Source organism: Sphaerodactylus townsendi, linkage group LG02, assembly GCF_021028975.2.
Source record: "Sphaerodactylus townsendi isolate TG3544 linkage group LG02, MPM_Stown_v2.3, whole genome shotgun sequence".
Taxonomy (NCBI): Eukaryota; Metazoa; Chordata; class Lepidosauria; order Squamata; family Sphaerodactylidae; genus Sphaerodactylus; species Sphaerodactylus townsendi.
Window position 1 is genome coordinate 157,776,510 of NC_059426.1, and position 72,089 is coordinate 157,848,598.

Sequence of the window (72,089 nt, forward strand, 5' to 3'; positions counted from 1 at the left end):
CTGAGTATGTGCTGCATGCAGAAGCCACAAAGAAAAATATAAACTCAATATCTACCCTTGCGATAATTCTGAAAAGGAGACATGAATAACATGACCCAGTATGGATTACTATGTGCCGTCACGTCTCACAATTGCCCCCTGATACCTAACTTAGTCTATGTTGTGGGCTGGGATTCCTATTTGTCTGTATAAATCTGCTTTTGTGCTGATCTCCAAGAGTCCAATATCCTAAAAAGATACAGTTATATACTATTGATTGAGTGTCATTATGTGCATATTATTGGGAGTAGTGTACAAGACACATTTGCTTGGTGGGGTTTCTGCTTCTGATGTTTCCCAAGCGATTCTGTTCATATTCTGTGTATACAGGGAGTTTATACATACCCACCGACACCATGGGAATTGATTACAAAGCTTATGATGTGAGCAGTGTGTGTATTGTATTTGCAGCCTACCTGGCTATCTTGAAAATGTGTGTTGTCTGTGCACATCTGGGAAGAATTTCATTGATCACACAGGGACCTTAAATGTGGGCCTGGTTACTTTATGATTTTAGGAAGCACAGCAGTAAACCCCCTTCCTGCCACAAGTGTTTCTAGGCCTGCAAAAACGTAGAGAGAGGGAGTGAGTTAAAACAAACAGAATCACAGAGTTGGAAGGAGGCTGACAAGCCACCGATCTAAACCTCTGCCGTAAGTTCTAGTATCTGTAACGTCTCTCGAATGTCTGTTCCGACCTCGAAGAAAAGGATATTCTACAGTAGTGGAATCTGGTAGCCTGTAATTTTGAAGGGTTTTTGCCCATATCCTGTGTCTATTCAACTTCTCCTGTCTTGAATGGACAGGAAATGAGGATTTTGGACAGGGTCATAGACAGATGAAGAAAGACTTATTTGAAATTACAGAGAGGCTGAAAATTAGAAAACATGTAAGGGTTTCTGGCTATTTTTAAATGATCTCCAAGAAAGGCAGAGTATGCAATGGAGAACCTGGTTTCTATGGGAGGGGCATCTGAAGGAACTCACTACTGATCAAATACAGTGTAGTCTTAAGCAAACTGATATGTAGGGTGGTGATATGTAGTGATATGTAGTGATATGGGAGGGGCATCTGAAGGAACTCATTACTGATCAAATACAGTGTAGTCTTACGCAAAGTGACAAGTAGGGTCTGATGTTCTCCCAGAATTATAAGAGATCTCCAGATACAGAGATCCTTTCCCCTGATGAGCCCCCTCCTCTTCCCAAAAGCCACACTCCCCGCACACCATTGCAAACTCTCCAGGAATTTTCCAAGTCAGAGTTGGCAACCCAAGTTATTCCCTCCTGCATAGTCCCTCCTGGCATGTCAACACTGCAACAGAAGTGTGCCCAGGCCTGTTATCAACACCAGAAATCAGATGTTAGGTTGAGACAGCCGTAGCATTTTGAAGCAGTGGAGCTAACTTGATGTGCCCTCACTGTGTCCAGTCATATGTGTTATCGTTTCCCTCTAGGGCTGAGGTCTAAAAATAAAATCAGTTCAGTATGCATGCATAATGGATAACGTCAATGCTGATTGGCTTGCTCCATGATGAAACCAACAAGCTTTCCCTTGTATCTGCTGTGCCCTTTAAAATGGCTTCAAAAGGTACAAGAGGAGACCTGCGATATCTTCCCCCTCTCAGCCCTCGATCTTACCCCCACTCCATAAATTTCACTTCCAGGCTCAGCATGGCTTCATGCCCCTCCCTTTGCTGGAGGAAGTAGGTTTGTTGTGTGTACGTGCATATAACGCATTCTCCTAAAATGTTGTGTACGTGCATGCATATTAAGTTGATGTGCATATTTTGCTTGTTGTATCTAACTTGTTAGGAGGGGGCGCACTTTTGCCAGGCTTTTGCCCACAACCCCCAAGGTATTTGGGGGCAGGGCCAGGGAAGGTTGCATCTAATGCAGAGGCGACATGAGTCATTTCCAGATAACACAGTAGAAATCCCCTCGGGTCTCTATGGCCCCTTCCGCACACGCAAAATAATGTGTTTTCAAACCACTTTCACAACTGTTTGCAAGTGGATTTTGCTATTCCGCACAGCTTCAAAGAGCACTGAAAGCAGTTTGAAAGTGCATTATTCTGCGTGTGCGGAATGAGCCTATGATAAAGTCCACAGAGATTGGGAAGGTTCGTGGAGACTTCCGTATCAGGTGTCCTCCCTTTTCCTGCTATGAACGTCACCAGTTATGGGAATGAGAGTGTGGCAGTGGGGACTTGCCTATTGGGAGTGGGCTAATGATAATTCATGGCCTGATGCTAAAGTCTCATCTCCCATAGGTGGCAGAAGTTATACTGAGGAACCTTCCTCGTTTCTGCAAAGTCACCAGGTGCCACTTACTTGCTTGTAAGATTGTTTTTGCAGTCATAAGGACTAGAAACATAATGAAAGAGGGCATAGTGAATTCTGCACCTAGTACCACCATTCTGCTTTTTGGCCACCTGCACCAAACTGCAGCATTTAGGCATCCCTCCCTATAAAGTGTCACCACTGGGTGGCGCTGCATGTTGGTCCAGGAGGTGAAAGTACTCAGTGGCTAGTATTCTTAAACAGACCTGTGATGAGTGTTCATGCATGCAATCATTAGATGACAGGTAAAGAACAGGCAGTTAAAAAAACTCCCCACTAGGAAAGTCTTGTGGAACCAGCCTCCACTTTAAGTCTGTCTTATCTTTTTCTATCATTTTCCGGATAGCTTTCCCACTGAAATTTCATTACCTAGTTTAAACTTAACTGCACTGACCAGGGTCTCAGGCATAGATAGGTATCTCCCATGCAAAAACTGCTCATAAAAAAATAACACTTCAAAGATAGATGTTCAAATGCCTAGCCTTTGACATGCTGTACTAGTTCCCATAAGGAGCCGCGTGGCGTAGTGGTTAAGTGCTTGCACTGCCACTCACACAGTCAGGAGTTCGAGCCCCCTGTGGGTCAGATATACTGGTAGCTGGCTCATGGTCAACTCAGCCATCCATCCATTTCTTGGTCGGTAAACGAGTACCTAGCTCATAGTGAGGAGGTAAAGAATAGCCGGGGAAAGTAATGGCAAAGTACCCCACAAAGAGGCTTGCCTATAAAATCCCTGCTCCCAGTGGTACCCCAGGGTCGAACATGACTGAAGGGGAGACTTTACCTTACTAGTTCCCCACTTCCAAAGAATCATTACAGTGGAGGAATTATGCAAAATGTAAACCCCCACTTACATTCTGAAATAGTCAGAAACCGTAAATTCTGCCTCCTGAGCACTTGGCTACCTCATTCCTAGTTCATTCCACAACATGTTTTGATCAGGCGATATTGGCTTGTCGTATCCAGACTGAGAAATTCCTATGTATTTGTGAGTGGAACCTTGGGAGGGTGAGTTTGGAGAGGGGATAAGGCCTCAGTGGAGAATAATACCATAGAGTCTATTCTCCAAAATAGCCGTTTTCTCTAGGAGGTTTGATTTCTGCCATCTGGAGAGCAGTTGTAATTCTGGGATGTTTCTGGGTCCCAAATGGAAGGCAGCAACTCTTCCTTAGACATCTCAGCTCTGCATGGATGAATCTGCACAATCCAGACACCACTATGCCACCACGTTCACTCAGGGGCTGCCACCTGCTGTGCAATGTAATTAGAGTGTTTCAGCGTTATGGAGACAATGCAGGGAATTGTTATGGTAAGTACTATGCCCCTATAAGAAATCTCCCACCTGCAGATAAATAGTATCTGATGCAGGGTGCATCTGGACTGAGTTACTGAATACTGCTAACCTTGCCTCAGAGACCTGAGGCTCTCCCCCAGTCTTAACACAGAACATGGCAAAGTACCCCACAAAGAGGCTTGCCTATAAAATCTTTCATTTCTGGGGAAGGTAATTGAGAGAGTGGTGTTGGAGCAGCTTCAAGGCTTTCTGGATGACGCATCGGCTTTCGACCCCTTCCAGTCCGGCTTCCGTGCTGGGCATGGGATGGAGACTGTTCTCATCGCTGTCACAGATACACTCCGTATTCAGCTCGACCGAGGCGGATCGGCGCTGCTGGTATTGTTAGATCTTACCGCAGCGTTTGATGTGGTCGACCACGACCTTTTGACCCACCGCCTGGCTGCCTCCGGGGTGCGGGGCACTGTCCTTCAGTGGATTGCCTCGTTTCTCCGGGGTCGAAGTCAGCAAGTGAGGTGCGGGGATCAGGCCTCCCGGAAGTGCCCGCTTGATTGCGGTGTACCCCAGGGGGCTCTACTATCCCCGCTGCTATTTAATATCTATATGCGACCCCTTGCTCAACTGGTACGGAGTTTTGGGCTGACCTGCCATCAGTACGCTGATGACACGCAGCTCATTCTGTTGATGGAGGGGGGAGCGGTCGCCGCCCCTGCGGCTCTCCAGCACTGTTTGGAGGCGGTTGCTGGTTGGTTGCGGCAGAGCAGGTTAAAACTGAATCCATCGAAGACGGAGATCCTCTGGCTTGGCTGCGAGGGGGGGGACAGGATCTTCCAGCCACCGGTGTGGGAGGGGGTCTCATTGGCGCCGACCCCCTCCGTGCGCAGCCTGGGGGTCCACCTGGATTTGTCTCTCTCAATGGAGACCCAGGTGGCCCATGTAACCCGGGTTGCCTTCTTCCACCTTCGTCAGGCCCGGCGGCTGGCTCCTTTCCTCTCCCAAGCGGACCTAGCCACTGTGATCCATGCAACGGTCACCTCCAGATTGGACTATTGTAACTCGCTCTACGCGGGTCTTCCCTTGCGTTTGATCCGGAGACTAAAGCTGGTCCAACACGCAGCGGCGCGCCTACTTACAGGCAGCGCCATTTACGATCACATTCAGCCTGTGTTGCGCCAGCTGCATTGGCTCCCGGTGGAGTTCCGGGTCATCTTCAAGGTGCTGGTGTTGACCTTCAAGGCCCTACGCGGCCTGGGACCCTCGTATCTTCGAGACCGCATCACCCCATATGTCCCTGCACGGCCTCTCCGCTCGGTGGAGGCCAATTTATTAGTGGTCCCTGGCCCCTCAATGATGCGGCTGGCCTCCACGCGGGCCAGGGCCTTTACGTCCCTGGCCCCAGCCTGGTGGAACACTCTACCTCCTGCTGTTCGGGCCCTGTGGGACCTTGGCGAGTTCCGCAGGGCCTGCAAAACGGAGTTGTTCCACCGGGCCTTTGGAGGGACCAGCCGCTGATATGGTGCCCCCCCAGTTGGCCTTTCCATCTAGGCCACCACCTAATATGACTCGCCGCTCTCCTCCCCCCTTTTTTCCTGGGGAGAATTTTAAAGTGGGGTTGGTCGGACGCCTCTACTATTATTATCATTATGTTTGTATCGCTGTTTTAAAGATTTTAGTAATTCATTTTATTTATGCTTGTGCTGTACACCGCCCAGAGCCCCTTGGGGATGGGGCGGTATAAAAGCCGAAACAATAAATAAATAAATAAATAAATAAATAAACATAAGGCTCTCCTGCCATTCCTAAGTGAGAAGTGGGGGGGGGGGGTTGGGGCGCCATGATGATTGCATTCCTGGTATGAAGCATGGATCATGGTGAGACTCTGTAGTACAGCACCTGATAATAGTCTTCCTACTTACTTTATTTTATTTATATCTTGCTTTTGTCCCCAGGCAGGACCCAAAACAACTTTTCGTTTTGTTTTCCCCTCCTCCGCCTTAGTCTCACAACAACGTCACAAGTCTGAGGTAGCCAAGGCTGAGAGTGTGACCAGTCTAGGGCCCCTTCCGCACACGCAAAATAATGCGTTTTCAAACCACTTTCACAACTGTTTGCAAGTGGATTTTGCTGTTCCACACAGCTTCAAAGAGCAATGAAAGCAGTTTGAAAGTGCATTATTCTGCATGTGTGGAATGAGCCTAGGATTAACCAGTTTTAGACAGTGCTCCTGCTTTGCTTTGCTTGGCATTACCTGGTCAGGACCCAAGGTCACATCTGCGCCTCCTATTATCTGTCACTTGTTAATGGACCTTGCTATTCTTAATCACTGTGCTTTGCAACATAGTAAGCAAGTATCCTCAATTTTGGCCTCTGGTAGCAGGGAGGATGGAGGTTTGAGGCTGAAGACTGTGGCTCGACCTTGAGAGGGTTAGAACACATAACAAAGCTATTCACACCTTGTTATTCTGTTAATCTGTGGGAAGATTGAGTGGGGGGAGTTCAAGCGGGAAATATGAGAATAAACGTGTTTGCAGGAGCCACGATCCCCAGATCTTGTTTCCTTCAGTATTGGTCACTGTGACAGCTACAAAGGCTACTGATTTTACATCTAGAGTCTGGATCATTGACCGTTGTACCAGGACCTTACAACCAGCAAGTTTCCATGGCAGAACAGGGACTCACATTGAATCTTCCAGTGCAGCTCTTCAGTGATCTGAAGACCACTGTGATGCTGAAGTTAAACATGTCTGTCCTTATAATATGCCAGGTAATGTACTTGGAGAACTTATATAAATTGCCAACTGTCTGCCCATCCAACTGGATGTTGTGGGTTTCTGGGCTATGTAGCCATGGTTTGTTAGTTTTTTGCTAAACTAAAACTAACAGAAGCTAAAACTACATAGCCCAGCCAATTGATTTGTGCCATGAAAGCATGCAACAGTACATGTCCGTCCATCCATCCATCTGTCCGTCCGTCCGTCCATCCATCTCATTTGTTATGTACATAAATGCTGACAAACCACAGTCAACTTGTGGTGACCCAGCAAGAAACTTTCAAGGCAAGAGAGGCAGAGGTTGTTTTAGGGGTTATTTTGGACTTCATCAGGACAGGGGGAGGTGAGAAAGTGCAAGAAATCCTTCATTCCCCCGAAACACTCTGGTGGATCCAATGCACAGCTTCATTACTAACATCTATAATTAAAACAGCTCAGATAGCTGGGAGAGACCTTTCTCTGCCTGAGACCCTGGTCAGTGCAGATTAGTTTAAACTAGGCAAGCCATTGCTTTCAGTTGGCATATCATATGTTTTAAAATATCTCTTCAATCACGTGGAACTGCTCTGATATAAACTGCAAATCGTAATTGATGCCAAACATCCAAAAGCCATATGGTTGCTGGTGTTTTTCCCATCAAGGTGAAATCTTGCATCTGCCTCTCTCCATTGTGCTTTGGTCTGAGGGCACCGCAAGTGAAGAGTGGCCTGGCTCTCATCGTTCAGAAGTGAGCTCCTTAGCCATATCTTCACCTGTTGTGATTCTGGGCACTCCAGGAAGCAGCAGCGCCTTCCATCATGCACTGCTGCTTACCAGCAGGGAGCAACGTGCAGAGAGGCTGCTGTTTCCCAGGCAGAAAGGGGTTCGGCAGGAAGCCACTTCTTAATCACAGAGCCACATCATACAGAGCCTCACTCGATGCAACCACTTGCTGCACACCCCGCACCTCTGTAGCATGATGCTGGCTTCCTGCCAGTGGTTGTGTGTGTGTGTGTGTGTGTGTATGAGTGTGTGTGTGTGTGTGTGTGTGAGAGAGAGAGAGACAAGCTGCTATCAGTTCATATAATTGCTTCCCCTGATGAAACAACCCAGTGAAATGGCAGAGCTAAAAAAGAAGGGTGGGGACTGGAGGGAGAGTTATGAGACCACAAAGTTCCCTGATTTCCTAGTTCAGACCTATTAAGCATCAATTAAATGGCTGGCCGGCTTCCCATGTCCACCACAATTGGCCTCGACTGTCAGCTTTGTTGGCAGCTTCGGCCGATAGGCAAAGGATAAGACGGAGATTCTCTCCCTCTCCAAACAAAAGCTGGCAAGACTGGGAAGTTTACGCAGTTGCTGGCTCCCTGAACCATAATAACTGAGGGAGGGTGTGTGGATATTGTAGGGGAAGGGGGAAGATTCAGGACAGTTAAATGCTTATGGGTTGGCTAGGTGAGAGCCTCCCAATGACTTCATTGAGATGATGATGGACCAATCTCCTTTTCTACAGGCACAACGAATAAACACATTTGTTCCTTGAAGTAAAACTTTCTCCTAGCAAATTAGGATTCACATTCTATTTCTATTATATTATTGTTTGAAATGACAGCCAGATCTTCAACCGGTGTGGGCCTTCATATACATCGGGTTCTTCCCAAGAACCTAGGATGTCATAATGTATCAGCGTAGTTTATGGATCCAAGCAATGTGGCCTTTTGTAAGTGACAGATGGAGATTCAAGTACTGTCCAAGGTTTTTTTGGTATGGAACCCAGTGTGCCAATAATCACTGGAACCACAAGTGCTGGTTTGTGCCATAATCTCCCATTCTCAGATTTTGTCATATTTGCCAGTTCTTTTTCTTTAACCCTGCTGTTTCCAGGTATTGGTACATCAATTATTCACACTTTCTCCCCCCCCCCCCCATTTCAATCAGTGTTGGAGTGTTATGTGCCAGTACTATCTCTGTTTGCATGTGGAAGTCTCACAATATTTTGACCTGCTCATTTATATTATTGTTGTTGTTATTGTTATTTGCAACATTAGAGCTTTGATAGGCAGAACTCTGTGAGGATGTGGAATCTAGCATTTGCTTACCCCCCCCCCCCAGTCTTATAATGGCATTGTTTCAGGGAGTATGCAATAACCAAGTAGAGGTCAGAGAGAAGAGTTGGTTTAAATGATTCTATTCGTTCCCAGATGCCTTTGGCTGACTTACATGCTCTCCACCAGAAATAAACAAGAACTGTAAGAAAATCCCTGATGGATCAAACCAAATGTCTGTTCTTGTTTCTGATTCTGTGACAAGGAGGATATAAAGCCAACAAAGCTCCTCTGTTGTTCTTTCTAGCATATGGAACTCAAAGAGGGAAGGGGTCAGGGCTCAGTGGTACAGTGCCTGTTTTTGATGCAGAAAGTCCAGGTTCAGTCCTTGGTTTCTTCAGTTGAAAGGGTCAGGTAGTAGATCATGTCAAGAGCCTTTCTCAGACCCTGGAGTGATGGTGGTGGTCATGTTAGATCGCTCTGACCTTGTTGGGCCGATGGTCTAAGGCAGCTTTGGCATGTTCAAAAACAAGCATGGCAGTTTTATTTAGCTGTAGAGCTAGTATGAGATAGTGATTAGAGCTCAGAAGCTATTGTTGCCATGTTCCAATTTCCTTGCTTTGTGCACGAAGCAGAATCTCACACAAGAGTGTTGGGGACATATGATTCTGATTCTCGTCCCATAGCCCATAGTCCATGGTTTGTTGGTTTGTTGGGTGGTTTGTTTATATCCCACCCTATCCCAGAGGGCTCGGGTTGGGTTGCAACAGTATAAAAAAGATTGAGATGGATGCACATGAATACATAAACATATATGATGTTATCTAATGCTATGGCAGACCATTGGTCAATCTAAGTCAGAATTGCCTATTCAGATAGCCTGTGACTATCTGGGGTCTTTGGTAGCAGTCTCTCACATCACTCATTATCTGATCCTTTATCTGGATATAGCAGAGATTGAACCTGGGAACCTTCTACATGCTTAACATTTGCTCCACCACTAAACCATGACCCCTCCCAACCATACTTTCCTGATACTTCAGCAGAAGCGTTGGCTAGAGACTGGTAGGGGAGGAGGAAAAATGGGGATTCATGGTTACAGGGGTGATAAGTGGCCAAGGTGCAATGATGTCACTTCCAGCACATAATGTCAATATCTGGGTGAAACTCTAGCATTCTCCCAAAACTCTATGGTTAAACCATAGAGTTTTGAGTAAATGCTAAAATATCACCCCCAGAGCAAATTTAATGGTAGTAGTAATATTACTATCTAACTTAGCATAGTCAGCAAAACTCAGGATTTTTTTTTTCCATAGTGGCTCTTCAATTATGAAATGTCCTTCCCCTTGGGGCTCACCTGGTGCCTATGTTATTTGCTTTCTTTTAGGCACCAGGCCAAAATGTCTCCATTTACTCTAGCTTTTAATTAAGAAGCTAATATTCTAACACTATTCTTATAGTAAGGCTGTTTCTGCACAGCCAGAGCAGCGTGGCTGCATCGGCATAATTCATGCCAATGCAAGCCCCGGGGCCGTTCGCATGGCCCTGCTGGCTGCGCAGTGGAGCAGACTCCGCAGCCCTCTGAACGCCTCCTTACCTTCTCCTGGCTTCTATCGCTCTGTAAGGTAAGGAGGCGTTTGGGGCCAGTGCGGGGAAAACACTGCCTTCCACCCGCTGCCGTTCGCACAGCAGCAGGTGGGAGACACTGCTTTTGAAAAACCTCACTCATGTTCTCCCCGCTTTACCATCCCTAGGGCACTGTTTTCTGCCCGTGCGGAAACAGTCTAAGTAGGTATTTATATGAAAGTTAAGTATTTATCTTAAGCAGCTCTATTATCTGTATCCTTATGGCCTGGTGGATTTTTTTTCAATACTGGATTCTAATTAACACATTTTTAAATGTTTTGTGTTTTTATGGTGGTGGTGTTTTGTATGCTGCCTTGGGCTGATGTCCTAGACAAGTGGCATAAAAAGTTTCTTCAAAAAAAATACTTGCAGTTGGAGGAGAAGCCTTGTCAGAAACAAGAATTTTTAAATAGAGTGACCACAAATATTGACAGCATCTCTAGTGCTTCTGGGGAGGTTGGCATAAATTGTTTACACAAACTCAGGTTTTCTTATGGAAGCTTTGGATCCAGTCATCTCTGTTCAAATGATCCTTTCTAGGCCTAGCTCAAATTCCACTTTTTATTTGCACCACTCATAATTTTAAGAAGTAACTGCAAAACACTAGAGCCACTAAAAGGAATTTCCTTTGTTCGTTGGTCTGATTCATACATTACTCGTTTTGTTGTAAAGGTTTTTTTTATTTTTTTTATTTATTCGATTTTATAGGCTGCCTCATCCTCAAAGGGCTCTAGGCAGCTCACAGCAACCCCAAACAACCACATAGCAATCCAATCAATCCAATAGAATACATAAACCATCTAAAAACAGTAATAAATTAAATTAAAATTCAAATGCAGCAAACTTCATTACAGCAATACAATTCATGATTGGTGGCACTTGATCTAAAAGGCCGTGAGGGGCTGGCAGCACCGAAAGATGAAATCAGTAGGCGCTGCCAAAGATGGTAAATATGGCAGGCGTTACGAGGGGGCAGCCGGTCCGCAGCCAGCCTTGTCAAAGGCCCGGTGGAACAGCTCAGTCCTACAGGCCCTGAGGAACTCACCAAGGTACCGCAAGGCCCAGACAACTGGAGGAAGAGCTTTCCACCAGGCAGGAGCCAGGGTTCTGTTCTTACACAGTATCTGTATATATAGGTAACATGAATGCAACTCTTATTCCTAATTTACAGGTGCAAGAGAACAAGGTGGGAATGATTTATTATTTACTGAGAAATGTTTAATGTTATCTCTCCAGGAACCTGTCTTACTAAATACAAGATAATAATAATTAAAAAATTAATCGTTATTAACAAGAAGATGAGAAACATCAAAATATGGACTGTTCTCCAGTTCTAAAAATATTTTCTGAAAATTAAAAAAGTACAGTAAGCAAAGTTGGAGAAACTTTCTTTTTGCTAAATTAAATTCCTATGGTTTGGAGGTTTCCTTTAATTTTTTTTTTAAAAGAGCATTCAAAATAAAAACAAGCACAGAGTTTCCACTGGTTGGTCCATTCATCATCCCAACTTTCCACCTCATTCTTGAGCATGTGTGAATCTTGGGCAGAGCGGTGATCCGTTTGTGACATTAAAAGACCAGTACCATCAAATAATTTGGTCCTCACTTGCTCCTGGATGCTTTGGGCCAATCTGCACTACCACTGCTGATTTAAAGTGCGTTGAACAGGCATAGTTTCCCCCTTCTTCCCATCCCAATTCATGAAATTGTGGTTCAGGAAGGTGCTGAGAACTTTCTGTAGAAATCCATAGTCCACCATAGTGAACTACAGATTCCAGATTACTATTGCCCCTTCCACACATGTAGAATAATGCACTTTCAATCCACTTTCACAATTGTTTGCAAGTGGATTTTGCAATTCCACACAGCTGCAAAGTGCACTGAAAGTGGATTAAAAGTGCATTATTCTGAATGTGTGGTAGGGGCCTAAAGGGTCAGGAATACGGTTTTAATGCATAAAGCATTGCAGATGAGAACAGGGGAAATATGGCTACCAATCTTGATCCTCTTTGATCTGAGATTGCAAATGCCTTAACAGACCAGGTGATCGGGAGCAACAGCCACAGAAGGCCATTGCTTTCACATCCTGCATGTGAGCTCCCAAAGGCACCTGGTAGGCGGCTGCAAGTAGCAGAGAGCTGGACTAGATGGACTCTGGTCTGATCCCGCTGGCTTGTTCTTATGTTCTTATGTTCTAAATAGCGAAATTTGAACTGCGGCTGCTGATTAAGCTTGTGTGGACATGAGAAATGTTTTTCCCAGATTGATCATCCGCTCCATCTAATGAGGAAGGTATGTATTTTAATTAGTTATTCTCTCTTGTGCCAGATTAACTGATATGGGCTGTGACCTATTTATTTGTGGAAAGTTTTCAGTTGTCCAGATTCAGAATCCCAGGGTGTCAGCCATCCGACAAACCAGCCTTTGATTAATCTCCATATTGTCAGAATGAATGCATGCAGGTTTTTCCCATAACTGCTTTTTTTAAAATCAGTTTGCTAAAGCAACTGAGAATCTTTATACAAAATTGTCAGCATCTCCCTGAATCACAGTTTCCAGGATCTGGGGGGGGGGGGGGGGGGAGGAAACCGTGCATGTTAAAGGTATAAAACAAATTTACATTTGCAGTGTTAAGTTTATAAAACGACGATATGTCCGATGTTGCAATAATTTCAAAGCTTTCCTGCTACCTGTGATGTCTGAGGCAACAATAATTTTTGTTTCAGTTGGCAGAGAGGTGAGATACAAAACACTTGGGTGGTGATAGGAGCACAGGGGGTTTCTGTTCAAAGCAGGAAAGGAGCCAAAAATTCCAGTGGGTGCATGTTATCTCTTGGGTGTGCCTAAAATAGCTCTTTGGGTCCCAATCACGGCTTTTTGTGTAGAGAGCAAGTGGCATTATGCCTTCGGAAAGCAGTCCTGTTCGATAGAGCTGCTCTCCTGGTTTCCCTGTCATCCGGGGAGAGGTGCAGTCAACAAAAGGATGAAGTCTTGATAAAGGAAGACGGAAGAGTGCATATGTCTTTGTGTTATACATGATTAAAATAAAGCCTCCAACCTTATTTTATGATGATGTTTGAATAACATATGGCTTTCCAGAGACAGTCCTAACCATTACCTCTTTATCTGTTTAGAGCAGGATTCTCAGCTATTTATTATAAGCAAGCAGCTCACTAATATACTGGCATTTTTATCGTTAAGGTCAGTACAATGATAGAATTTGCTTCTGCTTTCCTTGTTGCTTTTGCAAAGGGAAAAGTCAGATGCATACAAAGGTTGTGTTATTTTTTCCCCCTCTTCCTCTTCTGACATTACCGGGGTACATATTTTAGTGTCTATTTTCCAGGAGAGCTAAAGCATCAAAATAATAAACTATGGTAGGACAAGGAAGAAAGTATCGGGGCCTCATGCAGATCTCTCTGGTGATTTCTGCACAACACACTAATAACGTGTGTAACATGTTATTAATGAACCCAGTTTCCCCTGGTTGTTGTGGGTTTTCCGGGTTGTGTGGCCATGGTCTGGTATATCTTGTTCCTAACATTTCGCCTGCATCTGTGGCTGGCATCTTCAGAAGTGTATCACAGTGGTCACAGTGTGTAACAGGCTTCCCTCTGTGACACACCTCTAAAGATGCCAGCCACAGATGCAGGCGAAATGTTAGGAACAAGATCTACGAGACCATGGCCACACAGCCCAGAAAACCCACAACAACCAGTTGAACCGGCCGTGAAAGCCTTTGACAATACATTGAACACCAGTTTCCCCTGTTTGTGTTTGCACTGGAGATTTCACCCCTCCAGAAAGCGACTGCAAACAGTCTGGGTTGCTGTGACTCCTTTCGTTTTTCTAAAAAAGATTGCTAGTTTAGCAATTTTTAGAAAACCTGAGTTGAGGAAAATATAACTGGCTGAACCCATTTTGGAGAAGAGCCCTGTGCGAAGTTCTTCCCCAAAATGTGATAAATAGCTTCCTCAGCCAGTTGTATTTGGGCTGTGCTGAAACCACCTCTGTATTTTTCCATCTGTAAAACTAACTACATTTTAAAAATATGGGAAAAAATCAGCTGTGATATTACCCACCTCACAGACTCTTATTAGCACAGGCAAGTTTTTAGATCTTGTATAGTACAAAGAGATTACTAGTGATTTTTAGAAATGAATGTTTGTACTGCTAACTTTCTTTTCTCCCCCAAGCCCTGGTTCAGAACAATTGTTTGATATATTTGGGATGAAGGCTGGTGGCTTTAGTCCTTTCAGTGGGAAGCATGCAAAGCAGTGTGCTTTTCTCAGCCCAGTTGAGAGAACTTCCTGTGTTGTTGCAGGGATGATCCTGTGACTAATTCTACCAGTTCCCTCCATTGGCCCCGACTACCTTCAATCACTGTGTGCCCACCCCAGAAGACAGAATGTTGAGGCAGTCCAGGGTCAACCCACCCCCTGACAATCCTTTATGACACCAGTCCACAGACAGTCAAGGAGGAAAGACTAGGCCATACATTTGTAGATGAAGGATTGGTACAAGGCCAGAGAAAGAGAGGGCTCAAAGTACAGCTGAATCTTCTCCTCTCCTTAAACTGAGATCCAATTCTTGGACCAGCTGAAGAAAGCAAGATGGAGGGTGCTTTGACCTAGGACTGTAGCCAACCAAAATGTGAGCCTGGCAGTAACATAACACAACTGTGAGAGCTCAGACTAGGGTTGTCACCTTCCAGGTGGTGGCTGGTGACCACCTGAGATTACAAGTGATCTCCAGGTGGCAGTTCCCCTAATGGCAGCTTTGGAAAGTGGACTGATTCTATGGCATTGTACTCCACTGAAGTCATTCCCCACCTCAAACCTCACCCCTCTCAGATCCTACCCCCAAATCTCCAGGAATTTCTCAGATATGGCAATCTGACAAATTACAGAAGAGTTCACTGATTTATCCCAAAAGCAAAATAACGTTTTTTATGGGGGGAAAAAGAAAATAAGAGGAATTACTGACTGTATCTTTAAAAAATAATTTTGGAAAAAGAAATCCAGCCACTCATAACAACACTACTCTTCAGTACCCAGACAGAAGCACACATGAAGCAAAGACATCGGGTCGAATCCCATGATTCCCATAGATCAGGGGTAGGGAACCTGCGGCTCTCCAGATGATCAGGAACTACAATTCCCATCAGCCCCTACCAGCATGGCCAATTGGCCATGCTGACAGAGGCTGATGGGAATTGTAGTTCCTGAACATCTGGAGAGCCGCAGGTTCCCTACCCCTGCCATAGATCATTCATCAAGGGCTGCCTTTTTTTTCCCCAACTCTCAGTACACTCGCTTTGGTTTGTTTGCAACGTATCATTTCTGTAACAAGGTACTTTGAGGACATCAGCATCGGAGATACTGATAAACACCAGTTTTTAAAAGCTCAAAAATATATTGTTAGAAAAAAAAGCCCACAAGTTGCAGAGAAACGAAAATCTGATCAGATGCTCTCTATTGATAAACACGAGAACAGTCCAACTGTTTGGGGCTTGTTTTGTAGCGGCTTGGAAAGAGTGAGTTTTAATGCTGAAGATAAGCCTAAAGATCGTATATGTGATTTTAGTCAAAATTCTACATCCTTTGTTTCTGCCCATATCTGTTTCCATGAAAAGGCTAACAAGGAAGGAAAGGAGTTTATTGTGGAAGCCTGTGTGTGTGTGTGTGTGTGCGTGTGTGTGTGTGTGTGTAATGTGATCCTAGTTCCCTTCCTGATTGCAGCTATGGGCGGAAGCTTGGGCCAAAGTGTGATAGCCAAAGGGCTCTGGTCCTTGGCCCTCAGTCTATGGCCTACTACATGTGCAGGTCTGCCAACCTTCAGGTGAGGGCTGGAGAACTGATCTCCAGACTTCGTCAGTCACTTCTTTCATCATCATTATTTATATATTTACAGCATTTATTCTGCTTCTCCTGGAGAAAGTTATTGCTTTTAAAGGACTGCAAACCTACCATGATTTCTACCCTTCCTAAGCTCCACTCTCCCAGGCTCCATCAAATGGCCAGGTATTTCCATACCCAAAGTTGGCAACCCTAAACCTGTGGTGGTCCTGAGTGAACCCACAGATCCAAAGTCAGTCCAAGATGCTCACTTATTGTGATTAACAGATGTAGATTCTATTGTAATGATTGTACTTTCCCCTTATATTTATTTTAACAGCAATTTTTGTTAACCACTTTGGACACCTATCAAAGAGAGAAGCAGGCTAAAAAGGCCTTAAAATGAATTATCAGTTTTGAGCATGCACCAATAGAGGCTACTGGTTCCACTCGTCAGGTCTGATACACATCAGTCGCACAGGTCCAAAACCAAGACATCAGTTGACAATATATTACCATTACTTATAAACTGAAGTAATAGAATCAGGGTAAAAGTGCTTAGCACATGTTATACGCAGTAAAAATGCCCATTGTTCTCATTGCATCCTTCCTCCTGCCTGGTTCCCCGTCCTCTGTTTAATCTTCACAACAATCCTGTGATGTAGATTAGGTGGAAAGCAGCTGGCCCAGTGAACTTTGAGACAGAGCAGAGTTTGAGGCTAGATCCCAACATTCCTAGCCTGTGATACAAACCACTATATTGTGAGTGCATTGTTTGCAAATGTCATCAGCATCATTAGTATTGTTACATAAGTGTTATCAGGACTACTTCTGTAGCCCACATTAGAGACATTTGGATGAGGTTGAAGGCAGGGTAATTTTGGGGTAATCTACTATAGGCAGTTCCTACCTGTGTGGCAAATTGCTACGTAGTGCAATGCTACGTCCATCTCACTTTTCCATTTGGTTTTATCATTTGTAATCCTGGAATTCCAGAGGGGAGGACATCTTAATCTGTCTGGGTTGCCAATTTCCACTTTTGAAATTCCTGGATAATTGAGGGTGAAGCCTGGAGAGAGAGGGACCTCAGTGGAGTGCAATGCCATAGAGCAGCCATTCTCAACCTGTGGGTCGGGACCCCTTTGGGGGTCGAACGACCCTTTCACAGGGGTCGCCTAAGACTCTCTGCATAAGTGTTCTCCATCTGTAAAATGGATAAATGTTAGGGATGGGGTCACCACAACATGAGGAATCCCACCTCTGAATACAACCAATATTTCGGCTGAGGAGTGGGAAGGGAGGAGGCTACCTTCTTGGGATCATGGGCCTCCATGGACAAATACCATGTGAGCCAGGGACTGTAATAGGAAAGAGAACTGTGTATAGGATTGCCAGGTCCCTCTTGGCCACCAGCAGAGGATTGCAGAGATAGTTGCCAGGTCCAGATGGGGGAAACGTCTGAAGATTGGGGATGGATCATGGTGTGGACAATGACCTCAGTGGGGTGCAATGCCATAGCGGTCATTTTCTCCAGATCTCTGAAGTCTGAAAATGAGATGTAATTCCAGGGGATTCCTAGGTCCCACCTGTAGGCCAGCATTCCTAGTTGTAGGAGTTTAAAAAGCTGACTGAATCCAACTGTTAGTCTTCAAGTTATAAATGGACTTCTATTTTCTTTTTCTGCAAGGTAAACATTTCTTTGAGATGCTAGTTTGCTTACCATAAAATGCCTCTGTAGCTTACAATGTTGCAAAATTATTTTGGCAAGCATGCTACCCATTCACAGGATCAAACCTTTGTTTGATCTCCTGGCCTCCTGGCTACACATGAAGTGATCTGCTACCCCGTTTTCCCCTGCTGTAGTGGTCAGATGTGAATGGGAAGACTGAACAAAAGGCAGCCTTTTCATCCTGCGGTAATACAATCTGCCCTTCATTAAAAGAATTCTAGCCTTCCCCTGTGAGATAATGGTGGGCTTTGGTTCAGGACAACATTATTTGCAGTCTTGGTCCCCTCTCCCGCCCTCCCTCTTAAATTACTTCGCCAAAATGAGGGCCCAGAAATGAAATCAACACCCATTTCTGAGAGGAACTGAACACATCCTCTGACATTTAAAAATGTCAGACACTTTTAGTTCAAAGATACATAGCTGTGTAGAACACTACTGAACTATTTGTATGCTTTGATTGGTATTAGTGATGAATGTTTGTGTGTAAAGTGCCATTCATAGTCGACTTATGGCAATTGAGTAGAGTTTGCAAGGTAAGAGACCAACAGAGATGTTTTGCCATTGCCTTTCTCTACATAACATTCTTGGATTTCCTTGATGGTCTCTCATTCAAGGAAAAACCAGAGTCAACACTGCTTAACTTCTGAGATCTGACAAGATCAGGCTGGTCTTGGACATCCAGGTCAGGGCAATGCATAGTTAGAATTAGGTAATTATTTTTTCTCAGAACGATTAGGACCACAGTATCATTAATAGAAGTCAGGTCCTGAGGAGGTGAAGTGGCTGAAAATTTCAAACCCAGGCTCTTCTCACAATGAAACTCCTCAAGCAGAAATAGAAGATCAAGAATGAGCAGGTCTGTGTGTGACATCTGCCATGAGATTGTCATCCCTCATGGAGACTTTCCCATGACTATATCAGTATGATACCTCATGTAAGCCATGGCCTCCTGTAGTGTCGGGGTGGCTTGAGTGCTGGGGGATGGGAACTCTGGTCTGTGTGAATCTGCTGTGTGAAACTGTTCCTCTGCTGTTTCCTGACTGCTTGTCTCTCCTCCCCTCAGCTAGTGAAGGACACATATTTTGGTCTGTAGTGAAGCTGTGGGATGAATGTCTGGTGGGCGGGGGGAATGGGCATGCATTGCTTTAAAAGAGATATGTCTTGGCTGGGGCAGCCAGAGACGTCTTTGTACTGGACTGGACTATAGTACCAGCAATAAAGAAATCATTGCTTATCCACAACTGTTTCAATTGACTGGTTTAAGGAAGTTTTGACATGTAATCAGTTTCACATTTGGTCCAGTAAAGGGTGCTTCTTGATGGGATTAGAAAACTCACTGTGCGTTGTCAGCCCATTCAGTGTGCCTAAACACAAAGAAAAAGAGGATTCATGATTGAACTCTGACTTATTGATTACTTATTGATAAGGATAAAGCAGAGGAACTCATATAGCCTGACCCTCTCCTGTCCAGGACTGGGGTGGGGATGTATTTCCTCTCATAAACCTCAGAACCAAAAGCTCTGACTCAATTTTCAACCAGAGGCCCATAAAAATTTGCCTCTCATACACTCAAGGCTGTATACATCCCTCACTACTTTCTAGCTATGCTGGAGGACCAATCAGGAGATCCAAGAGCACTGTGTTCCAAGAATTGAGTGCCCTCTCAGGGGATACTTCTAATCCTGGGAAGGTAGGGCCTATTTGGAGGTCTCAGAGTCTCCACAGGTGAAAAGGTGCTCAGTGACTAATCCATCAATGGAACAACTTGTCTGCATTGGAGCTGTCTGAGGTCCTGAAACTCCTGGCCAACAAATCCAGCGGCCTGCTATTCTGATTGACTGACATCATAACTTTGTTTCCCTATGACTGGGTGAGTGTCCCCAATTCAAATATCCGCAACCCATAATTATAATTTTGAATTACCTGATTGCAGCTAGCACTGGCAATAAAACCTGGAAATCAGGAATAGGTAAATAAAAACAATGGCATCTCCAGGCACTATTTTATAAAAAAAAACAGAATTTCAAAGTAGAAATAAGAGCAGCAAAGGCAGCTTGAGAAAAAGGAGAAGTGATTCACTGGCGGCAACAATAAGGAGACCAGAAAATGCTGAATTTATGGAAAGATGCAGTTTACCACTTGGCTTCTCTTCCAGGGGTAGTTCTGTTCACCCTAAGTGAGCAGATGCAGAAAACTGGCTGGACTAATTAAACTTCAGTATATCAAATAGCCTTGTTCCAGATTGCTCAACAGTTCTGTGAAGGATCCCCTGAGGAGTGCCTAGGACATGGGAAAATGTTGTGCTGCAAGCATTGGTCAGATCATTTAGTACATTCCCCAAAGGCTCCCTAATACCAGTTCGAAATCTGAGACAGGGGACCAAGGGTTTGTGACATTTAATTGCATCTCGAAGGACTGTGAGTTGGTTCTGCAGCTTTTTCTCACAGGAGACGGTTACCTTCTGTCCACCAGGCTCTAATACCTGTTACCCGAATCCCTTGAGGTATCAAAATCTAAAGGCCATTTGCTCATTGCGTAACTCCCTTTTCATCAAAAACCATGACCAATTTGCACACTGATAGGGAATCCAGAGAAGTTATTGGATTATATTTGAAATGGATTCTGTGCCATTAATGTCAGTGCAAGTTAGATAGACTTTTAAAGAAGTTCAGTGTTTTTGATATGTGGATTGGGTTGTCGCAGGAGTACCTATTATTATAACTTCCCAAACTTACATGCATGCACTATAGTAGCTCTGTGATATTCTGGCTTTGGGATCAGCTCAGAAAGATAGGCTTGGATTCTGAGCCTTACTGCCATTTTCACTGTGCATTTGGAAAAAAGATGAACCAAAAATAAATGGTGGTAGTTAAGGCAGCCAAAAAAGCAGGTCTCAGAAAATGAATTTCCCCACCCTTTGTCAGGCTGCTTTGGCTTTGCAGGCAGCAGAGGAGACACAATTTTTAATCAGTTCGGCTGAGCCCAGCATTCAGCTCTGCAGGTCAGATTTCTTTTTCAGGGTCAGATTTAAAAGGCCCGAAAAATGTCTTAAAAGCCAGGGAAAATCCCACACTGCTATGAGGTTTCGGCTTTTTCGAAAATATCAAAGTTTTTAAAACCCAAACATGAATAATACCGGAGGGAAATTGTGAACACCCCTATAAACCACCTCTGTTTATCTCTTGTCTTGAAAACCTTACTGAGTTGCCATAAATTGACTGCAACCTGACAACACTTTACACACACACATATGTAGGCCTATAAATATATGCTCGTGAATTTGTCTAAACTACCGTGTTTCCCCGAAAATAAGACAGTGTCTTATATTAAGAAGAACATAAGAACATAAGAACTAGCCTGCTGGATCAGACCAGAGTCCATCTAGTCCAGCACTCTGCTACCTAGCAGTAGTAGCCCACTGAAGGTGCCTTTGGGAGCTCTCACATGCAGAAGGAAGGAGAGTAGAAAAGCAATGGCCTTCTGCTGCTGCTGCTGCTCTTGAGCACCTGATCTGCTAAGGCATTTGCAATCCCAGATCAAGGCAGATCAAGACTGGTAGCCATAGATCGACTTCTCCTCCATAAATCTGTCCAAGCCCCTTTTAAAGCTATCCAGGTTAGTGGCCATCACTACCTCCTGTGGCAGCATATTCCAAACACAGCATTTAATCTTTGCTCCCAAAGATGTGCTATGTCTTATTTTCAGGGGATGTCTTATTTTTCTGTATTCTGTTTGTCGGGCATGCTTCCAAACAAAAACTTTGCTACGTCTTACTTTCGGGGGATGCCTTATATTTCGCACTTCAGCAAAACCTCTACTACGTCTTATTTTCAGGGGATGTCTTATATTCGGGGAAACAGGGTAAGTCAGAGTTTGCTGCCATAATCCAGTCCCTGCACTCCCTGTGCTGGATCCAGCCACTCTGTTCAGCACAGTTTGAAGTCTTCCTCCCACCTGATGATAGAGCCGCTTGCATTGGATGAAGGCACTGTAATCTGGAGGAAGGTTTCAAACTGGAAGATTGGTTGGATTGTCCTTAATATATACATGCAAAGAACATGAGGATTTAAGATGCTCACGGTCAAACTCTTGGGTTGGATCCAGCCAATGTTTTCATTCAAGCTCACCCATTTCCTTAGCTTCCTGCAATCCCCATCCTCTATGCAATACTTTTCGGTAGTCAGCAGGGACCCCCCCTCCTGCTTTTTGCATCTGCAGAAAAGCTTGTGGGACCCAACCTTACCTGTTTGTATTATTCACTCTTTCCATAGGTGAAGACTTGTCTTTACACTGAAAAAATGGAATGTGGGAAACTGTGCAAGGATTTCATCAGAAGTTTGTTGCTCGGGGTTATTTTTGTTTGCTTCTTTCCTTCCTGCTTCTAATTGTTGCTATAAAGACTCTCACCAGCCTTTTGTACTTTAAAGTGCTACACCATGCTTTGCTCTTGCTGTACCCCTTCAGGGGGCCTCAACAGAAGGATATAAATCATTCAGACAAATATTTGGTGTGTGTTGTGGCTTCCTAAAAATAACTGTGAGTATTATAAAAATAGCAGTCTCTCTCTCTCTCCTCTCTCTCTCTCCCTCGCCCCCCCCCCCCCAAGCAGTTCTAGCTTGTCATTTCCACAGCAAGATGACTATGCATCTGGAAACAATGGGGAGTCCTTTTACTCACAACAGGTTGAATTGCCTTAAAAACAAACAAACCCTAATCTTTTCAAAGGTCAAGCTATTCCCACAGAGTTATAAGGAGCTGGTGTTGCCCTATCCAGGTGGTGAGAATGGTCTCCTGAGGTTAAACGGATGCACCCACCAAATCACGATCAAGCGAGGGGTTTCTCAACCATCCTGGTGTAAGAAGCATGGAGGCTTCATTTCAATCCCAGAAAACAACATCCAGACTACAGAGTGAGTTAGAGAATTCCCTTGCCACTTTTCTCTTCAAAGGGACCCAAAAGTGGCTTACAAAAGTTCTGAATATATAAACAAACAGAACCACCAAATGTATCTCGGGGCGATCCACTGAGCCAGGTTGTCCAAAGACAAAGGACATGAACCACATGCTAAGAGGCCCTTCAGCTTATACACAAGCACTTATACCTCTAACCACACCCAGTCTTTATAACTGCAGGCAGCAAACAGGAAGAGCAAATCAAAGCACAGCTTTACATGGTGCTGGTGCAACAGTGTCTCTGCTCCAAAAGGGGCCCTAACAATTTGTTTGAATTGGTCATGCAGCAAAAAGGAAAGGGTTGGTGAGATCCATGCCGCATGAGAAGAAGACTCATTTTCTCTAGCAGCGATTGATTCTTTCTAGATCATAACACTAGACAGCTGACGTCAGAGCACAGAATAGTAGCATGATAAAGAGATTTAGGGTAGATTCCTGCCCCATTCACCTGCTGGTATCTAGGTGCAGGATTTTCTCCCAATCACACCAATTTATTATTTGGTAGAACATTTAAACTACAGCAGTACCGTTCAGATAAAGCCACAGTACATGATCCTGATATTGATATACTGGGTTGTAAATCTCGAACACACACTTTATATAGAACCTCACCATTTTGGTCCATCAAGATCAGTATTAGGAAAGGCAACATGGCATAATGGCGCTGGAAATTATATGCCGGACGACCTACGAGAAGTCCAGGTTCAAATCTCCCACTCTACTGGGTATCCATAGAAACATGCTGTCATAAGAACATAAGAACAAAGCCAATGGATCGGACCAGAGTCCATCTAGTCCCAGCACTCTTAAGCTACTCAAGCTAGTGGCCCACCAGGTGCACTTCTTTGGGAGCTCCGCGATGAGGATGTGAAAGCAATGGCCTTCTCTGCTGCTGCTGCTCCTGAGCACCTGGTCTGCTAAGGCATTTGCAATCTGAGATCAAGGAGGATCCAAAGATTGGTATGCCATAGATGCGACTTCTCCTCCATAAATCTGTCCAAGCCCTTTTTAAAGCTATCCAGGTTAGTGGCCATCACCACCTCCTGTGGCAGCATATTCCAAACACCAATCACACGTTGCGTGAAGAAGTGTTTCCTTTTATTAGTCCTAATTCTTCCCCCCAGCATTTTCAATGTATGCCCCCTGGTTCTAGTTGGGTGGCCTTTTGCCAGTCAAACACTAACAGTCTAACCTACATCACAGGGTTTAATCTTCACAAAATGGTGGAGAGGAAACTATGTAAGCTGCTTTGGCCCCTATTAAGGGGGAAACATGGGATACAAATAATTTTTTTTTAAAAAAAACCCAATCTACACAAACTGGCAACAGCTCTCCAAGGTCTCGGGCAAAGGTCTTACATATCATCAGTGATGTGATCACTTAAAAAAAAAACCCCAGACATGCTGGGGATTGAACTTGGGAACTTGGGACTTTCTGCATGTCAAGCAGATGCGGCACCACTGAGGCATACCTTCCCCTTATGTATGCCTACAATGCATATTGTTATTGTGATTTTATTATTGTTGATATATTGGTTTATCAATGTATCGCTTTGATAGGGATTTCATATTGATGTATTGTTCTAGTGCTGCTGTTGCTGTTGTTTAAGTTGCCATCTGAGTATTTTGATTCTTAATACTTAATACTTAAGAATCAAAATACTGAGTATTTTGATTCTTAACACTGGAGCAGCAGTGGCGTAGGAGGTTAAGAGCTTGTGTATCTAATTTGGAGGAACCGGGTTTAATTCCCAGCTCTGCCGCCTGAGCTGTGGAGGCTTATCTGGGGAATTCAGATTAGCCTGTACACTCCCACACACGCCAGCTGGGTGACCTTGGGCTAGTCACAGCTTCTCGGAGCTCTCTCAGCCCCACCCACCTCACAGGGTGTTTGTTGTGAGGGGGAAAGGGAAAGGAGATTGTAAGCCCCTTTGAGTCTCCTGCAGGAGAGAAAGGGGGGATATAAATCCAAACTCTTCTTCTTCTTAATTCTAGTTCTTAATGTATTTATTATTGCTATTATTGTTTATTCTATTATAACTTTTATTGTTTTATTATGTTGTTAGCTGCCCTGAGCCCTTTGGGGATAGGACAAGGTATAAATTAAAATTGAAATAACTAAGGTGGAGTTTGTACATTTTAGGAGCGTTGTAGCCATGGCTCAGTGGCAGAGAATCTACTTTAGGGCCAGAAGTGGCAGAGAATCTACTTTAGGGCAGAAGATCCTAAGTTCAACCCCCATTGCCTCCAGTTAAAAGGACCAGGTAGAGTAGGTCACATGAAAGACTTCAGCTTGAGACTTTGCTGAGCTGCTCCAAGTCCAATTAGAAAAACTGTCGACCATTCACAAACCATTTCCAACTAGTATCTCCACTTGCCGTCTGAACTGGTACAGTCTACTCTAACATTTCAGAACTGTACCACCTCCTTTTGTTGCACATGTTAGCATTTTTTCTGAGGCCTGATAAATTCCCCCCCCCCTCAAAAAAAAGTGCTTTCCACCTTACTGCCAAGGGAGCTTCAAAGGCAAGTGGTGATTCAAAACTGGTTTTCGCCCTACAACTATGGCCAATCATCTCTCCACTGTACACCAATAATCCTGTATCTCAGCTATTGGCACAATTTAAAGGATGGGGGGGATATCAGGACCATTAATGTTTATACATCATTGTCAACTGAGAAGCTTAGTGCAATATCATTAAAGCAAGATTCCACAGTATCTGGGGAAAGAGGAAAGCTAAATCCTTTGATTTCCTTTTTACATTGTTTATTTAGATTAGGTTCGCAATAAACCACACTGCTTATGTCAGAATGCTATTTTTCTCCGCAGGGGCTGCTGCACAGCATAGCCTGGTTTAGATAAGTTAAGTCACTCACAGAATAATAGCAACGAATTGGCAAGGAAGTACCAGGACTCTGTCTCCAGCTTGTACAAAAAGGTATCCTTTCTAAATAGGGCTCTATCTAGAGCTACCTTCAAAAAAGTAGTACCTTCCCATTGAAGACATACTGAGGCCTGCCAGGTACTTGACAGTCTTCTTGTATTTGCAATCCCTGGGAGGCAATAAGCCCAGGAGGCTTGCCCAGTGGGTACCTGCAGGAAATGGTGCCTAGGGCACCACTGAAATTGGCCCTAAATTGCAGCGGGCAGGTGGGCGAGTGGCAGGCAGGGGCCGCAAGAGATCCCAGTTTCTATGACAAACCCATTACCTCTCAGAGGTCCCTTTGTCTGATTTTCACAGGACTGTTCATCCTGACTGGAAACCTTTAAAAAGGCAGCCACAGAAAAGCAGGCAGCCATTAGCCATCCCAACTCTCACGCTGCGTGCATGAGCAGGACAACGATCGAGGAATCCTTCCTGACTAGAACGCATTCAACCTGTGCATTTTAGCAGGCATTCCCAAGAGAGTGAAAACTACAACTCCCAGCATGCAGAGCAATTCAAACAGCATTTTGGCTACAAACAGCATTTGGGCTCCATGCAGCGTGTGTTGATACTGTAATTGCTTAAGGGGGGGGGGGTGAAATAAGAAAAGCTTGTTTAAAAGGGGGATGAAATATGAAAAGCTTGGGTTTTTTTAAAGAGGCTTGTCTGCAAAAAGGTTTTTAAAAGCCCTCCTGATCATCGGGGAGGGCAGAAGCAGAGTGGGGGAGGTGGAGCCAGAAACAGACCCTGCTTGTGCTGTTCCTTGCAAAAGCCAACGCTGTTATGATATACGGAATCAAAGTGAGCATTAGAGAAGCAGGAAGGAGCTGACAACAAGGAATGGGCAAGGGGGAAGGCATAGACAGCAGTGTGAGGAGTGGGAAGGGAGGAGCTAGGCAGGCTGGTGGTGGGCAGAGGGAAGAGGTCCAGGGCAAAGCTTTGCTCACTGGAAAATCTCCCTACTCTGCCGGTGAAGCAAAATTAAATTCATGCTACAAATAGACTTGCTTGCCGCGGGGAGACTAGAAAGTGAAAGTGGGGCTTGAGGAAATACATCCATACAAGAAACCTTGCTGCAACACACATTTGCCTCCATCATGTGGCGGATGCCTTGAGTGTAATCGGCCTATGACTCTCTAAGGTCCCTCTCCTTTCCAAACCCTGCCTTCCCCAGACTATACCCCCGCATACAAATCTGCAGAATTTCCCCATCCTGGAGCTGCAACCCTAATTTCTGCTGACTGGAGATATTTCTGGGCTATGCTACAGCTGCCTCATACTAATTTATTATTAAAACATTTGTAGCTCATTTTTCCAGAACCAATTCAGAATCTTCTGAGCCCAAGTTTGCGTCTGAACTGCCAGGTTTTTACACAGCTTTCATCTGGAGTAGATACAAGTCTTGCTTTTTGGTGTCTGACAAAAGAAGCTATGATTCACTAAGCTTATACTGTGAAAAACTTTGGCTAGAGACCTTAACTGTGCTACTCGGCATGCATACATTGTGTTCACTAAAATGGATACAAAGGGAATCCTGATGTTTCACTCTCTTTCCCCTTCATTATCAGTTATAAAAGTCTGAAATGTAGTCTAGTCGATCAGCTGGTACGGTTGATGAGATATCTCCAAGCTTAAGAACCCACGTTTTGTGGAGTCAGCTGATATTTATTCCACTAAGACACTGATGTCTGGCTCTCTCCTCTCATTCCTTTGTCATTTTATCTCAGCCCCTAAAGAGAGGCTGAAAGCCCAATATGGATACGGAGTTCTTGAGAACCTCACATTACGCTCCTTGCTCATTCCAGCTGCTTCTTGTCTCAAAGACAGCATTGATTGATAGACCCAGGGCCCACCCAGTGACAAGGGAGGCCCGTCAACAAGGACTTGCATTCCTCTTTCTTCCCTTTTTGGGGGGGAGAGGGGGAAAACATTACAGCAGGGTTGAGTTGCCATATGCTGTCGAGGAGATGAGAAATCTTGGAGCCTTGATAGCCTTAATCGCAGAAGTGTATAAAATTTCACAGCTAAGCTGCCAGAAAAGCCAAGACCACACCAGGAAAGCCGTCTGCATACAAGAAGATACCTGCCAGGTCTTGTCTGCCAGAGCTTGGACTAATGATGAATACACAATGTCCCAATCAATCAAACTGGATTTGTCTTTGCCCCGGGTCTAGGTGAGGTCTGGTATGAAGTGACCATAACTGTCAAGCATGCAGTAGTCCTGGCCAAGAAAATGACTGCATATTTATGCGTTTTCTTAAAGTGGAGATGAAGAAATCTCTTTATTTCTTAACCAATAGCCTCTACATACACTATACGCTATGCACTCTCTATATACACATGTACTGGACTTATTTGTGACTATCAGTATCTTTGTTTTTATGCATATATATTTATATGCAGATCTGTTAAAGATTCAGGCACACATGTAAATTGCCATATGTGCCCATTCACATACATGTGGGTATTCCTTTGTCTCTTTTCTCCAACTTATCCTTGCTCAGAGATTTGCATTTGATTTTTTTAATACAGCCATTTGGAACATGAGTGCAGTCAGAGCTGAGAAGCACAACATTCTAGCAGAACCAAACCACAACTTTTTTTTTTCACTGCAGAGGGAGAGGGCTTAGTTGTATCCTTGCTATTAATTCGCCATCACATTCATTACGCGCTGCCAGATAAATTGGCTGAGTTGACGTTTTATAATAAGACTCATTTGCATGGCAAACCACAATGGCTCAAAACGAGAAAGGGAACAGAACCTTAAAAATGGAGCCAGGTGTTCTATGGTCTCTGTCTCTAGGTAGCTGCTGTGAAGGTAACCCACAGTCTAGGACTCGGTGAGCAAAAACACGTGGAAATTTTTGTCTTTATTTGAAGAGGGGGAAAGCTGGGTGTGATCCTCTTGCGGTTTTTTCCCCTTACATAGGAATAAATGGGAATCTCTTGGAAGGTGAGGAGCTTCATTTTTTTCCTTATTTATTCTAGCCATTGGCTTTTCCAAAGCTTTCAGATAGCTCATCTGAGTGAGTGCGAGTGAGTGAGTACGTGAGTATGTGCATGGGTGAAAGGGCACGAGGGAGCAATGTGGCCCACATGTTTAGCCCCCCCCCCAGGGCACTAACCCTAGCAGAGTGGGTAGAAACACCTGCAGCCATCCATCCCTTAATTCCACCATTGTAAAACCCAGAGGTCCAGCCCAACTGGATGCCAGCATGGGAGGAGACAGCACCATTTTTGTATGGAGAATGTCCAAGGTCCAATCTCTGGCATCTCCATATAGAAGGATCCAATTGTCCTATTTATTTTGTCATCACAGTTGAAAAGAAAGGAAGAGAGAAATCGCTGTGTTCATTACTAGCTGATTCATTTGCCAGCTGTTCCAGGACAGTGTTCCCTATCGATTGAGCCTTTCTATCTGGACGTCTGAAGTTGTCTTAAATTGAGTCAAACCATTGGTCCCTGTAGCTAAGCATTGTTTATTTTATCGAAGGTTTTCATGGCCAGAATCACTAGAATGTTTTGGGTTTTCTGGGTTGTATTGCCATGTTTCAGTACTATTTCTCTTGACATTTTGCCTGCATCTGTGGCTGGCCAGCCACAGGAGAAACTTCAGGAGAAAATACTACTGGAACACGGCAATACAACCTGAAAAACCCACAACATTCTATTGTTTATTTTGATCAGTAGTAATTTTCCAAGATCTCAGTAGGAGGAGATCCTTCTGAGCACATGTAGCTGAGATCCTTTGAGTGGAGACACCAGTGATTGAATCTTAGACCTTCTATATGCAAAGCATGTGCTTCATCACTCAGCCAAAGCCTCCGACCCACCTCGATGCCATTTATAGCAGCACTCAAGGACATGTTGTCCTACCATAACTTCAAATCAACTCCCAAATTAATTTTAGAATTCCTCTTCAGGTGAAACATTTGAGGGCAAGCCAGGTCTTTTATAAAGGGTTTCAATAATATTTTTTCCCACTGGCCTTGACATACCCTTTGGTAGTGACTGGATTTTTCCTTATAAGGCAATTCAAGGGAAACCAAAAGTATCACTCTAAGAGTAGAAAAATTCCCAGGGGAGGGATGATTACTACATTGGAAGTTGAAACTGCTCCGAGTCTGAAAAGGGAATGGCAGTATAAAATCCCATAATAATTTTTTTTAAATGCCATAAGAGGGCCAAGGCTAGCTCGATCTTGTGAGATCTTGGAAGCTAAGTAGGGGTGGCCCTGGTTAACACTTGGATGGGAGACCACCAAGGAAATCCAGGACTCCTCTGCAGAGGCAGGCAATGGCAAACCTGTTAGTCTCTCCCCTTGAAAATCCTACTGGGTCACCATAGGACAGCTGATTTGACAGCACTCACACACACAATCCAATTGTACTCACTGGCTGATATAGGACATGTCATTATGAATTGTCCAAAAAGTATGCTTGATTAGTCTCCCAGAGTGAGATATTGTATTATTCACCAAACAGAGGAAATGGTAATTCGATGATGTGCAGCAAATTTAGAGGTACTTGGTAGATCACCAAAAGCGTTGAGGTAAATGACCTGGTTGCTGAGTCACTCTGTTTGTTCAAAGCTCCTTATTCAACCCTCCTAACCCCAACACTGCGTTGTCTGCAGATTCCACTTCAGCTCTACCACTCTTGGGATGTCGTGACATTCCTGCCTGGTCTTCTGAAGTCCTCCAAAATGTTATGGTGGACAATTTGTACGGTGAGTTTCAGGAAATATCCCAGCTCATCACTGAAGAGGCTGAAGTGTTCTTATCAGTGAGTACTGAGAGTCAGTAATGCAGATACTAGGGTCATGGCATGGAGGAGAGAGTTATTGAGTTAGAAGAACCTATCATTTGCTGGTTGGAGATGCATGGAGATGCTCTGTGTGTCTAGTACGTCTAGGGGGAGCTGTAATGCATCTTTTCTATTGTTCAGCGCTTATTGAATGCTTCTCTTCCCCTTCTTATTCTGCTTCTTCTCTACCTGTAATTTAGATATAACCTGAGGGTCTGGCTGCTATTGGAAGGCCTCCAGTCAGTCAACATTTCGTGCCTCTTGTTGGAGTGAACTTTATGGAATACAACTCTGCACGTCTGAGACTGGCTTCTTTCTCCAACTCTGCTAACACTGCAGTTTATTTATTTATTTTATTTATTTATTATTAGTTTTATATACCACCCTCCCCCTGAGGGCTCAGGGCGGTTTACAACAAGATTAAAACATACAGTAAAACATAATTTAAATATTAATTATATAAAAAACAGAACCCATTTAAAAATATGAATGGCGTCTGGCTACCCCCCTCCCCCCCTTGTGCTCATGGGAGGCCAGATGACATGGTAGATGTTTTTAACCAGGCTAGCCAAACGCCTGGTGGAACAGGTCCATCTTGCAGGCCCTGCAGAAACTCTGTAAGTCCCGCAGGGCCCTGATCTCCCTAGGGAGCCTGTTCCACCAGGTAGGGGCCAGGGCTGAAAAGGCCCTGCCCCTCGTCGAGGCCAGCCTGTTCCACCAGGTAGGGGCCAGGGATCATGAGTAGGTCCTCCTCCGAGGAGCAGAGGGGCCTACCGGGGCAATATGGGGAGAGGCGGTCCCTCAGGTATGCAGGTCCACGACCGCGAACGGCGAGACTGCCAACAGTCCGGTAGCTCCTCAAGAGCTGTATGTCTTCAGGTCACTTTAGTGAGGACCCTGGAACATTTGTCACCAGCCCTGATGCCCTCTAGTGAGGTCACTGCACCTCCATCCACTTCCAGTGGATATCAGCAGTAGGAACCAGAGTATTCACTGAGATCAACCACACAAGCTGTTATTAGGATGGAGGTACATCACCTTCCATAGCCCGGCAATGGGTGAGCGGGGAGAGGCAAATACTTACTGGAGGGCAGCGAACTTTGTCACCACACTTTGACATCACTTCCAGTGTGGCCCAGAATCACCGGCATTGCGTCTGGACAACACTCTAGCACTCACACCCAAATTATATAGTTTCGGGGTGAGTGCTAGAAAATCACCACAGTGCCAGCATTTCTAGGTCGTACTGAAAGTGACATTATCATGTGCTGATGAAGACCCCTCCTTTCCATTTGCCAGCCTGCCTCCACCCACTGACCAGATGAGCACCAACAGGCATCAACAACAACTATCATGAGTTTGCCTACCAATAGTGGGCATCTAGTCAGCCCCCTGGTGCAGAGTGGTAAACTGCAGTACTTCATTCAAAGCTCTGCTCACAACCTGAGTTCAAGTTTTAATGGATATTGGTTTCAAGTAGCTGGTGACTCAGACAGAGGTGGGATCCAGCAGGTTCTCACAGGTTCCCCAGAGTAGGTTACTTATTATTTGTGTGTGCCGAGAGGGGGTTACTAATTGGTGATTTTGCCACGTGATTTTTGCCTTAGTTACGCCCCTCCTCTCAGCAGTAGCGTGCAGAACTTGAAGCAGTCTAGCAGGAGGTGCACCGGCATGGCCACGCCCCCGTTGTGCCCCATTGGCGCTACGCCACAGTTTGAATCCCACCACCATGGGAACCTGTTACTAAAAATTTTGGATCCCACCACTGGACTCAGCCCTCCATCCTTTCGTGATTGATAAAATGAGTAGACAACTGGAGAAGGCAACGGCAAACCATTTTGTAAACATAGTCTGCCTAGTAAACGTCATAATATGGCATCACCCCATGGGTCAGTAATGACTCAGGTCTTGCATAGAGGACTACCTTTACATTTACTTGGTAAGCTGAGATTTTATCCGGACTTCTCTATGGTTATCCGGACTTCTCTATAGTCATGCTTCTCACTCTTATTCATTCATGGTCTCACTCTTCACACTGTATCATAATGAGAGTTTTTACGATTCACCAACTGCTATGAAAAGCAAAGGTATTTGCCCTGCAGGTTGCTGCATGCAAGCCTTTAAATTCTGCTGGGCTCACAGATTCAAGATTGCAATTCAAATGATCACTGAAGAACCACATATGCATACGTTTTAAAAATACCTGAAACTGGGGTTTTATCCAGGGGATCTAATCCCGCCAGTACGGTTCGTTTCACTCATCATCCTACAATTTGTTGTGCTTGTGGCAGCAAGATCATATAAGGTAATAAAAAAAAAACATGGCTCAAATCATCAAATGTTTCTTACAGCCAAGAGATGTATGGAGGCTCTTGGCTACTTCTTGTCTGTCAGGAGCACTGAACCCTGGCTGTCATTCAAATGGGACTTTCCCACAGTTCAAGTCAAGTCCTGGCCAGCCTGAAATGGAGCCGGTCAGGGCTAGTTATGTTCCCTTAGTCTTTTGCATACATATGGCAAGATAGTATTAATTAGAGGGTGGAAAGGCATGAGGATTGCATATGAATGAAGAAGGGGGGGGGGGTTCATTCAAATGAATTTACCAGATCTGTGCCAGGTTTACTCGTTTCAGGCACCCAAGTTTTTGATAGGAAAAAAAAACTGCAGATAAGTGTGAAATGAAGTCAGGACAAAGAGCTGATCAACAGCAGCTCTATCGTTATAACCGAAGCCTGAAGAAACCCAGGGACAACATTGAGGAAAAGGAATTTAGCTCTTGATGGGATGTGTCAATGATGTTTAGTGCAGGCTGTGTTTTCAGCCTCATAATGGTATAATGAGAGCTACTTCTGAGTAATAAAAAAATATCCTAGCTACTTCCTCTGGTACCCAGCATGTTACTTTGCTCTGTTTCAGGAACAGAACATGGATTAGGAAGAGCACCAGAAATGAAGCTATCAGCTAAGCAGCACAGAGGAAAGTCCTATGACATGAAAAACTTTTTTAAAAAGCATATAGCAAACTTTTTGGGTGGTCTTTCCCCAACTCTTTTGAGGGATGCATGAGCTACTCTGCAACAACTGGCAAGCTGTTTGTATTCCTTAAGCTACCTGTTGGAGACCCCTGGTATAATGAGGAGAATATCAGATTCAGGAGTTTTCTGTTCAAATATACATTGAGCCATGAAGATCTCTTGGTGATCTTGGGCTAGTCTCTCTCTCTCTGGCCCCTTCCGCACACGCAAAATAATGCATTTTCAAACCACTTTCACAACTGTTTGCAAGTGGATTTTGCTATTCCGCACAGCTTCAAAGAGCACTGAAAGCAGTTTGAAAGTGCTTTATTCTGCATGTGTGGAATGAGCTTCTCTCTCTCTCTCTCTCTCCCACTGGCGTAATGCCCATTGGGCAAGGTGGGCAGCTGCCCAGGGCATCACCTTGTGGGGGGCATCAAAATGCTGGGTTGGTTTTTGGGTATTTTAGTGGTTTTTCATTTTTGGCCTGCAGGGGGCGCAGTTTTTAGACTAGCAGCACCAAAATTTCAGTGTATTATCAGGAGACTGTCCTTATGCTACCCCCTGAGTTTGGTGAGGTTTGGTTCAGGGAGTCCAAAGTTATGGACTCCCAAAGGGGTGCTCCTCATCCCCATTGTTTCCAATGGGGAGACTGTAATAGGAAGATCATGGGGCTACAGTTTTCAGGGGTCCATAGCTTTGGCCCCTGAACCAAATAGCTGCACCAAACCTGGGGGGTATCATTAGGGCAGTCTCCTGAGGAGACCCTGAAAGTTTTGAGACTGTGCCTTCAGAAACGTGCCCCCCACAGCCTGCAACCCCCATTGACAGCCATGCAGAAAACTCAATGCAGAACAAAGATTCTTGGAAAAGCAAGAATTTCTAGGGATGTTCCTGCGAGGGGTGCATTTTTGGATGTATTGGCACCAAGAATTTCAGAGTATTATCTGGAGATGATGGCACCCCCCCAAGTTTGGTGCAGTTTGGTTTTCAGGGGGGCCAAAGAGTTATGGACCCCTCAAAACTGTAGCCCCCATCACCTAGTAGCTCCCATTGGAAACAATAGGAGATGGGGCACCTTACCTTTAGGGAGTCCGATAAGCTTTGGAGCTCAAAAGCTTGAACCAAACCACTCTACCAAACTTGTGGAGTAGCATAAGGACAGTCTCCTGATGATATGCTGAAATTTTGGTGCTGATATGTCTAAAAATGCACCCCCTGCAGGCACCAATGTCCTGGTGCAAAACATTTTTTGGTCATGGTGGAGTGGCCGCCCATGGGGGGGGGGGCATCCAACTCAGGTTTTGCCCAGGGCTACAGTTTGCCCAGGGCTGCCTCGTTACCCCCCTGCTCTCTCCCCTACCTTACAGGGTTGTAGTAAGGATAAAAATAAAAGTGGAAAGAAGCATGGGCAGTGCCACCTCCCCATCTTCACCTTGAAACCCGACTGGGTTGCCACAAGTCAGCTGTGACTCGAGGGCACTTCACACACACAAACTCAACAACACTCTTTTAAGCCCGTGGAAGTCAACAGGTTTAGAAGTATGCAACTCAATTTAGGATTGCCCTGTAATTTAGGCAGCCTCTAGGATGTTTGGAAATGTCTGCTGAGGGATCATGTTAAATGTCCTCATGACCAAAAGAAAAGCCACACACTCTTAGTCCTCTCCGTACAGTCGTTTTAGCTTTGTTTCTGCTAATTACTTAAATTAACATTGAATGTGTACCCTTATTTGCATGTGGCCTTTGTTCATATTGTTTGCAGGGGTAGGGGACAAGACACAGCATGCATGCCTCTGGTAGGACAGATTTTCAAGGTAAAATGTGGCTGGCCATATATTGTTCTATAGAGTTCAGGGGCGAGGTGTGTGCATGCATGATAGAAGAGCTTGTAATCGACTGGTTGACTTTGTATGAGGACACTGGCTCTAACACGATGCTAATAGAAGCATCTCATAATAAAATCCTAATTGTGCGAGTGATACGGAGGCATCCGCTCTATCTCCCATCTCCCTGCTTCTAAGTCGCTATGATGCTCTCACATAGGAACAATATAGGAGTGACCATATCAGATGACCCCCGCTACATGTTACCGGTAGTCATAAATCCTAATCTGGCAAATTCAATCTCTCTTGGCACAAGAAGGACATTTTAAATCTAGATGCTTCCATCCTGGTTCTCAGGGAGGAAAGTATTAAAGCCACACTGATACAGCTATCAGATCAAATACATTTTCTGCGATTCTGTCTGGGATGGATTAAAATGTAGGTCCTTGTGATCAAAGGGCAGGGAATGAAAGCAATAGACTTGTTTGTGTCCTCTTCTTGGATAGACTCGGTGCGTTTGCAGTCCCCCCCCTTCTCCCCCCTTTTGGCAGAGTGTAGGAATCTTAACACCCCATTTGGGGCTGCAGGTGATGCTTCCCAAACTACCTGTATTATGTAAATGACCTGTTAAAATAAGTGAAGCGTCTGATCATTTTCGGGCCGAAAATGGAACAATCAAAACGAAAGGAAGCTGAGAAGCAGAGCAGTTCCTTGCAATTATCTGTTTTGAAGCAACGCATTCATTTGACGTTCTGAAGAAGCCACAGATGTCTGATTCCTTAATACATTTTGCAGAAGTTAATAAAGAGGCAGAGTTAAAGAGCTACTGGCATGCATTATGTTTACATGTTCTCAAAGATCTTTCCCAAAACTTTGTCGTTTTGCCCAACAACTTCATAATTTCATTAGTACTGGTACTAGTAGTGGCTAAAGATCTATCTAGCTTGACAGAGGGAAAGGGGATCCATCCAGTCTCCTTCCCAATTGAGCAATCTTATGCAAGAATTACTCCATTCTGCTTGGTGGTGGAAAGCTGGGAACCAAAAGGTTGAGAGAAAAGAGAAAGAATGTAAAAAATATTAGGCACTATGCAATAAAAAGTATTTTCTGGGTTGTGTGGCTGTGTTCCAGTAGTATTTTCTCCTGATGTTTCACCTGCATCTGTCATCACAGGAGAAAATACTACTGGAACATGGCCACACAACCCAGAAAGCCCACAACATCCTAATGATTCTGGCTGTGAAAGCTTTCAACAATACATTTTCTTTCAACCTTTTGATTCCTAGCTTGTTTTCCCAGCAGGGAGAAGTTCAGAAAAGGCAGAGAAATGTGGACAACATCTTAAAGTGATCACACAGCAGTGAATCTATTTTGAAAACATTTCAGCTTAAAGAACTGTTTTTAAAGGGGATTCACCGAAAACATTTTGAGGCTGGAAATAAAATGTTTTCAAAACCAGAGGAAAAACAATACGGAACTCCATGGAGGAAACATTTTATTTCCTGCCTCAAAACGTTTCAAAAGGTTTGTGTGGAAAAGTCCCTGGTCAGACTGTTTAGACAGCAATAGCTCTGCACAGGGCATCATTCTAACAGCCCAATTTGGGGTGGGGGAGAATCCTACTCTGGAGGTGGCATGGGACTTTGCCAATGGATTTGTCCTCCCCAGGACACTTATCCCAATGGAGGGGCAAATCCACCAGAGCTCAGCCACTGTGGGGCCCTGGGATGACTAGCTGCAGTGCCTAGCTCAGTGGTGGCGAACCTTTGGCACTCCAGATGTTATGGACTACAATTCCCATCAGCCCTTGCCAGCATGGCCAATTGGCAAGGGCTGATGGGAATTGTAGTTCATAACATCTGGAGTGCCAAAGGTTCGCCACCACGGGCCTAGCTCCATGTCAGTGCTCCCGAGGGGCATGATGGGGGCATTCTTGGGGGTGGAGTTGACCTTAGTAGGCTTCCACTGTTCAGCCCCCTTGTGTTGGCAGAGCCAGGTTTTCTGAGGGATATCTCTGCTTTCCCCTATGAGGTATTCTGGTGGGTTTTTTAGAAAACTTTTTGAGCTTCCCTCACTGCGGGAAAGCCCTGTGGAGGGGGTGGGACACCGCCAGAGCAGTGCCATCCCTACCCGCCACTCTGGGTTTCATTTTTCAATCACACAACACTTTGAGAGAATGTGAGTAACCCTGAAGATAGCATAGTCAATTAGTGAGGGCATCTGAATTGTGATGAATTGAGCTGGGCACAGAATATTATTTGAAAACACAGAAATTCTGGACCATTCTGACAACCACTATGTCAGACTACAAAGAGAAGCCTTTGAAATCCACAAGCGCGTGGACAATTGCAACAGAAAGGAAGAAACCATGAAAACGAACAAAATTTGGCTACCAGTACAGAAAAACATTAGAATCAAGACAGGGACTAATGAACACCACCCAGACAAAGGATGTCTAGGCAGTAAGCAATCAAAGGGATCAAAAAGGCCAGGCTATTACAATGCAGATGCCCTCACTAATTGACCATGCTATCTTCATGGTTACTTACATGCTAAATGGGTGGATCCCACCCAACACATGCAAATCAAGCTTGCTAATTGCACCCTTTACACTTGTTAACAGGCAAATGGTTCTTTCTCCAACCCTAGACGTTCCACAGATATATATATATCACTTGCTTTACTACCATCACATCCTCTGAAGATGCCAGCCAAAGATGCAGGCGAAACGTCAGGAGAAAATGCTACTAGAACACAGCCATACAGCCCTGAAACCACACAACACCCCATTTATACAGCACTTTAGAGTGTGCAGAGTGGTTCACAGACATGATTTTGACAAGTCAGGATTATTATCTCTTCCTGAAATGGGGAAGGGGCGAGCAGAGACAGGAGTATTTTGCCTGGTGAGCTGATAGCAAAGCTGAGAATCAAATTTGTTACGTTGTTTTTTAGCTACTCCACAACACCCACTTTCAAAGGAGATTAATATTAGTTGGTACCTGACATTTAAAATATTTCTTTTGTGCAAATGATATCGTACGGAAAGAAAAAAAAAGACCTATAAAATTATTGATTTATTGCATAAAGTGCTGAACAAATACTTCGTTGCACACAATCCGTGTTACTTTTTCTGCTTGCAAAATGCTGGCAAGCAGGACAGAGTTTCCACAAACATGTTTGATAGTTCAAAATTAGTCATCTCAGACTTTTCATTAGGCTATCTTCATATCTGCATTACCGAGACCAGTCTTTATGGCACCATTTCCTAATTATTCTGGCTTTACCCTGGAGGTGTTTAGTACAAACAAAGTCTTCACCTTGCGACATCTTCTGTCATGTGACCATTCACCACTCCCCACAAGAATATGAATGAATGGTACTCCTTTGGTCTTTGGTCTTGGCTTTAAGCGGAAAAAACTCTTTCCCTTCACCTTCTTGTTCTTTAATTTAGCAAATTTCACTGGTGGAATTGCCCTCTTTCTTTTTCAAAATCCACCTTTCTCCTGCTAAGTATTCCTTTAAGGCCTGGCTGACTTATTTTTGGGGATATCTATATGGTTAAAGAATTTCCACAGTACATATGAAATGTATTTTAACATGCTGGGCTTACCAACAAGTTTGAAAATGGGCCATTTTAACCTGCCTCTCTCAAAACTTGGGACATCCATTTTTCCTCACAATAGTGACCAGTATGGCAACCAAGGAAAATGCCTGAAAATTTCACAGTGGTGGATTCTGCGCAGCAAATGTATAACGGGTTGCAGTCATTATAAAGGAACCTGTTTTCCTTTTTCCCATTCGCATGTGTGCCATTCAGGCTGCAACTGGAGCCCATGGAAACAAGCCAGGTTGCTTTTGCACCTTTGCATGGAGACTCTTCTCTTTTAAAAAAATTTCCTGCAACACATGCATAGCTGCGCAGGCATGAAGAAATGAACCCCTGCAGCCGTGCTGATCGTCCTGTGATATGATCAGCTGCACCTGTGTAGCTGCACATGTGTAACACGCAAAAATTTTAAAAAGAAAAAGAGACCTCCCTGCAACTGCAGGGCAATAATGAACATGTTGCTGTAGACCTGTGGGGAGATCCCGTGCTTGGGGGACTTTGTACCCTGTGGGGGCACTCAGAGAATCTGCCTACAACCTGCTGGGCAAGCGGCACAGGATGGCAGGCAGGCAAATTCTCCCTGATGGTGGATGGCATGGAATTTACAGTGAACAGGTGGAAGGGCGGGAACTAAACAGTCTCCGGCCTGGCCATTTGTGTGGGACCGCCTCCAACCTGGGATTTTGCAAAACAATTGGTCTCACGATTTTCTAAAATCCCAGGTTGAGGGAAATAAATGGGGCGAACTTGTTTTGGGGATGGGACCTGTGCGAAGTCCCCTCCCCAACGGCTTGTATTGTGCTCTACACCCATTATACTTGCCCTGTGTGGAATCCACATAGTGTTCTCGCCATGAGATACCAATTCGTGGATCCCATCTGTTTTTACATGCAGCACAAATTCCGCTTGCCTAACGTTGACCTTCCATTGCCTTATCCCCTTTGCATTCCTGATTTCACAGCTCAGCATATCCCTGCTTGTAATCCTTCTGCAACCAGCTGAACCATGACTTTCCACATCCCGAGTCTTCTCCTGCTTTTGAGACCAGGAACGCATGCATTCCAGAGTAACTGCATGACACAGACTCCTTCATATCCCTATTTTCTGCAAAGACTTTGGCACAACACATTTGCCATTTCATCTACTGAAATATACAAGGCTGTATTCTTCCCCGTTGTCCCTGCTTCCACTCATGTCCCAGCAAGCTTATGCCTAGACAAATTAAGTTAAATAATATATCACAACAGCCTATTTCGCCACTGACAGAAAAAACCGAAACCTTCTGTCTCTATAATGTGACCTGAAGGGGCTGCCCTTCCCACACAAACCGACTCCTGTGTATGTGGCATTTGGCAAGCTGTGACTGACCTAGATAAATAAATATATTTCCCTTTTATTGAAGTGGCTGCCCAAAATGTTGCAAAATCAGACAGTGAGGCAACAGGTGTGGTGTTGGGATGGCAGAAAAGGGCATCTTGGGTCTTAGGTAATCTTTCTCGGTATGAATTTGCTTGAGGCAACCTGACTGAAGCTGAGGATGAGGATCAACGGCTACCTGCAATATGCCTCCCACACATGTGAAGCTGGTACTGAACACATGGTCATAAAGACCCCCACCCCACCCCACCCCACCCCAAAGTGATTCAGAAGACAACTTCATCCCTACCTCCACTCACAACGTGCTTGTTCTTCCAGTATCATTAAGAAAGCTGGGGGGAAAATAAACTTATAGGAAGGCATCCAGGACAGTCAAAATACAGTTGTTGAACTCCACAAAGATGAGGGGCTGGAAGGACAAAGTACACATTTTTGTTGCAAAGTACAATGTCATGGGAGATATATTAAAAAAAACACAATGTCATGAACTTAGTGGAAGTTGATAACAGAACTGACAATGAGTAGCTCTAGGAATCACCAGGAATTCTATGGTAAAACAATGGAGTTCCTGGCAATTCCTAGAACTACCTTTTGCCACTTGGCGTAGGAGGTTAAGAGCTTGTGTATCCAATCTGGAGGAACCGGGTTTGATTCCCAGCTCTGCCGCCTGAGCTGTGGAGGCTTATCTGGGGAATTCAGATTAGCCTGTACACTCCCACACATGCCAGCTGGGTGACCTTGGGCTAGTCACAGCTTCTCGGAGCTCTCTCAGCCCCACCTACCTCACAGGGTGTTGTGAGGGGGAAAAGGGCAAGGAGACTGTAAGCCCCTTTGAGTCTCCTGCAGGAGAGAAAGGGGGGATAAAAATAAAAAAAACTCTTCAAAATCTCCTAAGTACTTGGGGCTGCTTTTTTTCTTGATTTTTCTCCCACTATCTCTATGAGAAATGGTAGGCCATGGAATCTGGGGGCAGGACAACCCCATCATGGGTTTAGCAGACCTATTCTCTTTCCCTATACCTGTGAAGCTGCTGAGTTAGAATTCATAGGGAGATTTAACACTGCCAGTCTTGAACTCTCCGCCTCACCTATCTCACAAGGTGTCTGGTGTGGGAAAAGGAAGGGAAAGGAGTTTGTAAGCTGCCCCTACAGGTGGGAAAGGTGGAGTATAAATGCAAACTTTTCTTCTTCTTCTTCTAAAGAACCATTTTAAGGGGCATTTTCAGAAGCAACAGAAGGACACATGCTAGGAATCCCCACAGGATCCAGATTCTTGAATACAGAAATCTTGTTTTCATGTCATATATGATAATGTCACAAACCTATCTATTGACGGTCAGTTTAGTCCTTCTGCCCTTCTTTTGTTTCTTTCTTGGTACATGAGTGTGCCAAGTGAGGATAATAACTCACACACATGATGAAGTAGACTTTGGCTCATAAAAGCTTAGACCCACAATTAATTTCTTGACTTTTAAGGTGCTACAAGTCACTTAGTTGCTTTGGACTTGTGCCGTTCGGAAAAGGGAGAAAACTGGAGAGTGAGATGTTTAGATATGGTTTCTGGTTTGTAAATTTATGCTTTATGAAAAGTGAAGCAAAGCTATCTTTCATGCCCCCAAAGAAATGACTGAAAAAGGATCTTCTTGTGTCTCCAGCGAGCGTGGCTAGCAGTCAGGCCGTCTGGGACAGCAGCAATTTTCAGTCAGAGGAGTGCCTTAGAAGCCTGAAAAGCCGCAGAGTTAATAGGAACCAGGCAGGGAAAGTGAAGACGAAACCAAGAATCTATGGGCAGAACCTTCCAGAAGGCTTCAGCTGTGTGAGGTCTGGCTGAGTCACGCATGGCCACAGATTGGCCTGGCACCTTCAGAGCAGAGGAACAGATTGAGGACTTGGCATATGGACTGCAGCCCAGGTTTTAAACTCCTCACATGCCTTCATAGTAGATTTTTATCTGAGGCAGCAGTTGTGCCAATAATCTAAGTCTGTTAAGACAGTGTTTCTTTAAAAAAATATATCTCTGTCCCTCCATGTGGAGGTTCCTCATAAATATCATGGGAATTAATTTTTGTGTGTCCATGTTTCGCACTGAGGCAGGGATATGCATGATACATCTTGATGCTTTCTAGGTCTATGTAGTGTGTAAATCAGTCACTGTAGACTGATATGGGGAACTCTTTAGGGAGTGCTACCAGAAGGAAAAGTGAAGGAAAAGACTCTTTGAAAGAAGGGGACGGGCAGGGGTGTATTAACTCTCAGGCATGGCTAGGAAATCATGCAAGCAATGAAGCATACACAGGCTGAAAACAGGGATGGATGTCTCCCATATTTGATGTTTGCAAGAGCTGTTGACAGAGATTTGGAATGAAACACTAGGAGTATAGCAGAGAGTAAAGAAAAGACAACATGCCAAGAAGGTTGCTGTAATTTATTAGCATGCTGAAGAAGCCCTTCACATTTAATCACTTTCAGCTGCATCACATTTGCTCTATTTTTAGAAATGGCTCTCATTAGGGATTATATCCCCCATCCTGCTTCACACAGGCCTAAGCCATAAGGGACAGTATAGGATTTTTGGACCTCCCCTCCTCAAGTCTCTGTGGTAAAATGTTCCATTTAGTGCAAGCAACAGTGACAGGGTCTCTCTCCAGGAGTTGCTGGGCCCTGAGGGTTTATAACAATTAAAGCAAAACCCTCTGAGGGCCAATTTACACTTTACAAAATCCTTGTGTTTGTTGAGTGGTGATGTGAGGAGTTTGAACCAGACATTCAAAGAGATTTTGTGCTTCTCAGACTCACTTGTGCCCTTGTGACTGGATTATGCAGGCAGAGTCAGCTGGTGCTTTCCCTCCCATGTTCTTTTCTCCCCCTTAAACCACCCAGAGGAGCCACTATTGGCTCCATTTTCAGAATTGCATAACTAACATATCTGTGCATAGGTTACATAGTAGAGCCAATAGCAGCTCCACAGGGCAGGTTAGGGTTGAGAAAACAGACCAGGTGAGGAGGCTGAAGCAGCTTCTACTCACATGTCCCTGTCACAAGAGGGAACAAGCTGTGTGTGTCTAAGAAGCACACATCTCTTTGTGTGTCTGATTCAGCATCATGTTGCTGTTCAACAGACACAAGGACTTTGGAACATTTCAGTTGGTCTAGCACTGAGAAGGGCTCCTGTTGTCCAAGAGTGATGGTGGAAGAGAAGAGTTTGGATTTACACCCTGCTTTTCTCAACTGTAAGGAGCCTCAAAGCAGCTTACAAACTCCTTTCCTTCTTGTCCTCACAACAGACACTTTGTGAGGTAGGCAGAGCTAAGAGAGTTCTCAGAGAACTGTGACTGACACAAGGTCACCCAGCAGGCTTCATGTGGAAGACTGGAGAAACTAACTTAGTTCTCCAATGGTTGTTGTGGGCTTTCTGGGCTGTGTGGCCATGGTCTGGTAGATCTTGTTCCTAATGTTTCGCCTGCATCTTTGCCAGCCACAGATGCAGGCAAAACATTAGGAACAAGATCTACCAGATCACGGCCCCACAGCCCGGAAAGCCCACAACAATCAGTTGAGTCTGGCCATGAAAGCCTTCAACAATACATTAGTTCTCGATATTTCCTTCTGTTGTGGAGGAGAAGGAAATAAAACCCGGTTCTCCAGATTAAAGTCCATCTAATCTTGACCATTACACCACACTGGAGCACTATGTGATTTGGGGTGAGCTGGTGGACATCTCATTTTAGTTATCTGTTTCTCCTCCACCCCCACCCGCAATTCATTTTGTATCATGAGCTATGTTATTTGGATCCTAAAAGAACTGAAGTCTTGAGACTCCAGATGGGTTCCTTGCAGGAGTTTCATCTTCATATTACTTACCAGAGGTAGCAAAACAAATAGGAAGACTCCATTCACCATAAGAGGGCTTCCAAAGGTTCCCACAAGTGGTGTGGTGTAGTGCCCACAGGGTAGGGGGAGGGGGTGCGATGCCCTGGGGCGGGGTAGGGGCATGGCCAGGGCATGGAGGGGGTGCTCTGGGTGGGGGTGGGCAGTGCTGCAGCAGGGGCACGGCACCCTTGCACCCTTGGCGCAGTCTCGCTCCACCCCTGGCTCCCACCATATGAAGATTCTGTGGCACCACATCTCTCCTTCCCCTCCCCAAAATCTACCATCCTCCAGCTCCATCCCAAGGACTTCAGGAATTTCCAGTCCTGGAGTTGGCAACCCTCTGTTGACATGATCCAAAAGAGCTTATGTGCTTGAGAATTGCCCCATTACTCACATTACTATTTTATTAGTAAAACTTTTTAGCCTAGGACAACCTAATCAAATCTATTATCAGATGACGAGATTGTACTGCTAATACATACAGATAGCTTCAGCCCAATATTTCCTTTATAAGAAGGAAACTGACCAGAACCCCTGGTTCCTGGGCTGTGTTCTATAGGGTATCTCTGCCCAATCAAATTTCAGAGAGCTACTTTGCTTGGATCTTAATGCTTAACAGCAACTGGATTAAATATAGACTGACATGGAAAATGGCTTTCTTTTGGTGAAGTTGGTGAATGCAAAACTCTGCCATTTAATCTTCCTTGCCATATGGTAAAGAGGGTTTAACAAATAAAGACAATTTTTTGATGTTTTCAGTTAGCTCATAAAAAATATAGCCAAGTATGTAGAAGGTTCCCGTCCGTCCGTCCGTCCGTCTCCGTCCGTCTCCGTCCGTCCGTCCGTCCGTCCGTCCGTCCGTCCTTCCTTCCTTCCTTCCTTCCTTCCTTCCCTCCCAACAAGAACAAGCCAAGAAAGTGAGATCTTGACCAACTTTATTCTGCAATTGACTGCTGAGTAATGGCAAAAGAAAAATTCAAAGTTACTTTTTAGTTTGGGGACTGCATCACACTGATTTCATATTTCCCCCAGGAGGAAATCTGTCAGCTGGCCAGGCTGTGAGCGAGCCAGCAAGAAGAGACATGGGATGGGTCATTTGATGAGCTATGATAAAACAAAAAGTACCCTGCTGTAAACAGATACCATCTTAAGGGTGGGGCGGTTTAAAAGAGAGCAGCAGACCTGGGGCCAGCAAGAATGTCAGACAGTTGCCGCCACCTCCTCATTGCCAAATTCACTTCTCTCCCCTCAGTCCCTGTCCCTGCAGCAATTTCCTCAGACTGCATCCCTAACCGTTCAGTTACTTGACAAAACAAGAAGTTTTTCACCGGGAGACTAAGAGGGAAATTATGCAGCCCAAGATTAAGCTCCAGTTAACACAGATTAGAAAGCAAGACGAGGGGAAAGGTTCAGGTGCCCTTAACAATAGCGAAAGCCTATTAAGGGCACCAGAGAGACCAGGGAACTTCACCAGATAACTAAATCCATTGATCTCTAATCCTTTGGGCTCGACTTACCCTGCAAGAGTTGCTCTCGTGGCTGGATTCCAGCACCTCGCGCTGCCAAGAAACACTTAGTTCTTCGGCAGCCAACAAAGAGCGATGCTCTGTGTGTGGGGGACAACATAACGAGGAGTGCTTTTTTTCTGCAGTTTAGTCTGGCAAACATCAGGAAAGAGCAGAGCAATCTTGAAATGAAATGGCACGGATTTGCTATTGTGTTTTGGAAGCGGGACAGAGGACAGTGGCAGGAGCGTGTAGACTTAGGGGTGTTCCTGGAAGGTGGTAGTCAAGACTTCTCAGCTGGAAGCTTTCTGTCAACAGCTCTGGTGGGGAACGTTCATGAGAGAAGACATTACTATTCATGTGCATTTCTTGTAGGAATAAGACATTCAAAAGGGAGAACACCGTTGAAGGTAGAAGCATTTTGCCTTCTGTTCAGATGTAAATGCGGCTGTTATGCATATGGATTAGCAATAACACTCTGCCTCAGTGGCAAAAAAGTTTAGGAAAGTATTAGGAAAATAGTGAAGTATCTATGGCTACTCCTTAGTCGATATGCACAATTGTTTTTTTAATGCTTCTCAGGCACTCTTCTTCTCTTTGTAAATATAGTGCGGTTTGGAACAAATACCAGACTTGGGAATATATTAAGTCAAATGGAATCCCCATAAAATCCCAGATGTGGTTGGAGTGTATGTGTTGTGTGTGTGTGTGTTTTCACTTTGTCAGTTCCCTCTCACCTTCTGACACACATCCATGCATACATATATGTAGTATTAACATGCATCACACAGCAGGGACAAAAGCACAGTCTACCGGTTGTTGTATTTTGAAAGTGTCATCTGATCTTCTGAATATCGTTCCACCAAAGCTTTTAGGCCTTTGTGTACTAACCAGGGGTGTCCAATATCCCACTGGTCAGCTCACCTGTTGCAACAAAATTCAATGTTCAACAAAATGTTCAAAAAAAAAAGATTGCTGACATTTTGTCATGCAAAAAATGGCTGCACACACACAATCATGTACTGTGTACTTTACCACAACTTTCTCCTATTTGCCACCACCACTGTCTCACATCTGCTTTTTGCCACATTTCTGAAGTGCACAAAATATTTCACAGACTTACAGTTGCAGTGGCAAATGTAGGCAGCGTCTCAAGCAGTGCCATTTTGTATGTGTGCATTCTTGCACTGCCTCGTGGGAATAGTAGTTTTTCCCCTCACTCCACCTCCCTATGCATCTGTCAAATTCTTGTTGTTAAAATATGATTGACAAAAACCAACCAACCCCCACCCCCAACAGAACAGGTGTGTTGCGTCTGGATGGTTTGCTTTTCACTGTATCCTATGTCCATTACCTGGTGTTCCAACTGGGAAAGTCAGTTCTGATTTTGAAGAATTGAACATGGACGTTTCTGCGCTGCCTTATGGTAGGAGTATATTTGCCTAGGTGACCATATGATTCCTATCCTTGTGGCATTACAATGTGCTACTCTGATTGGCTGTTTCCATGTGCTCATGCCATAAAGCATATGGAGCCACTTAGGAAAGCCAGTGGAATCACCTACTGCATAAAGCTGCTCAGACATGGCCTTTGAACTTCAAACAAAACTGTTGAGGTGATCCATTGCTATTCAACTCATAAATTAACAGTTTGATCATAGTAAGTTCCAGTGTCAAATATGTTTCTCTCTAAGTCTGCAGCATCACTATACTGACATTTTAGAACATTTCTGAAGAGTTTAAATGTTCATAATCATTCCCTAACACCTCAGCAGCTGAGCCTATAGCTGAAGAAGGTAGAACCACAGTGGCAGCAGCAGCAAATCACAGCTGATGGTGGGGAGTGCTCTCTGTTTCCTGCTTCTGAATCCACAGATCAGTGAGCCCTAGAGTGGTACCCAAGTACGCCATGACACCTGTCATTATGCTTTCTGGTGCAATGCCCATTTCTTTCTTCCTCAAACCATCTATTACCCAAAGTAAAGAGCAAGTGCTGACCTTCTCTGCCTCACAGGAACCCATAAGGAGGTTCAGCAATAGAAATCTCTGTCATCCCAACATTTTGTGATTGGTCCCAACATCCATGGCACCCATTTTGTGCTGGTCCCCATTCAATGTTCTCGAAATGTCAAATGTATCTATAGATTCAACAAGATTTGGGACTATAAACATATGTAAAATTCTGGTTTATAAACCTATAATTTGACTGGTCCTAAGAGATTAACACCTGTAATTCTAGCATGAGTATTTGTGAGTGAGGGTTTAGAAAAAATGAGCTGTGACACATAAAAATTCATGTTAAAAAAATTTAAGGTGCCACTGGACTTTTGTTTTATTTTGCTACAATTCAGTAACCTGGTGTGACAAATGCATTTAGCCTGCATTCATGTTACAGGGTGGAACAGCCCCTTAAAGAGTTAAGCACTGGCCAACCCTGATTGGCCAGAGAAAAATAGGCGCAGAGTATAAATTCTGTCAGCGAGAGTGCTGAAGGTTCTTGCTTTTGAGTCTTCGGACTTTGTGGCTCTGTGTGAGCTTGAGTGCCCTCGGGTACTTTCTTTTTTGGTAGCAGCGTGAGGTGAATCCGCTAGATCTCTCACGGCTGTGGTTTAGGAATAGCTGAGGAGGTTATTCAGTGATCAAATACCCTGAGTTTGGAGGCGTGTGTCCGCCCTCAGGTGTTTTGTTTTATTTTTGAGGGCAACCTCTAACAGTTTGTCAGTCTGTCCTCCAAGGTAACATCAGTCTTGGGAGGCCCAGCTCCTGTGGCAGAGAAGCCAGATTTTGGGAGTGTGGGAGAGGGAGGCTGTTATGCCTGAATCCCACTGGGCGTAGGCTGGGTGTTTTATTTTGTAGTGAGGTACAGTGGACTGGAGTTTTTATTTTTATGTGGGAGTGTGAAACCTCCAACGAAACATCTTAAGAAACATCTTTGTCTGAAATAAAACCTAAAGTGAAGTACCTGAAACCGTTACATTTAAAACAACCTTTCTCTGTAACCACTAAGCTTTAAGAACCAAACTTACTCAGTAACCGTTAAGCTTAAGCGAACTTTCTCAGTAACCATCAAGCATAAAACCTCTCCAGTTTATCTGAGAAGCCTCTGTAAAGCCAGGAAATAAAGTTTTCAGTTTTTGTTCATCTTTTAAAACCGTTCCAGTCATTATTATTTTTTGTCTGTGTGTCTGTGTTCCCCAGTCAGGGTGGTGACCGTATAAAATCAGTTTTTGAGGGCTTTAATTTATTTTTGGTGGCAGCGAAAAGCATATTTTGGTGGCAGCGAAAAACAGAATATATAAGCCCCTTCTGTTATACCTGGCTACCTTTCTGCACTTTATTTTATAACCAAAAACTGCAAGACACATGCATTTATCATTGCTTTTATGCTTTTGCCAAGATTATCTGCCAGTCTGTAGGTTGTAGCCTGACCCTCGCATGGCTAATGGCAACATGTTCTGTTCTTGCATTGAAAGCAATGTAGCATGTGTGTTCTGCTCCAATATGATACTTTGATCTTCTCTGCCTTATTTGCAACACTGTAAGAATTTTTAAAAATAATCCCAAATGGCTGCTGATTTAGCAAACAGAATATGCATTCTTTGGTGGTTCAGTACAGCTTTCACTTACAAGAACAGAATTGCATCTGTGTGCTTACAGTTTAACTCCAATTCCACATTTTGGCTAACATCCTCATTTCTAGGGGAAAAAAAACCCAATTCATGCTATACTCACATCATTCCATGAAATTAGTACACCTGTTTCTTTTGACATGTCCACTTGCTGCATAAAATAAAAAAACCCATAAGATTCTATCCAACCTTAAGAAAAGAAGAACTCCTTTCAAGACATCCAGAGCAATTACTATGCAGAAGAAGAAGAGTTTGGATTTATACTCTGCTTTTCTCAACTGTAAGGAGTCTCAAGGAGATTACAAACTCCTTCCTTTCCCTTCCCCACAACAAACATCTTGTGAGGTAGGTGAGTCCGAGAGAGTTTGGAGAAAACTGTGACTAGCCCAAGGTCACCCAATCGGTTTCTTGTGGAAGAGACTGGGGAATCAAACCAGATCAGATTCACCAGATCAGAGTTCAGTGCACAATGTAAGGAGTGGGAATCAAACCTGGTTTTCCTGATTAGAGTCCACCTGCTCTCAATCACTACACCATGCTGACTTATTGAAGAAAAGCTACAAATGATCCCACAGAGGTTCATATATATACCCTTCTAGGTGAATAATTTCAATACAGAGATGGGGACTGGTCAGAATAAAAAACTAATTGATGATGCTGTTGTTTGGGGTTATCCTTCAGAAGCCCCTGCCTTGAGGTCCCTTATGGCCTGTACAGGAATGCAGAGTTGCCTATGGAAAACTGATTCACTCCCTGTCTGCTGCCTCAGACATTCAGTGCTTGTTGGCTATAGGTGGAAGCCACATTCCTGCTGCCTTTGTGCATTCATCAGAGTTCAGATCTAGCAAATAGAGATTGCTGCTTACATGTATACTTTGTGTACATGTACTTCCGTGCAGAGGCTCTGATGAATTTAGCAAGCATGACGCTAGGCTAACAAAGGCCTTTCTGACCCCTTTGCTTATGGTTATTCTCCAAGGAGGTGCCTCTTTCTTGTCCATTTTTTTTAAAAAAAAACTTTGGAGTGGAAATAGTCAAAGTATGGTTCATCTGCCAAAAGTTTGATCTGGCAACTTAATCCCAGTTAACTGGTGGGGAAGTCTCATGATTACAGTCTGGTAAATAATGTTTGTTGCTGAAAACTGAAACGTATGTCATAGGATATGAGACCGTTGTTCATATCGTTTTCATAGGCTGGCAGGCGGGATTTTTTTCTATGCTAAAGAAGAAGAAGAAGAGTTGGATTTATATCCCCCCCCCTTTCTCTCCTGTAGGAGCCTCAAAGGGGCTTACAAACTCCTTTCCCTTCCCCCCTCACAACAAACACCCATGAGGTGGTTGGGGCTGAGAGAGTTCAGAAGAACTGTGACTAGCCCAAGGTCACCCAGCTGGCATGTGTTGGAGTGCACAGGCTAATCTGAATTCCCCAGATTAGCCTCCACAGCTCAAGCAGCAGAGCAGGGAATCAAACCTGGTTCCTCCAGATTAGAGTACACCTGCTCTTAACCACTACGCCACTGCTGCTCCTGATTCCTTTAGAACTATGTGAGTTTCCTTACTCAGGCTCTCAGGCTCAGATGTGGGAGGAATTCCCCAAATTTGCAAAACAAAAACAAATCCTACCTGGCCTTTTGAAAAAAAACCAATACTTTTCACTTCTCCTAGTTCTCGAATGTAGTAACTGCAGGTGGTTTGCTAATCAAATCCCTAAACCACCTCTGAATTCAAGAACTGTACACAGATAATGGCCCATCAGCCTTTGCAACTTTTATCCCCCCCACACAGCTCAGGATTTGACCCGCTGAGCAGACATTGATTTTGCATGGTAGAATAACTCATCAGCTCTTTTGGCAGAGGCCCAGAGACAACGCAGCTGATTAGACCACGGACACACCTGAGTGCACAACCGGCAACGGGCCCCTGGATACCTTGCTCATGTTTTCACAGGTGGGTTTCAGCTAAATTAGTAAGGGGAGCTCACCTCTGGTTTCTTTTCCCTTTTGGCTCAACCGAAGCACAGACACACCGGGATATTGCAAAGGGTTTGGAACTCTAGAAGACCAATAAAGAGAAGTGGAAATAATTGAGCACAGTTAGAAAAGGGAAAAGCTGAAAGGGAGATAGAGCAGAAGTTTCCCCACGTGTCAAAAGGCTGCCCCTGTGAAAAGGGAACCTGCTCCGGGACTCTTCTCAGGTAATCCCTGAACCCACATTCCCAACAAACAAAAGGCAGCATTGGCTCACATCCCTCCTTGCCTTTTCTTTGGCACCAGATGTCAAACCCTGGGTCAAAAATAATAGAAACTGCAGATTTGCTGTAAAGTCTTTGCAGCCAGATGTGCAGAGGCTACTGAAATAAGCACAGACACGGCTTGGGTTGAAATAGGGCCACAGCCTTTTTTATTAAACAATGCTTAAAGAAGCTGGGCGATCAAGAGGAGCGCATCTTCCTGCTGATCAGCCTCCCTGGCTGAACCAGCCTTCCCCCCTTTTCACTCGGGGAGGACAAAGGTTCTTAGCCACGGGGCATTCACCCCATTCCCTGTGGCCCTGTCATATGGGGCATCGGGCTCAGCAGCAGACGCCCTTCTGGGCATGCTCCCCAAGCCCTTCTCCATTTCCACCTCTTATGGAGGCCTCCCTAGGAGGGGAGGTCCGGCCTGCAAGCTCAGTCCTCCCCCAAAATGATGTGCTCCTCTGCCCAAACCGACCCCAAAGGGCTGCTATGGATAAGCTAAAAGAATCCCATCCCTATTGGGAGGGTGGGTGGGCCAGTTTGCAGATGCGTCTAAAAAGAGGCCGAGGCCACCGCGTGCTGCCTTATATAGGCAGCTTGCTCCACCCAAGTGCCCGCATGCATCAGTGCACAAATTGCCGGGTGGTGAGGCCGGCCGTTCAGCTGCCCAGGGACACGTCTGCTCCCTTCTTGGAGCGCTTACTGCGTGCCCTGCCTGCTGTCACAATTACGGGCCTAGTTGATTCTAGTGCTGTTATTTATTTTGAGTCATAAGGTAAACATCAGCAAAGTCAATTCTGGGGCTCCCATGCAACTACCAGACTATATTCCCCAAAGCTCCCCGCCCCCGCCTCCCCCCTGGTCACAGCACTGGGAACATTCTACACACGATAAGCCGACTCTTCCAGGCTGCCAGGCCACGTACAGAGGAGAGGGTCATAACCGGACACCTGCAGAGAAGAAAGCCATACAGTTCCCTTTTGCAAATGCCTGCCACCCCCCCAACCGTCAAGCGCAGGCCTGACATTCTGCCCCCTCTAAGGCCCTCCCCCCAGGTAGGCCAATCAGGATAGGCGCAGAGGTGGGATCCAACCAGTTCTCACCACTTCTCTAGAAGTGGTTACTAATTTTTTTCTGAGTGCCGAGAAGGGGTTACTAAAGCAACCTCCCTGCCCAATAGGGACTGGAGGGGCGTGTGTGCGGCGGCGCCACTGTTTGAATCCCACCACCATCGGAACCTGTTATTAAAATTTTTGGATCCCACCACTGGATAGGCGTGATAGAAAGCTTTCACCAGCCGCAGAGCTTGCACATGAGAAGAGTCCACCCACTCATTGTGCCCAGATGGGAAATGGGTCCAAGCACACTGCTCAAAGTGAGGAGTGGGAATCAAGCCTGACACATGATCATGTTCTTCAGATTTGATAAGTAATATGTGTTGAGTGAGAAAATACGATGAGAGAAGTAAATGGGCATAAAATTCAAAAGCTACCTGCATTTTTAAAAACCCCTCATTTAAATGATTAATGAATTAGGAAAAACTGAACACGTTTGGGAAAAGATAAAATAAAAATTAATGTGATTCGAAAGAATCGATTTAGATATATGCCACTGGTCTGTACAAACAGAAATCAGACTGATCATGGTCTAGATCCAGTGGGATGTTTCTTTGAGGGCACTTTCGCGCATGCAGAACAATGCACTTTCAATCCACTTTCATAATTGTTTGCAAGTGGACTGTGCTATTCTGCACAGCAAAATCCAGCTGCAACGTGCATTGAAAGTGGATTCAAAGTGCATTATTCTGCATGCGCGAAAGTGCCCTGAGTGGAAGGATTCTTATCCACAGAACACAATGGTTTCACTTTCTAATCCTCAAGCAGTCCAAAATACTTCCAGTGATATTGTCGAAGACTTTCACGGCCCCCACCCCCACACACAGATGGCAAGAAGCCTTCTCAACTGGAGGTTGTAGAAACAACAAGGAAGAAGACCAGGCAGCGGGGCAAAATGGCAGCTTGGCTCAGCAGTAATCTGTGGATCACAGAGACCTTTATTTAAGTGCCAATGGGGGAAAAAATAGAAACCCCTCACTGCAGAGCAAACCTCATGTTCTACCACAGGTCATTTTGTAAGCGTTTTAAAGTTCGCTAAAATTCTACTATGTGGATTCCCAATCTGAAGGCTTGCCTTTTCTTAAGTGAACCTGCCTGAGAATTAGGATCTTATTTTGAAACCCTTCTCCAGCTATAGCTCCGTTTGAGATATGGAGTTGGATAGTTACTGGATAGAGAGTCTTTTCAGGTAGCTGCCTGCCTTTGAAATTTCCATCCCAGATACATTCTCCTGGTATCATCATTATCATGCTTTAGATCAAGGTTCCCAATGTGGTGCCTATGGATGGGGCCAGGTAGAGTTTTTGCCTAGCGAGACTTCTGATTCACTACTGAAGATTTGATTGTCTGTGAAGATTTTTTTAATGATGCTTTGGCAGCAGCTGCCATCACAGCACAAGGATATTTATTGTGCTACTGAAGTTAAGCAGTGGCAATCATTTTGTGGGTGGCTCTTCCTCCCGTGACAGCCATTTTGTTGCTGCACCCTTCCATGTGTGCCCAGTTGGAGACCCTTGCTTTAGATTACAGCTAAGGCTATTTCAGCTTTCAATAGCAACTTTTGATATGAGAACCTGCATTTTGCCTCGATTGGGCAAATGACAGTCACCCAGGACTGTGATAAGTGACCAAAACAGTATCAAGGGGAACTTAAATAGTGTTTCACACACTTGATTTTTCATGGGAAGAAAATGTCAGGAGTTCTATTCATGCAACTCCTGGAGACTTCTTTTTGACTCTTTTTTGTTACGGCTTGTGCTGAGATATATTTTTGTATTGTTGTTGACTATATCGTTGACTGATTTCATTCTTGTGGTTAGTATAGAGGAGCTATTTTGTAGCTTGTGGTTAGTATAGAGGAGCTAACCACATTCTTGTGGTTAGTATAGAGGAGCTATTTTGCTCTGTCCTGGATAGCCCAGGCTAACCTGTCCTTTTCAGATCTCAAAAGCTCAGCAAGGTCAGCCCTAGGTCCTTTCTGCATGGGCCAATCAATGTGAAATTGTGATTCTTGAATAACCCGGGTTGGGGGGGAACACAGAGCAGATCTGCATTAGGAATGGGATCCATGCGAAGTCCCCCCCCCCCACCCCGGGTTTTTTACCAGTGTTATCCTGGTTTAATTGGTCAGTGCAGAAAGGGCCCTAGCTAGTACTTGGATGGGAGATCACTAAAAAAGGGCAGTTTTGCTCTGTAGAAGCAGGCAATTGCAAACCACCTTTGTTCATATCTTGCTTTTGAACATAGGTGTCAAACTCGCAGCCCTCCAGATGTTATGGACTACAGTTCCCATCATCCCCTGCCAGCATGCTGCTGGCAGGGGATGATGGGAACTGTAGTCCATAACATCTGGAGGGCCGCGAGTTTGACACCTGTGCTTTTGAAAATTCTGTGTGGGCACAATAAGTTGGCTGCACCTGGATGGCACTTTTCACCGCCATTTTGCAAGCTGCCTTGAGGACATATTTTAAGTAGAAAGACAGGGTATCTTTTTTTTAAAAAAAGTGTACATAGTAAATATTTCCACCTGCTGTTCGATTAGGTGCTCAGTTCTCGTAAGCCTAAACTCATGTGTTTGCTTTTTAAGAGAGAAGCAGAGTTTTTAAGGACTTCATGCTGCAGCTCTAGCTGTTGTCATTCATTCTGTCACTGCATACAAGGAAGGCATGGGGGAGTAGTGGGAGGGGGCCTGCTCCTTTGGCCCCAGCTGTCCCTCTCCCCCAATCACATTGTTCCTTTATGGACAGAGCCTATGTACTCGCAAGCGGGACATGTATAACCTGTCCCTGTGATAATGACATGCTGTTCTGTAGATTCCCAGGTGACCCATGCTGAGCTGTTAAGATTTTACAAGTGCCTATTTCATTCAGCCAAGCAAGAGTTAACCTCTGAAATCACTTGTCTAGAATCAGGTGAGCATCTGGAATCTTCCAGCAAAAGAGAAGAGGCAGACACACAGGCACAGATAGACTGAACAGACACTCAGATGGAGCACTTGCAGAGATAAAGTTTGCTGTTCCTGTGTTTAACGTAACTTTATTTATCTAGTAAAGTTTTACAAAACAACTCACTTGCACCTCTGCTCTATTATTTACTTTGCTAATTCATTGCAATACAAGAGCCCAGCCACATTGAAACAGGTTCTTGTTCATAAAATAACAATGAATTTATGGAAGCCAGGGTGTGTTCTGCAGGCGTGATCTACCCCCTCCCTCCATGTTTTTTTTTTATTTTACTAAGGACAAGAACACCTGAAAAGTGTTCGTATTGATGTATTTTTAAAAGTTCATATTCGTTTAGGAATGATAGATAGTTTTTGGCATCTCAAGTTTCTCTTTGCCAAAGAAAACATGCTTTTTGTCATTGTTTCAAGAATGATTTCTGTTTCAAATTCTTCTCAACACTTGCTGCAAAGAATTTGTGGAGCACCCATTTTTTACCATAGCTTTAGGGCCAAATTAGATTAGGGCTGCAAAGCCCCTAGTAGAGGCAGAGTATTCCCCCACGCCCCCAGATCCTGTTGTTTACTGGTGGTGGGAGAATGTTTTTTAAACTGCAGCATTGTGTTTTTATGAGAAATTCTTATTGGAAGTGACAAGGGTAGCTCTAGGAATTGTGTGAAACTCTACAGTTTTACCATATAGTTTCCAGAAATTCCTAGTGCTACCTTTGCCACTTTTGCTTTCTGCCTGAAGTGATATAGCATTGCATGTGACGCTGCACCCCCATGGTCCCTCCCAGAACTCTCCTACTAGTTACCTGACAATCCTAAACTGGATGATAAAAACAGAATGTATTATTTATTTATTTAAAAAAATTGCCCTCTTTCCACCCAAATAGGGTCTCCAAGATGATGAACATTAAAACATTTCTATGTCAAAACCAGCATTTAAAATAAAGTATATATAAAATAAACATATGAACACACCTACACACATAATAACACAACTAGGGAGGAAGGTAAATAACATGTAATGGAGGTACACCAAACAAAACAGAAAAGTCTTCACTCACTGGTGTAAAGATGATAAAGAAGGACAGATGAATAACCCTGGGGAGTCCAAAGCTTTGACAGGACAACTGAGAAAGCCCTTTCTGAGGTTGCTCCCCATATAGCCTCAGATGACTGGGGTTGCCTGAAGCAGATGACTAAGGTTGCCTCCAAAGCTGACCAGAGTAGACAGGTGGGTTCACATGGAAGAAGTCAGTAGTTAAGAATATCTCCTGATTTTGTTCTGCCAAATAGAAAACAGTTATGAGGGGATTAAATTTTTAATCAAAAGCACAGCAAGGGAAGTGTTTATGGCAAGTTTTCCCTCGCAGCCATTTTTTTTCCTGCTCAGAATCACACTCAATGTTCAAGTTGCCTTTTCCCCAGTGAAGAACCAGATATGGGCACATATTTTTTGTTGCAATCACAAGTGGAAAAACAATTTTGGAGGGAAGAAATGCATGAAGGATGGAGTTAGGAAGCCATCACCCTGTGTATGATCAAATTTGTAGCTTTGACCGCTACTTTTCAAGGGCTTACACAGACTTCTGCTCTGTAACATCTAGGCAGGTTTTAGCTTCAACAGGAAGTAGTGGCCCTTTCCTCACTTACCATTTGCTGCGTGCTACTCTCCCCAAATAGTGCGTGGTCCAGCAGCGCTCCCCATGAGTCCGGGCGGCGACAACGCAGCCGCCCCGACTCTGCACTCTCACGTCCCCTCAGTGCACGTCATTTCTGACGTTGAAGAAACGGCACCTTCTGACTGCCCCGCGTAGAGCGGGGCAGTGGGGACACGACCCCGCAGCGGAAATCGCTCGCGCTGAGAGTAGCGTGCTGCAAACCGTAAGTGGGGAAAGGCCCAGTGACTACAGTGTGGGACTTAGGGCCAAACCGCACAATACGTTTTTTAAATCTTTTTTGGCCTTGGCTCCAGCAGGAGTGGATTGGGCTCAGGACAGTGGTGCGGGGGGAGGTGGGGATTCCTGCCTCACCCAATGTCTTTTCTTCTGTGCGCCTAAATGGTCCCAGTTATTTACATAACTTTAGAGATGCCCGTGTCCAGAGTTCTCCACGTGCAGCTCCAAAGTTATGCAAGTAAATCTCCACTGAGGACATTCAGGCTTAGAAAAAAGTGTGGGGGAGGTAGAAGCCCCCTCCTCTTCCACTATTCTCCGCAGCCTCTGCAGACTTTAGAAACAATGTCCCCTGAATTTTTTAAAAAATGTATCCTGTAGTTTGGCCCTTAGACCATGTTCAGTCACCTACAGACCAATTCAGATTGGGGTGGGGGGATTCACTTAGGGAGTGGCACAGGATTGTGCTGGTGCTTCCTTCCCCCCACATAATGGGCATCCCCATTGGTGCAGGGAGAAAATGTGTCAGTGGTGGGAAACCCAGAACTCCAGGCTGCTGTGGAGCATCACTGGTGCCTGGAACTGCGGCTGGTGGGCCAGAGTGTTCCCGCTGTGGAGCCAATGCTAGTTGGCTTCCCTCCTGGGTTTGCTGCCAGATTTTTTTTTCAATTAGTTTTTATTTTATTGTCAAAGAATTCAAGAAAATATTTATTTTTAAAAAATGAAAAATGAGTAGACTTAAAAAATAAATAAATAAGAAAACGAAAGAACGAAAGAAAAACTAATGAGGAGAAAAACAAAGATGGAGAGGAGGCTGTTTCCAAGAGCTCAGCGTCTCACTCATACTGATGATTCCGGATTTCTTTTTTCAGAACTAGTGGATCTAAAATCCAGACCCTTCCAGTCCACCTGTTATATTTAAGATCCCCAATATCTGGGGAGGTGAGCGCTAAGAAAAATACCCCCTATCAGCAATTTGTAGCCTGGGAGCAATCAGAGGCTCAACCCATATGAAACGCCATTCCAAGGGAAGTCCCAGGTTTGGAGTCAGTTGTGCAATGGCCCCAGCCCTGGACTGAGGTCCATTGGGCCTCCTGGAGGGTTTCCCGATGGTACAGAGAGTCCTTGTGCCTCCAGAAAGCCCATCAGAGGCAGTGTGGTTGCACTTTCATAGCACCACTTCAGGCAACTGCAGTGAATCTGGATTGCACTTTTAGTTTCCTGGGTAGCTTCCTCCATTTACTGTTCTTCACTCTAAGCTTGTAGGGTATGCTAGACAATGAGATTATCCTTTGTAGTTGATTGCCCATGAGTTCAGGGCATTCACTAACTTAAGAAGAGTATAATGGCTGCCAGCTGAGATAGATCCTTAAAAAGCCTGGATAAATTCATGGAGGATATGGCTGTCAGCAGCCAGCGCAGACAACATCATCATGGAACCCTTGTGCACAGAAGTCAGGCATACTGAATAGCAGGAGATGCACAGGCCTTGATTCAGATCGGGTTCATAATATGTGAGATAGTAGGGTTGACCGGTCCCCCTGGTCCACTAGAGAGGATGGATGTATAGCAGTGGTGGCGAACCTTTGGCACTCCAGATGTTATGGACTACAATTCCCATCAGCCCCTGCACCAACATAGTGAATTCAGGGGCTGATGGGAATAGTAGTCCAAAGGTTCGCCACCATGGATTGGCTACAAATAAGGTTATACATGGGTTAAGCCACCATGGATGTATAGGGTTCCCAGATACAGGTTGGGAAACTCCTGGAGATTTGGAGGTGGAGCCTGAGGAGGACAGAGACCTCAGTAGGGCATAATGCCACACAGTCCACCCTGCATAGCATCAGTTTTCTCCAGGGGGACTTACCTCTGTAGTTTGGAGATCAGCTGTCATTCCAGAGCATCCCCAGGTCCAACCTGGAGGCTGGCATCCCTATGAGGGAGAGGGCTTGAGCTTTCTCTCCATTACCTTTTCCTGACCTGCAGCTATTACTGGTTGGCTTGAATGTACGCTCCTGTGGGGCAGATAGCAGCTCAATGGAGCCATTTCAAGTAAGGAAAAAAGGACAGGAGAGATGATGTAAAGCCCACCCCAGCGCCCTGCTCCTAGTCCAAAATAGGGTTCCATTCATCACCATGATTTTGCTTGACTTTGGAAGGCTACAGCCTTGGCAGTTTTCTGTATGAATATGCTGTTAAGCAGCCAACTAAATCCTAACTCCAGGTTGGTATTCTTAATTTCCACCAGGGAGTATAGTAATAAGTTCATCACCACCACCACCCCTAAACTAGTGAACCGTGACAGAATTATTTTGCAGCTTAACAACTCTGCAAATTATTCTCATTTCCACTCTGGTGTTTCTCCCCTTGCCGGGCTGATTTAACTAGTGTTAAGTATAAAACACTTTAGCGAGGTAAGCTTTGTATAGTCACTAAAACTAGATTAATGCACATGTGTAATTTCTGGCGTTGGTTAAATGCCTGCAGTGCTGAACTTCACGAAAGTAGGATTGATGAGTTCAGCCATTAGGTGCTGAAGTGTAGAGCAAAGAGAGTCTTGTTTCTTGTTTAAATTGAAATCATTTCAATTCATTTCCTTCTTGGTTGGACAGAAGCGTGTTTTTCAATAGGAGAGAAATCTTGAGGGACTCCATTGACCTAGCCAGTCATATAATGCAAAAAGTTAATGGGCAAAAGTGATATTCATCTGCAGTTTATAATAGCAATTTTTCTCTCACTTCGCTCCCCTCTCCCCTCACTCTGTGAACCTTACAAAAGGAAAACATATCATGAGAGCAGCCATGAGGCTGGTGGTCACATGACCTTTAACAATTATCGGGTGTGTGGCAAAAATAAAAATTAATTTTAAATAAAACCTCCAAATTTTGATGCTGAGATAATAAATTATAAATTATGGAAGTCAGAGGCACCCGGCAACTTGTAAGTAACAGTCCTGTCTCTTAGCAACAAGCCGGGGGAAAGCTGCTTGTTGATACGAGGAGAGCAGACAGGATTGTTTTGCGATGATTACCACCAAGGAACCAGGAACAACATTTTAACACCTGCCGCAGGGCACTTCTGCACCTAGCTATGCATCTCTCCAGTGGCCCACAAAGACTGGGCTAGCTGCCAGAAGGCTTCTGAGGCCTACCTCTCTGCCACAGCAGGCCGAGGGAAACAAAAAGGACCCCAGAGGAAAGATCAAAGCGGAAAAGTTCAGGTGTGCTATACACTTCCGCTGGAATTCTGTTCTGTTCAGCCCCTTTCCAGAGACAAGAAGTGATGGTTTTCATGCCTCTTCTCCCCCAGTCCCCCGCCCCCGGCATCTATAGTTTGTCCTTTCTTTAACCTAGGGATGAACAGAGTCCTCTCTTTGCCACAGACGCCTCCAACAGAAATAGATCTTGGGAAGAACCAGCGTAGCTAATTTACACATCTAAAATGCACATGTTTTCACCACTTGCAGATCATTTTCAAAAAAAGCAGATGACACAAAACTGTCATTGATTCTTGTGCTGCTTAATATGAAATTATACATATTTGGCTGTGGTGATAATAGTAGGGTTACTAGATCCCTGCCAGCAGTGAGGGACGTCAAGCTTTGGGCCCCTGGCATTGTCCAGCTGATCATTGAGGCCTTACCAGAGTTAAAATGAGACTGTGACGTTGCCAGCATGATGATTTCACTTTTGGAAGTGATGTCAGCGCACAGGTGATGACAGGGAGACACTCTGGGCAAAACTCTTGGTAAAAGCAGCTTCTACAATAGAGTTTTTGCCCACATGCCAGAGTGTCTCCCTCATCGTCATCAATGTAATGACGTTACTTCCAGAAGTGGTGCCACCACTCAGGTGACATTGAAGCCTCATTTTAAGCCTGGCAAGATCCCCACCCCACTTGCCTCTGCTGATGGCTGGGGGGACCTGGCAACCCTAGATATTGTCTTACTTGCTCTCATGGTGGATCTGAATGACCCCCAAGATCATATTCATATTCACAAAGGACAACTAGAAATTCATCACAGACTCATGAGATCTAACTTCCCTTTACCAATTCAGCTTGTAGTAGATTTGGCAGGTATATACCATATGGAACAGTGTGATGCATATTTATACATATATAAGGCTGATCAGGTGGATTCCAAATTGCATTCCAAAAAAATATTCAAGTCTACGTAGCAAGATTTAAAACAGCAGGGTGTTTGTTGCTTTGGCAAGAGACCCTGGCCTGGAGTTCAGCCTCCTGTTGCAAGTTGTCTATTAATTGCCAGCATAATCTTTTACTAGTAGGTTAAATAGAGCTGATGGATTAGATCAGTGGTGGCGAACCTATGGCACGGCTGCCAGAGGTGGCACTCAGAGCCCTCTCTGTGGGCACATGTGGGGGGGAAATGACCCCCCAACACACACACACACACACACACACACACACACACACACACACACACACACATCTAGACTGCCCTGGGCCGCTGGACTTGATGTGTGTGCACCTCAGCAAGCAGGGAGGACTCGGCTGGCGGGCCTGGTGCCTGTGCTCCAGGTGGCTGCTGCCTGGGGGGGGGGGGCAGCAGAGATGCTAGAGAGGTGCAGAGAGGCACGTATTGGACTTGCTGGAGGCTGCAGCAGGCTGGGCCCTGCTTGAGGGGGTTATTCAGGTTAAATTGCCGCGTTGGCACTTTGCGATAAATAAGTGGGTTTTGGGTTGCAATTTGGGCACTCTGTCTTGAAAAGGTTTGCCATCATTGGATTAGATCATATAATGAACAGCAAAATATTATTATAGCCATCAATTATGGGAATGACTTTTACCCAAGCCTTTTTAAATAGTTCCTCTATGAATAGAATTGGCATTAACAGGTAGAAAATGAGAGTTCTCAACCCAGGCTCACAGGTAACTGTTCAATTGGACTCCCCCCATCTTATCCTAAAAGACATTAAGGAGAATCTGCTCAGCCAAATATTTTCAACTCTGGCTGTCGCTGGTTCTTTGGTGCTGAAGGTAAAGGAAAATCTATTTGCAGGACCTGTTACCTGAGATTTTTAAGTGGAAATACTAGTTATGTGTGGACCTTCTTCAGGCACAAAATGGGTTTCTTGACTAAGCTATGTCCATTGTATGGACCAAATGCAGTGTCACTATGATTTTTTTTTTAAATCAGAAGTCTGTATAGCTTCAGAATGATGATGTAACTTGCTTTGACTGGGATTAAGAAGAAGAAGAGTTTGGATTTGGATTTATACCCTCTCAACTGTAAGGAATCTCAAGGTGGCTTACAAAACCCTTCCATTCCTCTCCCCATAACAGACACCTTGGCCCACTCCAAATGGGCCAAAAACAGCACCCCTGGAATGGTAAAAACACTGTTTCCAGGGGAGTGCTTTACACGGCTGCCGCCTCTGAAACAAGGCAACACCATGCTTCCCCCCCACCCCCCCACCCACAACCGGCAGGGAAACGCTGTTTGAGTCTTTTAAAAAACAGCGTTTCGTACCTGGTGCCGAGCGAACGGCACCAGATTGGAGGCGCCGCTTTTAGGCACCTCTGTTTTGTTTGTAAACTTACCTTCTCTTCCCTGTGAAGCTCTGCAGCAACAGGGGGACATGCCTCCTGCCCTCCAACCCCCGAGGCATTGCCATGGCCACAGAGGCGTGTCCCCTCATCCCTGCAGAGCTGGGCAGGGAAGAGAAGGTACAAACAAAATGGAGGTGGCTCCAGAGCCGTCCACATGGGAGCATGCAAATGGTCCAGGGCTCCACCAGCATCACGTATGCCGGTGTGCTGCCGCTTCACAGGCCCATGCAGAGTGCAATTCTTCAATAGGCCATTCTGGGGAAAACAGCACGGAGCAGACTCGCTTTAGGGTTGGAATCCATGCAAAGTCCCCCCCCCCCCCACAAAAAAACTTTTTAAAATTGTTGTTATCCCAGGTTTATTGGCCCATGAGGAAAGGTGGCTCTCCAAGGTCTCAGGCAGAGGTCTTTCCTTTCATATCACCTATCTGATCTTTATAAGTGGAGATGGTGAGGACTGAACCTGGGACCCTCTGCATGCCAAGCGGATGCTCTTTCACTGAGCCACAGCCTGCCTTCGTTGACAAGGCCCTCAGGCTCACCAAAGCAATTTTTTCTTTCACCTTCTTGCGGGGGATTGCAGCCCAAGTCCTGCTCACTGCACATCTTCCTTGAGTTGGTTTTTTTTAAAAAAAAAACATATTACCTTCAGGCTCTGCCGTGTCCCAGAATGCAGCGCAATGCCCTGGCAGGAGTTCAGCTGCAGACTAAACATTTGGCTCTCTGACAGGGGAACTGCCAAGAGTTGGCAACAGGAGACTCTCCGGGACGCAGCAGGCTGCTAAACCCTTTCACATTTTTAATTAGATCCACACACCCATGTCTTTGAGCTATCATAAATATACAGATGACACAGAGAGCGTTATTTAGGGGGTAAAACACACACACACACACAAATCATACTGTGGTCTCTCTTACCTTATTAAAATCATTTACCTACAGCGAGGGAATGGGGACAGACGAGGGGCCGTGCGACATTTAGCATTGATTAGTACGGTACGTTTCTCCTGGCACAGTGAGTACAAGCAGGTCTTTGGAATAACCGACACCTAGATTTAGTTGCAAGAGCATAGCCAGGAGAGGGCATTATCAGCACCTACTCTAATATGTAATTTCCCAGCAGAACGATAGATCCAAGCCGAAAGGGTTCTTAAGCGTACGCCTTGCTATAGTGATATTGTTGCTAATCCGTCTTTATTTTTTGTGCTAATCCGTCTTTATTTTTTTGTGTGTGCCTTATTTTTTTGTGCCTGACTTTCACTGAGACACTGAAAGGAATTTATGGCATTTTTTTAAAAAAAATTACCATCCCCAACCCATACACCTTACTGAATTCTGTTGAACTTAAAAAAAACAAAACTCCTTTCTGCAGAGGTTGTCTGCTTTGGGCTACTTGAGAAAGGGAGCAATCAATCATGTTTTAAAGTATCCTGTGAGCAAGACACCTGTCTAAATTAGCACTGGAATTCTTAGAGACATAAGTCTTCAATAAATTAACAGTGCTAACAGCTCCATTTGAAATATCCTGCGAATTTTGGCTGCACAATTCTCTTTCTTTCTCTGCTTTGTTTCCTAGCTTTTGAAAATCCACGTTTTCAGGCATGTGGAATATTGCTACCCACATTTGGCACAGAGTAAAATTCAAAGTGAAATTGGAATATTCCTTCTCAGTGAAAACCCTAGAAAAATATAAAGGGGATCTGGGTGGGTTTTTTTTCTTTTAGAAAGACTATTACAGTTAAATGGGAGATTCACACCCATCTCTGGTCCCTTCCACACAGCAAAAGTACAGTGGGTTGCAGTCAGGCTAAAGCAACCTGCTGTCCAGTTGGGATGTTTGCACGTCTCCATGCAAGCAGCAATTGGAGCCCATGGAAGCAATCCGGGTTGCCGTCACATGGAGGCGCTTTTTTAAAACCTATCTCCCACCGATGCATGGCGATGGAGGAATTCACGACTGGACCTCCACAGCCATGCCGATGGACATTAGGACCCTATGCACCCATGTGGCCATGCAGATGCCAGGTGGGGAAGAGAAGACAAATGGAACACAGTTGCATTGCAAGCGCCTCTGGCCATTCAATCGTAGTGGCTGCAAACCACATTAAAACAAAGGAATTGCAGATGGTACAATTCTTGAAAAACCCAGATGGGGAGGGGGACATGGGGCGGATTCGTGTCAGGAGTGGGATCTGTGCGAAGTTCCCCCCCAAAAAACAGGTTTTATACCATCCTTAGCCCGCACTTATTGGCCCATGCGGAAGGGCCCTCCTCCGTCAAGTGCTTCCTTATTTGCCCAACTTATTTTTTAAGTCCTGAAACTGCGAGGTTACACTTCCACCTAAAGGCATTCCGCAAGTCTTTACAGTGTCAGCGGATTTTGCCAAAGCCAAAATTCAAAGCAAACTTAGGGGTCATTTCTTAAGCAAAACATCTGAAATCTTTCAAATGAAGCCATAAGTGTTTCAGTATACCTGGGAAAAAATTCTTAGCTGCAGAAACTAACAATAGTTAGTGTGTGACATGGGAGGGTTATTATCGCCATGGGATATTCTTGCCCTGGGCCCTTGCTGTGCTCAAATGGTCTGTCATCTATCATAATAAGGTCTGTCTGTCTGTCTGTCTGTCTGTCTGTCTACTTACTTACTTACTTACTTACTTACTTACTTACTTACTTACTTACTTACTTACTTACTTACTTACTTTGTTTATATTCTACTTCAGCATCAGTACTGGCCACTCAGACTGGCAGTAACTCTCCATAATCTCAGAAAGAGGTTGCTCATATCACCTCTTCCCTGCTACTTTTAAACTGGAGATGTTGGGAACTGAACCCGGGACTTGCTCCTGTGCCAGGGAGATGCTGTACCACCGAGTCCTGGCCACTCTTGTGATAGGTAGGTAGAATGTGAAAAAATAGGCATTATCTCAATGACTAGACATTTGAAGGATTTCTGTAGGAAAGGAAAATAATACCAATAAAAAATTCTTCATGCTTGAATGTTCAGACCTCCCCACATTGTGTCTGAGTTTTCAGGCAAATAACTTCAAATAAATTGAATTAATTCAGCGTGACTCAATTTTTCCACCTCTCTACCCAAAGGTCTTTTCATGTTGTGACTCTCCTGGAGTGCCCTTTGAAAGTAAATGTTTTGTGGTTCTATGTCCTGATCATCATTTCACCAAAGAGAGTTGATTTTTCAATGCTAATAAGTTCAAGCTAGTTGTGGCTGTTCAACAGGTTGTTTCCCCTTGTTCATTCCCAACAGTGAAGTAAAACACAATTGTTTTCACTCAGCCTGATTGAGTTTGCTTTCCCTCTCCCACCCCTACCTCTCATCCTAGCTGTTTCGCTGTTCTGCTCAGCAGGCATTTGTTCAAATAGACAGTTAAATCAGTCACAAATAATATAAATCGGCGGTAAATAAACACTATGTTTTGAAAACAATCCTATGGTTTGGTGTTCGTCTAAGCAGACCTTCGAGACATTAATGGCTGCTGATCTATTGGGATTGGCAGCATTTTCACGCATGTGCAGTTCTGGGGGAAAAAGTGATATAAACCTGTTCTACAGGCATTTGTGTCATTCAGTGCCAAACTGAACAGACCCAGCATGTTCACAAAACTCAGTAATATCCCTAGCTTGGCCATGCCATCTTGTCTACTCTGGGAGGCAACAGCTCTCTAGGGTTGGAAGAAGATGATCATGCCAGACACCTACTGCTTGAAATTAGCGATAGCACACGTTTTCCCTCAAACATGGTCAACAATCACATTTACCACACTCAGTTGTGACAATCAGACAGGAGCTGGCCATTGGGTCTGCTCAGTTTAGCACTGAATGACTCAAAGGAATCAGCAAGACTTTCAGACCCCCATCATTGGGAGCATGGAGAACTTATGGATTTACCACGATATATACTTTCGTGTATAAATCGATGCGACCATATAAGTCGGGGAGGCACCTAATTTTACCACGAAAACTGGGAAAACTTATTGACTACGCGTATAAAGTCGAAGGTGGAGAATGCAACGGCAGCTGCTGAAATTAGAATTTCAAAAATAAAATAGATGCCAATAAAATTACATCAATTGAGGCATCAGTAGGTTAAATGATTTTGAATATTTATTTCAAAGAAAAACAGTAAACTAGCTCTGTAAGTGGAAAAAAGGGTCAACAAGAACAATATGGTATCAACAATAACTTTAAAAGTACAAAAACCTTAGCTCAACCAACAACCAAGCTAAGAGCACCAATGGTTAAAATCCTTCAAAACTGGATTCCATATCATCATCTGTATGTCCAAATGTTAGCAACCTTAGATTTTAAGAGGGATATTATCAGAAATGGAAAATCTACTATTAGCTTCCATTGTAAACAATGGCGGGATGGGGCACCCCCTTTGGAAGTCAATAACGCTGGATCCCCTGACCCCAAACTACACCAAACCTGGCTGGTATCGCCAAAGAGACTCTCCTGATGAGACCAGCCAGGTTTGGTGAAGTTTGGTTCAGAGGGTCCAAAGTTATGGACCCTTAAATGGGTAGCCCTATCTACTAATAGCTCCCATTGAAAACAATGGTGAATGGGGCACCTCCTTTGGGGGTCCATAACTTTGGACCCCCTGAACCAAACTTTACCAAACTTGGCTGGTATCATCAGGAGTGTCTTCTGAGGGTACCCTGCAATTTTGGTGCCGCTAGCATAACAACTGCACCCCCTGCTGGCACACAATTTTTTTTAATGATCCGCATATAAGTCGAGGGGAGCTTTTTCAGCATTAAAAATGTGCTGAAAAATTCGACTTATACATGAGTATATACGGTATGTTTTCATCGTGACAAGGTAACAGAGCCCTGGCCCAGACAGGCATCCCAAATCCTGGGACAGGCTCATTTGGAATACCATGCATCAGCAGCTAATTTTACCCAACAGGGCAGCCCGACATGTTGAGTTACAAATAAAACCCAAAGCACATGGCGGGGGGGTGGGGGGTGGGTTGTTGTTTCATCTTTGATGACTGAGTACCTCACATTTTGGCAGCTCTGCATTCTTAACGTCTTACTTTGAGAGGAAACGGGAGCTGTACCACCATCCTGCAGCTAGAGAAGACGTGTACAAAGCGCATTTGTTACTGGGTCCCTCAAGGGGTTGAGTTTTCCATCGTATTTCCCCTAATTTTAAAGAAAATTTAACAAGGAAATGAAATACTTGAAATGCTGGGGGAAAATAAAAGATCACATGCAATCCCGCCTGTGAGCACAAATTTTTATAAATAGACGCTCTGGCAAACATCAAAGAAATTGCTGCCGAGAGAAACTAACTGATCATGTATATTTTACGTTGCCCATTTATTCCAAACGGAGTTAGCCTCACGCTACCAGTTAAGATTGAAACAGCAACTAAAACACTGCCCATCTGGGATTCTTGTGAAGTCTGTTCTTTTTTCTTTTTTTTTAACCACGCATATTTTCCCTCCATATATTAATTAAATAATGTCATAACACCTTGCACATTTTTTAAATAGACAAAATAAAGTGACCCGCTAAAACATAGCAGGAGATGAAATAATCCCAAGCATGCATCTTCAATACTGAGCATTAATCAGGCAACATTTATTTTTATTTCATTCAGAAAGTGTATCGGCCACCTCTCCAAAGACCTGCTTAAAGCGGCTTACAGTTAAGCTAATAAAACAAAACCAAAACCATTTTTATCCATTAAAAACAAAGCCACGAACGTCCAACCATTAAAACAAAGTCATGAAAGTTCAACCACAAAAAAAAACACAAGGCAGTGGACTGTACTGAATTAATCTTGTGTTCTTGGAAGATGTTAAACTTTCAGACTTCACAGAGAGATTTTCTTCCTACAACTTTGTGAAGTTTGAAACCTCATTCCCCTTAACCAAAAGAGATCTGTTCCACTCTGTTTATGTACTTATTTAAACATTTTTTCCTGTGCATGACAGGAATCAAATTGGCTTAGAAAGACCCCACTAACAATGTTTTAAGAATTACAACTCAGGAAGAAGGCAAAAGAGATGGAAAGTAGACCTCCCAACTGTACATCCATGCCAATATGTGCTGATCGAACAACTTCAGCCAAGAATTTGTAAGGTCGAAAGGTTTTCTGTATAACTTGACTTTCTCAGCATCAAGAGGGTAGGTGCTTTCCTTACTGCCTCCAGAAGACAGCAGCAGCCATGAAAAACACACAGAAGCAGCTAGCAGAAGAGGAAGAAGGGGACAATTTCATCTCCCACCCCCAATGCTGCAGTGTCATGGACAGTGGTGTGTTGTGTTTGCAAGGCTCTCCCAAACCCTAGAGAGGGTTTTCTGGACATTAAGCTGCTTTGGAACTGAGAATATTCTAAGACCCAATTTTAAAGTGAACTATGTGTGAATGACGATCATGTTATTGCTAAAATGTATAAGCTCTTGTTGAAATTTGAAACCGAAGAACAAGGGAACGATTATATGACAAAATGGGCCATTAATATACAAACAGAATAATGGGATAATATGTGACTAAAGGGGCTTACATTTACATTAAGTTCCAGTTTTAAAGAGAATTTTTATAAAACGATATATTATAGGTATTTATCACCACAGAAACTGGCAAAGATGTATAAAAACATTTCAAATGTCTGTTGGAAATGTGCACATCATGAAGGGTTTTTCCATCACTTCTGGTAGACTTGTAATAAAGCTAAAGAAGTTTGGATTCAAATATACCCAACAATCCAGTTGGGATTATGAAATCAGAGGATTTTTCTTTTGGGACTTATGGGCAGACAGTTTTGGGGGGAAATATGCAATTTGATTCTTAGTTCTGGTTTAGAACCTTAGAATTGCACATCAAGAAAGCTGAGATTAGATTATAACCAGGACTAATAAAAGGAAACACTTCTTCACCCAACGTGTGATTGGTGTTTGGAATATGCTGCCACAGGAGGTGGTGATGGTTACTAACCTGGATAGCTTTAAAAGGGGCTTGGACAGATTTATGGAGGAGAAGTCAATCTATGGCTACCAATCTTGATCCTCCTTGATCTCAGATTGCAAAGGCCTTAACAGACCAGGTGCTCAGGAGCAGCAGCAGCAGAAGGCCATTGTTTTCACATCCTGCACGTGAGCTCCCAAAGGCACCTGGTGGGCCACTGTGAGGAGCAGAATGCTGGACTAGATGGACTCTGGTCTGATCCAGCAGGCTAGTTCTTATAAGACAGAACCACAGGACAGAGAGGCCTAATGAATACTGACCCATTTATTCTCGCACAAGAACTAGGTAATGATTATGTAAATGGTGACAATGGATGTGTAAAAGTTAGGAAAGGTGATCAGAAATGAGATGAAGAATCCAGGACTAAGGTAAAATTAGCAAATGAATTTTAGGACTGCTGAGAATATAAAGGGCTAATCTTTATATGGGCTATGAGTTGAGTTCCACAGTGTATGGTCAAAGCCAGGAGAGATGCTGAAAATGGGCCTGCCTAAGCTTCACAGTTGGAGGCCTGGGGAGTTCACATTTGCTCTAGGGCCCATAAATCCTCCCAGCAACTTCGGCCAGCTGGTTCCTGTCCACAAAAACAGTGCCAAGAAAGCTACAGTTGCTTCAGCCAGAAATTTCTGCAGTGAAAATTGCACAGGTATTTCCTTCGCCATAAAATCTGCCTCTAATTAGGAGATGGCTGTTTCTCATTATTAACCATGCAGAAAGAAGGAGCTAATTTCTTTGAGAGTCCAATAATGTATTAATGTGGCTAATCTCTTGCTGGAAGGGAAATAGTCTCAGGTATAAATAAGCGGGTAACATTTCATGGCTTGACCATCGTGTGACATGCAGCAAAACAGTAAGCATCTAATTAGCATTCTGGAACTATGGTTCACAAATGTGTAAGAATGCCACTGAAAGGAAGGCATCCCATTTGTAAGACCCTGGTAATAAAATACACGAGACTGAAAGACATCCTACTCCTTACAAAGTCTCCATGCTTAGTGTGATCTGTTGCAAGTGAGAGACAGAGAAAAATCTCTGGGAAAGGTTTGGTCCTAGGTTTCAAAAAATAGAATCAATCTGAAAGAAAGTCAGTTGAAAAAATATTCTTTCTTTTTTTCTCTCTTGTGTTGGTTTTGTAGAATTTTTTTTCATTGTGCATGAATGTTGTTCAGTTTTTATATGCAACGTATATGGTATTTATATGCATGCTGTACATTATTTATACATGTAACATATGTATAATGCTGATTTATTGGTGAAGAAATACTGTTGCAGAGTGTCTACATTTTATAAGCAAAATTCAGTATGAGCAACCAGACAGTGGGGCAGGAACAAAGACTCAAGGGTTCAGTTTGCACATGGGAAAAAGCAAGATGTAAATGGGGGTTGTTCAGATCCATACAGCAGGCATGAAACATTTGAAAGCATCCCTGGTGAGCCATTGTTCTGAAATTTCAGAGAAAAGTGATCCAAATTATAGGAAGAATTATAGATTAGTTCCTATGGATCCATTTATGGTTCCATTATGTTATTCTGAAAACAAGTTTGTTTGCAAAGGAGATATGAAAATGGCTAAAACTGTTCTAACTGCCCCACTAAATTGTAAAAATATCCCAATGAACCCTCAAAAGATGGCAGGTTCGTTAGATGAGAAATAATAAAGATGATTAAATTAACAAATATATTGAGGATTAGATAAAAACAACAGACCCACGATCCATTACAGTAAAGTGGAATGGACTGGTTTCTTCTGGGAATGCATCTTCCAGATACAAAATAGGTTGTGTTGCTTTTTCCCATGAGGATCCAAGCAACAGATGGTCCAAATTGTTGAATTTATTGATGTAATGATTTAAATTGTTGTTGTTGTTGTTGTGTGTGTGTGAGTGTGTGTGTTTTAATGAGAGCTAAGTTGTAGAAGAAAGGGAGTGTGAAAGTGGGAAGAGAGAGCATGGTGACTGGTTGACACTGGAAAGTGACTGTGAAGACTCTGTGTTGAACTAATGGGCTGTTTCCGCATGGAATACAGCACCCCAAGGACTGCAAAAACGCCATCCCTGGGGAAGCGTTTGCACAGCAGGCACTGCTGCAATGCAGCAGCGCCGTGCTCACGCCACCCAAGCAGCGCAGAAACACCACTTTT